General features: G+C 39.6%; 3 protein-coding genes across 5 annotated transcripts in view; all 3 read left to right on the top strand.

Annotated features, from left to right (window-relative positions):
• LOC128508318 (CD209 antigen-like protein C) overlaps positions 1 to 6,155 on the top strand; it is a 6,382-nt gene extending 227 nt beyond the window's left edge. The window contains exons 2-5 of one of the 2 annotated variants that reach the window (XM_053479590.1): positions 1,797 to 2,144; positions 4,413 to 4,555; positions 4,634 to 4,746; positions 5,508 to 6,155. In XM_053479590.1, coding sequence (XP_053335565.1) covers positions 1,797 to 2,144; positions 4,413 to 4,555; positions 4,634 to 4,746; positions 5,508 to 5,649 — 746 coding nt within the window. In that variant the 3' untranslated portion in view covers positions 5,650 to 6,155. The remainder of the gene's footprint in view (positions 1 to 1,796; positions 2,145 to 4,412; positions 4,556 to 4,633; positions 4,747 to 5,507) is intronic. The other variant, XM_053479591.1, reaches the window with a different exon arrangement.
• A 14,139-nt stretch (positions 6,156 to 20,294) lies between these two features.
• On the top strand, positions 20,295 to 30,830 carry LOC128508261 (uncharacterized). Its single transcript, XM_053479491.1, has 9 exons — positions 20,295 to 20,780; positions 21,331 to 21,577; positions 21,718 to 21,957; positions 22,275 to 22,350; positions 23,962 to 24,119; positions 25,765 to 27,240; positions 28,023 to 28,156; positions 28,241 to 28,347; positions 30,686 to 30,830. Exons 1-9 carry the CDS (start codon positions 20,295 to 20,297, stop codon positions 30,828 to 30,830), a joined length of 3,069 nt encoding a protein of 1,022 aa, XP_053335466.1.
• A 7,580-nt stretch (positions 30,831 to 38,410) lies between these two features.
• Positions 38,411 to 59,978, top strand: LOC128508501 (C-type lectin domain family 4 member E-like). 2 transcript variants are annotated; one of them, XM_053479847.1, is made up of 7 exons: positions 38,411 to 38,857; positions 43,058 to 43,159; positions 45,364 to 45,409; positions 52,375 to 52,644; positions 52,827 to 52,951; positions 59,515 to 59,624; positions 59,721 to 59,978. In XM_053479847.1, the coding sequence occupies exons 3-7, from the start codon at positions 45,370 to 45,372 to the stop codon at positions 59,866 to 59,868; spliced, it is 693 nt and encodes a 230-aa protein (XP_053335822.1). In that variant the 5' UTR covers positions 38,411 to 38,857; positions 43,058 to 43,159; positions 45,364 to 45,369; the 3' UTR covers positions 59,869 to 59,978. The 2 variants fall into 2 exon arrangements, with proteins under 2 accessions (XP_053335822.1, XP_053335821.1); XM_053479846.1 differs by having other exon boundaries at positions 45,364 to 45,421.
• The last annotated feature ends 12,111 nt before the right edge of the window (positions 59,979 to 72,089 follow it).

The following is a 72,089-nucleotide window of genomic DNA, read 5'->3' as shown; positions in this document are numbered from 1 at the left end:
TCCTAGTGTTGGTGAGTGCATTATTTAACCAATAGCATAAAAAGCTGATGAACACTATGCTCGAAATTTCATATGGTATACTTTCTGCTCATGATTTTGTAGTTCCATTTTGCAAAATGATTAAATAATGACTCTGTTTGCAGCTTATTATTATTATTTGTTGTTGTATAATGTATAACTGTTACAGTGTTAACAGTGCAACCCTATGTAATCACCTGACATGACTGTAACTGTGAGTGAAGGGTGAACTAATGAGAACTCATCTTTCTTTTAAAAGGCTCACTTCCTCTTTCCCATTTTTGTGTGTTCCTTTTAAGCTGTGATTCTAACTCTGTGGTTTTTGCAACTACCTGTTGACACATCTGTTAAACCACTTTGCTTTTAGTAGAAAGTATCACAGTTTACAGTAAAAGAAAAAAAGAAAAAAAGGCAGAAATGAGTGGTTTTAACAGATTAAATTGCAGATAACTGTTTCTTCAATAAAAACAGCACCGGCAGACAAGTCCAAAATATTAGGAAGAGTTATAAACAGGGACAGGCACACTGGGTCAACTTACCAGAATATCATAACATGCAGAATCAAAGCCTTAGTAAAATCAGTCTTGAGCAACTGAGCAAATATTTTAAATTGAGTATTAGTGCAGAGTCTGTTCATAAAGAGCATGATTTTTTTTTTTTTTTTTTTTAGAAACAGGCATGCATTATTAGAACTGAGTATGAGGCTGTGGTCATGGAAAACAAAAGAGCTTGCTAAAATTGGGTCCAATATATAATTCCTGGAAGGATAGGGGTGAAACATTATATTCAAGTAATAAATGTGGTTGTATTTAAAAAAAAATATATATAATTATGACCAGAGATCACTTAAAAGTTGAAATCTGAAACCAGTTGGGGAAGAAAAATTGTAAACTCAAAGAATTGGGACTAAGCATCTGTGTAGCCTTAAGAAAAACACTCATCAAGGCTTCAGTTTGTGAGGGAGCATAAAGACTGCAGAGCACTGGAAAACGGTCATCTGGCCAGATGAGTCCAGAATTATCCTGATCAAGAGTAATGGGAACATCAGAGCAAAAAGAGATGCACTTATTATCCCTAGTGCCTCCCATACAAACCTGTGGATGAGATCAGTTGATGATCTGACTGTACTGAATGACCATGGACTTTTTTACCTCCTCTGATGGCACAGCCATTTCACAATTTGTGAAGGAGCATTTTTGGGAGCATAAGGTATCATTTTCACCCATGAAATAGCCACCAAATTGTGTGATCTTATAGTATATGACACTTTTTTGGCAGGCAGTGTACTTTAAAAGACTGAACTATTAAGGCAATTTTCACAATAAGAATAAGAAAGAAAGCTAAATAATTAACATGATATAATCCAACCTGAGAGCCAGCTTGATGTTTGCTTTGAAAAATATGTTCATTCAAAATAGAACTGTGTGCATTCCATAGGCTTGTGAAATCAGACTGCTACTATATACATCTAAGGTTATGAGGAGTTCTGTATTTTGTGATAAAATTTGTGATTTATTAATTCATTGGTATTATACAGTACTTAGTGTTAGCCACTAGGGTTCTCCATCATAACCGAGTACTTAATAGTCTTGCATGTCGTGGACCTCAACATTGGAACTTAACACACACAACACTTTTATTTGCATTTGCTGAAGAAACACTTTATTATTATGGTTTCTTTATTAGTTTGTTTTAGGTATTAAATGATTGATGGTTATAAATGATCTAATAAAATAAGCACATTTGTATTTATTTTCTCACACGATCTAACACTGCAGCAAGCAGATGTCACAGACTGACTGCAGTGTGTGTGCTGCTGTGTGTTCTGCTGACTGCTGTCACTGTGCTGTGGATTAAACTCAACTTTTTAAAAATGGAACATAACCAGCTACAGACTAGAAACAAAAATGTGACCATAGAGAGAGACCAGCTACAGACCAGAAACAAAAACCTGACCATAGAGAGAGACCAGCTACAGACCAGAAACAAAAACCTGACCATAGAGAGAGACCAGCTACAGACCAGAAACAAAAACCTGACCATAGAGAGAGACCAGCTACAGACCAGAAGCAAGAACCTAACCCCAGAGAAAGACCAGCTACAGACATGTTACAAGCTGGCTTTAAGTAAGTAATTTTTTTTTTGTTTCCTCAGTCAGTAGTTTAAATTTAGCACCAATATTATTATGCAGTAAACATCAATTTCAGGGTTTAGTCCCTTATATTATATATTAAACATAATTGTTATACTGTATATAAAACAAATATAATATAAAATATATGTGTTGTTCCCTACTTACGAGTTCCATTTCTGGAGCACGTTTTGTATGTTGGATTTGTTATTAAGTCTAACAAAGAAGGCTTGTTCGCCTTTGGTATGAATATACAATATAAAGCATACCAATCCACTCAAATACATCCCACCCCCTTCCCAAAAAACACTTCTGCTCTTTGGAAAATAAATTTCACAATAAAATGATGTCTCTGCGCCTTTAAATCTCATGGGGAATCCCAGATGCCATTTTGTTTAAGCAAATTTTCAAATAAGAAGTAATGGAAACTGTGAGTTGTTCCACAACCCAAAAATATTAATAGAAAATTTATTAATAGGAAGTCAAATTAATTAACCTGCACTTTACCAATGAAAAGAATCAGGCTGTGTGTGAAAGGAGGGGGTGGGGTGGTACTGTGTAGGATTTTTATATACACACGCACGTTCATGCACGCATGAATGTTGACTTTGAGTGAGGCACACGCACTAAGAGAGAAGAAGCACTGGCTCAGATCATTGGCTTGGCATATACGGACTGTTCGTAGTGGAAAAACCTCAATAACTCTCTAACTAAGCAGCAAACTAAGTTAATCGCAATCCAAGGTTTTACTGGTATGTGAGATGTAACAGTGCTGTAACTTTAATTAGCTAGAGGACTTCTGGATGCCATTTTCTCAGCTGTTTTCCACTGTGTTGGACTGTGAACACTCTTTTCTTGTACCATTGTGCTTCTGAACAGATTCAGTGAAATTGGTGAGGCCGACTCATTTCTCCTGCACCCCACCCACACATACATTATCCCGGACTTTAGCCTTTTTATACAGTCACTTATACATTAAACATATTGTGTATATAATTGTAAATATACAGTATCTATTTTTTGTACAATATCTGTGAGCTACTCCATGATTTTTTTGCATCTATGATTTTTTTGAAGAACCTCGGTCAGTGAGTATCTGCAAAAGTTCATAAATCTAATCTTTGTAAGTCGGGGACTGTGTACATATACATGATCATGTCAAATACATTTTAATGGATTTCCCAAGCAATTCTTAAAATAAACATGTACAGTGAAACCTTGGATTGCGAGTAACACAGTTCGCGAGTGTTTCACAAGACGAGCAAAGATTTTTAATCAATTTTGACTTGAAAAACGAGAAAGTCTTGGTTTACCGAGTATCATGTATCACGCATGCGCTTCTTGTTTTGACGCCGAGCGTCACATGATCAAAAACGGAGCCAACTATTTTTCTCTCTCTTTTGTTCTGCAGAATTGTGGGTAATCGTCTCCCCTGCTGGGTCTTGGTGTGCATCTCTTACTGGTATTATCAACATCCGTGTGCGCGTGTACTGTTTACTATAACACCGTGAGCACGTGTGTGTGTGTAAAACATATTTTATGTACTGTTTCTTACAGTTTCTTGCAAAAGCAAGTCTCATTAGAGGTTCAAAAAATTCTCTCCCTCTCTGTAGTTAGTCGATATGTGTGTGTGCACGCGTGTTATTTGACACCGCGCTCCTTAACACACATACACACACACACACACTCTCTCTCGCCTTTACAGCCCCCCACTCACCCCCTCCTTCTCTTGGCTTCCCACACACATACAGACACACAGGGTCACTCTCTGCCCTACACGGAAACTCTGCTTTGTCGCATTTCTTTTCAAAGGTAAAGTGCAGGTAAATGTTTTTTTTGTTTTTTTGTTTTTTTACTTTACACCAGTGATTCCATTAGTATGCGCTCACGCGAGTGTCATTAGCGATGTTCCTTGCTAACTTTTCCGATAAAACAGCCTTTTCGTTATGCGCCTGTGCGCATAAACGAAAACACTTATCTATCAGAATTTAGTTTTATTTTTTTTAAAGGTAAACTTTAAACTTACTTTATATTTTGTATTAATTATTTTAATGTATTTTTTGGGGGGCTGTGGAACGAATAATTTTGGTTTTCATTATTTCTTATGGGAAAATTAGTATTTTAACGAGTGTTTTGGAATATGAGCCCACTTCCGGAACAAATTCCATTGTAGTTTATTGAACTTCCTTTTACCCAGGACATTTACAAAAGTCTATTTAAAAATAATTTTAGAAACTACTCAAGTTCTCTACTATGTAATCAGATTCCTTCATCAAACAAGGATGGATCCAGTTCCGCTCCAGTTTCTATTACGGTTCTACTGAGGAAAAAAACTGGTCTGAGAGCAGACAGGACTGCAAAAAGAGAGGTGCAGACCTGGTGATCATAAACAGCAAAGAGGAACAGGTGTGTGTACAGCAAGTGCGAGTGTATGTTTAAAGTCTAAACCAGTGCAATCTTTTCATACTGATCTTGCTATCTCAGGAGTTCATCAATAAACAGCTGGTGAAAGACTGGGCTTGGATTGGTCTGAGTGACAAACAAACAGAGGGAAAGTGGAAATGGGTGGATGGAACAGAACTTATCAGTGGCATTAAGTAAGAAATAGAAATTTATTTTATATGCACCAATCAGCCATAAAACTAACACCACAAAATATTAATGCATTATCATTCATTATTAATTGTATACCAGTAAACTGATGACATGAGCATAGGCACCCAAGGTTCCTTTATGCTTTTGGGACCAAAGGCTAGCCTAACTATCCCAGTCTCTTAAAAAAGCCAATTCAGCACAAATATAAAAAAAAAATGTCAATGCTGGGCACCAGAACATCCAGTGCACCCCAACCTGCCACACATGGGACCCAGCAGGCAAAAAGCCCAAAGGTGCCCACCTGGCATCCAAATTCCACAGATTCTAATCAAGCATCATGGGTTGTAATGGCCAAACAAATCTGATCCACAGCGGCCTCACCCCACAATCCAAAGCACCCAAAGGATCTGCTGCCAATGTCCTGTTGTCAGAAACCACAGCGCCATGGATGGCAAAAGGAGATTCTACACAATACTGGCATATTCTTTGGATTTGTAATGTCATGATTTATTGGTGTATATATAAACATTTATTTTACTGCCTTACATAGCGTGAATCAAGCACTGTAGTATCAGACAACCAATATAAGAATTCTTGCAGCAAATGGATTAAAGGATGCTACAGTACAATGATCCCCTGTTAAAATCTTACTGGTCAGAAGTATGAAGTTGTGATTTTTATGATTAATGTTACTGAACTCAGGACAGTTGGACTAAAAAAGTGGAATAGAAGATTACTGAAATAAGACTTCTCTGGCTTTCAGATACTGGAATAAGGGGGAACCAAATGATACAGGAGGTGATGAAGACTGTGCAGTGATTAGTACCTTTTCAAATAGCAAAGTTTGGAATGATGTGCAATGCTCTCTAAAGGTATGGTGGATCTGTGAGATAAGGGCTTTTTAGTGATGAATTTGGAATTTTGTTAACCTGCCCTCAGTAAACCTGCTCACACACCTGCTCAGCACCACCACATGCTGAAATTCATTCTGTTAATATCTATTTAATATAAATATCAATTTCTTTCTTATTTGTTTATTTGTTTGCTACAAATAAATTTGTAGAAAACAAATAAACAAAGTCATGGTTTTTCCACATATACAGTAGGATTTGACTTTAGTTCTCTAGTCTACTGTCCTGTATTAAAACTATTTACCAAAAAACAAAAACTGATAAGAATTAGATGATTATTTCCCTCTTTGTTTTTTTTTTACCTAAAAAGATCCACCCCAACCCCCCACCCCCACATGCTATTTGTGATTATTCTTATTAAATTTGCAGTGTTTGTTTGTTTTTTTGCCATGGTTGTCATTCTATTTAGATTTATTTCTCATAGATTGTATGTTACTAACATATGGGTTTAAAATAATAAAATTTATTATTATTATTATTATTATTATTATTATTATTATTAATAATAATAATAATAATAAAAATATTTTTTAATATTGATTTTATTATTAAAATATAAAATAAATTATGTGCACAATTAAAATGCAATGGTTATTGTAAGGTTTTATAATATAGTAAGACGATGTAATGTAATAAGAAGATTCCTGTGCCCTGAGAACAGACTCCTCACTGTGCTTCCTCATGCATTATGTGGTAACACCTTCTATATTCTGTATCCAGACAAATATACATCCAAGTGGCTCTTGTCTGCTATGACCCTTTTGTTTAATCAGGAAAATGCAAATGTAATTCCTCTCTCCTGTCTGTCTCCTGCTCTGTCTCTATGACTGACATGTTAATGTTTGGGACGTAGCACAATTTAAATGTGCTCTCTTTTCTGAAAATAAACAGAGATCTTCAGACAGCATGTGTGTGTGTGTGTGTGTGCGTGTGTGTGCTTGTCTCTCCCGGTCGATCAGACCCGAACCGGTAAGTGTATCAAGGTGCAGCGGACACAACAAGCAATAACGCTTCTTCTCTTAGCTTCTATTAAGTTTTTTTTTCTTTTTTTTACTTTTTTTTAATTTACACGCTGTATGTTTGCATTTGAGGCAGTGCAATGTTGCCTTTACTTTATAATCCAGCAGGTGGTACACTCTAAACTATTCACACAAAACAGCATTCTGTGCGGCAGGGGCAAGTTTAAAGTTTGTTTAGAATTGTAATATAATACATCTATAATTCTGATATCAAATTGCAACATACAAAATCACGATACAAGTCGAATCTGCACCCAGGTATCATGATAATATTGTAATGCGTGAACCCTGATGATTTCCAGTTATAATTTTACCATTTCAAAATATAAGATATTGTTTATTTAAAAGTGGCGGACTTACTCCCCCTAAACAAAGCCTCCTTATATGTCATAATACCCTTCTTCATTTAATCATCTGTCATTTTTTTCATTTAACAGACCCTAAGAGTCATAACAAAAGCAAAATAGAAAATATGAAAATAAATTAAAGATTTTACTTTTAGAACAGATTTACCAGATTGATGTCTTTATTTCTGAGTGTGTAGGGTCACCATTTATAAACAAGCAAGTAGGATCCGCTGTCTTATTAAAATAATTACCTGCTCAGTTTTTCTAACCTACAAGCCTAAGTAGTTATAACCTCAAACTCTTAATATTACTACGAAATTCAAGTGAAACGTTGTGCCACTAGAGGGCAGTGTTGTGTCTTTTAGCAGGATTTAACATTAAACAAATCAGCTGCAGTGAAAAGTTTTTCATTTTTCCTTTTCCTTTTTCAGAGAGAGATAGAGTTTATTGGGATTGTAATAAATTTTTTTTTTGCATTCTGCAAACACACACACACACACACACACACACCAAATTCATTGAAAAATGAACAAAAATGTAAATAATGTAGAATTGTGAACGTCGCTGTGTGTAAAAGTTGAAAGGATTCATGTTAAATGGCACAAATCTGACCTCTAGTGGCAAAACTGTGCACCTGCATTTAGTGGTAATAGTGAGATCTTAAAGTTATTAAATCTCTGCATGTAAGTTAAAAACATTAACCAAATAATTATCCCAATGTGAAAACTGATCCTACTTGTTATATCAGGGCCTTAAAAGTATTTTCTAGTTATAATTAAGGTGAGTTTAACGAACAAAAGGACATGTACAAAAATACATTAGAAATTAAAAGTATTTTTAACCATTTTGAAATAAATATAATTTCATGGCATACTGTTTTATAAAAAGCATTGTCTGAGGTTAAAAACATGTACACAGCCAAACATGGTATGATATGCAATGAAATGCTTATACGACCACCTAAGACCTAGAATAAAAAAGAAAATAGAGTATTCACATGAATAAAATATAAAATAATAGAAAATGATACAAATATAAAAATCATTAGCTGTAAAATGTACAAGTAATAAAATTAAATATGATCAAGGTAGAATTAAAATAGAAGTGCATGAGAAGTGAATAGGTTATGGAGGATTAGTTACAACTGAATGCAGGTAAATGTTACAACTGAATGAACAGGTGAAGCTTTAAGTGATGGTTTAATATTGGGTCATTATTATTATTCTTTTTAGCTTTGTTAGTTAATGGGAATTATATAAAAAAAAATATTATGTTATTTTTGCCTGTGGTATGTCATGCAGACAGAGACTTAATTTAAAATAAATCAAAATGAATCAAATATAACTAGACACAGCTATGAATAGAAATCATGATTTAAACTTTGACATGGTCCCTGACATTGGAGGATGTAGAACACTTTATATGGGGTGAACAGGTGGCAAAAATGTCAATCAGGAACTAAATCATACCATACATGCATCGATTACTAATTTTACTGATCAACCGTTTAATCTTTGTTATTCCATTTAGTAAAATGTTACTGCACTGCATTTATATGAACAGAGAATAAAATCATCCCATAAGGCCCAACTGGAATTACAACAGGATCATCTATCTCCCTGTCTCCACCTGTCTCACCATCAGTCCCTGCTTCTGTCCCTCACTCTGATTCCCCCTTATCTTCTCATCTTTGTCTTCTCTCATTTCCTCATTTCTTTCCTCTGTGCTCCTCTCTGTCTCTCCTCATCTCTCCTGCCTGTACTCACTTCTCCTTCTGTATTTCTCTTCATATCTTCGTCCTGCCCAGATGTATGTCTTTAATGACTGAAAAAGTTTACAACATTTTAAACTATGTTTTTTTTAGTTCTTTTTTATATCTTAATTTCCTTTTCACTACTGTAACCCACAGTGGTTGAGAGTTTTATGGTTAAAAGAGTCTAACCTACACTGTAGTAAACTCTGATTAATACATTATATAGAGAGAGTGAGAGGACACATTGTGCTGGAAAAGCAGAACATTCAGAACAAGCGAGTGAATGAACTTCTGATTGAGTGAATGAACCTGTAACACACTCCTGGCAGGTCTACCTCAATCCACCATTCGTCCTCTGCAGCTGATCCAGAGTGCAGCTGCACATCTCATTCTCAACCTTCCCAAGTTCTCCCACACCACTCTACTTCTCCGCTACCTGCACTGCCTTCCTGTAGCTGCCTGCATCAAATAGAAAACCCTGATGCTAGACTACAAAGCTAAAAAAGGAGAACCTACTTACTTCTCTGCTCTAATCACACCATGCACCACATCACGTTGCCTCCGATCCTCCAGCACCGCTCAGCTGTTTCCACCATCTCTTAGGGATTAAGGAAGACATGCATCTAGACTTTTTTTTTATTCTGGCACCTAGATGGTGGAATGAACTTCCTTCAGATGTTTGTACAGCTGAGTCTTTGGCAATCTTTAAATGATGACTCGAGACATATTTGTTTCTTCAGTAATTGGACTAATCCTCCCACCCCACCCAAAAAAATTATAAAAATCCCCTTCCCATATGTGTTAGACTGATGGCACTTAGATAGTAACACCTAGTAACCCAGTCTAAGTATCTATCCAATGACGGAAACTTTAAAGCACTTTTTGTAAGTCACTCCGGATAAGAGTGTCTGCCAAATGCCTCAATGTAAATGAACTTTGACTCAGGTCTCCAAACAGTTTATGAACAAAGCTGTGGTTTTTCTTTTTTACATTCGCAGTGTTAAGAACTGAAAAAAGTAAGGGTGGGGGTTGGTTGAAAATGGAAAGGCTATGAAGGAAGCCATATAGTAGGGGGTCTTTTAAAGTCAACAGTATACTCTGTAAATAAAAGTGCAGAACCCAGTAGTGGATTGTTCATGTCTGGGCTCAAACACGGGCAGAAAATATATAACACAAAAATGATGGATAATTGTACTCAGAAAAGCAAAGCAGGAGCAACTGTTTTCTGTTCCCTCTGTTAAACTCTAACAGTATCCACATTCTCACAGACATCCACTATCATCTCCACTCATGGAAAATATACTAAATGATTTGTAACACTTATATGGACAAGCAAATTAACAGAGACAAGTGTCTCACTTGTGTCAGTGTCTTCCTCCTGTCACAATCAGGCCAGGCTCCGAAGCAAGTCAAACACCACGCCCCCCCATCTCCAGAGTACTAATCACCGCCACCTGATCACAATGAGGACAAACTCTCAAAAGCGCACGCCACACAACATTCAACGTCCGGGCTCGTAAGACGAAAGTGGACCGAATCTCCAGACTAGTAAGACTCGAATAAGTGTCTTAAAATTACTTACCTGTTCTCCTTAGAAGTCTGTTCTCCTGTTTGTTTTTCCATCTCCATGGCTCCGTGTGTAGGCGTGCGCACATCTCCCTCGCCGTTGTCTCAGTGTGCCCTCCGAACCGACCGCACCATCCCCGAATCTCCACGTAGGTCAGAAAGGAAAGGAGCGATCATCAAGGCTTCCCCCCATGTAAAGTGACTGCTGATAATTCCCAGTACTTATCCTAGTGCTCAACCTTGACCCTACCGTGTCTGCTGAATCAATAAACATAACTTTCTTAAAAGACTTACCCTCCTGTGTCAGTCCGATTCTGTTACAGAAGCCCGGACCATAACAACACGACAGGATGAGTGAAACCGATCCTATCCGTGAGCTGGTGGCGCAGTTACGCCGGGTAGTAACATCCCCACCATTACCAGAGACAGCCACCGGTGCTTCTTCTACGCCCACGGTAACTAGCCCGCTGGCGCGACCAGCGCCCTTCTCTGGCACGGCAGGGAACTGCAAGGGATTTCTGCTCCAATGTTCCCTCACGTTTACAATGCACCCCAACAGTTATCCCACCGACCAGGCAAAAATCGCTTACATCATTTCCTTGCTATCTGGACCAGCATTACAATGGGCTGAGGCAATCTGGACATGGGGAGGACCACTAACCCAATCTTATGACCTCTTTGACTCCCATTTCCGGGAAGTATTTAAAAGGACAGACAGTAAGGAATCGGCTGGAGAACAACTCTATCATCTTAAACAAGGTGAAAAATCAGTTCAAGAATATGCTCTCCAGTTTCGTACCCTAGCCTCCTCTAGTGGCTGGAATGAACAGGCCCTCATTACCACCTACCGTCAAGGCCTTCATCCAGATTTGCGAGTTATGCTGGCTACTCATGATGACTCACTGGGGCTTAAAGAATTTATTCAACTGTTCATCTGCTGCTCAGCACGTCTTTCTTCCTGCCAACGTAGCACCCATGCTCCCCCCGATTTCCTCCCAATTCCGCCGATAAAGCCAGGGAACTCTGAACCCACATTGGAACCTATGCAATTGGACAGGGGTCGGATCTCACCGAGTGAACGGCAGAGAAGGCTGACCCAGAACCTCTGCCTGTACTTTGAACGCGGGGCACCTCAGGCGGAAGTGCCCCACTCGACCTCCTCGTCCCTTGGTGAGTGTTTGGTCTTCTCATATAGAACGAATCCAACCCCTCACCACAGTTGTAAGCCTTACAGCCTCCGATGTTTCAATTTCAGTGGCAGCACTCCTCGACTCTGGGTCAGCCGGGAACTTCATCTCTGGGAACCTGTGTCGGCACCTCCGGCTCAAGACCACCCTGATGGAACGATCCTTCCAGGTTCAGTCAATAACCGGAAAGCCCCTTTCCAGAAAGTCTGTGTGCACCTCTGCTGGTCCCGTGACACTGCAGGTGGGACTTCTTCATCAAGAGGAGATCACTCTTTTAGTGCTTGAAGAATCCACGGCAGATGTGGTCTTGGGACGCCCCTGGTTGATGAAACACAATCCCATCCTCTCTTGGGCCACAGGGGAAGTACTCCAGTGGGGAAAGGAGTGTACACAGTCCTGTTTTCCAGCATTACCTCTATGACCCCAACTCTTACAGTTACAATCCACCTCCATCGAAAGCCCAATAGAAAAACAGTCGGTGAACATATCCCCCCAGTACTCCACATTCAGTGACGTGTTCTGCCCCAAAAGGGCAACCCAATTACCACCACATCGTCAATGGGATTGCGCAATCGACTTCCTCCCTGGTGAGCCATTACCTCAGAGATGCATCTATCCTCTCTCCATCCCCGAAAGACAGGCAATGGAGGAGTACATCGATGAGGCCCTACAACAGGGCTTTATACGCCCATCAACTTCCCCTGCAGCATCCAGTTTCTTTTTCGTGGCGAAAAAAGATGGTGGTCTTCGTCCGTGCATAGACTTCCGCACCCTCAATAAGGCCACAGTCAAGTTTCGCTATCCGTTACCCCTGGTCCCAGCAGCCTTAGAATGTCTCAGAGAAGCCACTGTGTTCACAAAACTAGACCTTCGCAGCGCCTACAATCTTATCCGTATTCAGAAAGGAGATGAATGGAAAACTGCCTTCATAACACCTACAGGACATTATGAGTACCTCGTGATGCCCTATGGCCTTGTCAATGCCCCGGCCATCGTCCTGTCACAATCGGGCCAGGCTCCGAAGCAAGTCAAACACCACGCCCCCCCCATCTCCAGAGTACTAATCACCGCCACCTGATCACAATGAGGACAAACTCTCAAAAGCGCACGCCACACAACATTCAACGTCCGGGCTCGTAAGACGAAAGTGGACCGAATCTCCAGACTAGTAAGACTCGAATAAGTGTCTTAAAATTACTTACCTGTTCTCCTTAAAAGTCTGTTCTCCTGTTTGTTTTTCCATCTCCATGGCTCCGTGTGTAGGCGTGCGCACATCTCCCTCGCCGTTGTCTCAGTGTGCCCTCCGAACCGACCGCGCCATCCCCGAATCTCCACGTAGGTCAGAAAGGAAAGGAGCGATCATCAAGGCTTCCCCCCATGTAAAGTGACTGCTGATAATTCCCAGTACTTATCCTAGTGCTCAACCTTGACCCTACCGTGTCTGCTGAATCAATAAACATAACTTTCTTAAAAGACTTACCCTCCTGTGTCAGTCCGATTCTGTTACAGAAGCCCGGACCATAACAACACGACAGGATGAGTGAAACCGATCCTATCCGTGAGCTGGTGGCGCAGTTACGCCGGGTAGTAACATCCCCACCATTACCAGAGACAGCCACCGGTGCTTCTTCTACGCCCACGGTAACTAGCCCGCTGGCGCGACCAGCGCCCTTCTCTGGCACGGCGGGGAACTGCAAGGGATTTCTGCTCCAATGTTCCCTCACGTTTACAATGCACCCCAACAGTTATCCCACCGACCAGGCAAAAATCGCTTACATCATTTCCTTGCTATCTGGACCAGCATTACAATGGGCTGAGGCAATCTGGACATGGGGAGGACCACTAACCCAATCTTATGACCTCTTTGACTCCCATTTCCGGGAAGTATTTGAAAGGACAGACAGTAAGGAATCGGCTGGAGAACAACTCTATCATCTTAAACAAGGTGAAAAATCAGTTCAAGAATATGCTCTCCAGTTTCGTACCCTAGCCTCCTCTAGTGGCTGGAATGAACAGGCCCTCATTACCACCTACCGTCAAGGCCTTCATCCAGATTTGCGAGTTATGCTGGCTACTCATGATGACTCACTGGGGCTTAAAGAATTTATTCAACTGTTCATCTGCTGCTCAGCACGTCTTTCTTCCTGCCAACGTAGCACCCATGCTCCCCCCGATTTCCTCCCAATTCCGCCGATAAAGCCAGGGAACTCTGAACCCACATTGGAACCTATGCAATTGGACAGGGGTCGGATCTCACCGAGTGAACGGCAGAGAAGGCTGACCCAGAACCTCTGCCTGTACTTTGAACGCGGGGCACCTCAGGCGGAAGTGCCCCACTCGACCTCCTCGTCCCTTGGTGAGTGTTTGGTCTTCTCATATAGAACGAATCCAACCCCTCACCACAGTTGTAAGCCTTACAGCCTCCGATGTTTCAATTTCAGTGGCAGCACTCCTCGACTCTGGGTCAGCCGGGAACTTCATCTCTGGGAACCTGTGTCGGCACCTCCGGCTCAAGACCACCCTGATGGAACGATCCTTCCAGGTTCAGTCAATAACCGGAAAGCCCCTTTCCAGAAAGTCTGTGTGCACCTCTGCTGGTCCCGTGACACTGCAGGTGGGACTTCTTCATCAAGAGGAGATCACTCTTTTAGTGCTTGAAGAATCCACGGCAGATGTGGTCTTGGGACGCCCCTGGTTGATGAAACACAATCCCATCCTCTCTTGGGCCACAGGGGAAGTACTCCAGTGGGGAAAGGAGTGTACACAGTCCTGTTTTCCAGCATTACCTCTATGACCCCAACTCTTACAGTTACAATCCACCTCCATCGAAAGCCCAATAGAAAAACAGTCGGTGAACATATCCCCCCAGTACTCCACATTCAGTGACGTGTTCTGCCCCAAAAGGGCAACCCAATTACCACCACATCGTCAATGGGATTGCGCAATCGACTTCCTCCCTGGTGAGCCATTACCTCAGAGATGCATCTATCCTCTCTCCATCCCCGAAAGACAGGCAATGGAGGAGTACATCGATGAGGCCCTACAACAGGGCTTTATACGCCCATCAACTTCCCCTGCAGCATCCAGTTTCTTTTTCGTGGCGAAAAAAGATGGTGGTCTTCGTCCGTGCATAGACTTCCGCACCCTCAATAAGGCCACAGTCAAGTTTCGCTATCCGTTACCCCTGGTCCCAGCAGCCTTAGAATGTCTCAGAGAAGCCACTGTGTTCACAAAACTAGACCTTCGCAGCGCCTACAATCTTATCCGTATTCAGAAAGGAGATGAATGGAAAACTGCCTTCATAACACCTACAGGACATTATGAGTACCTCGTGATGCCCTATGGCCTTGTCAATGCCCCGGCCATCGTCCTGTCACAATCGGGCCAGGCTCCGAAGCAAGTCAAACACCACGCCCCCCCCATCTCCAGAGTACTAATCACCGCCACCTGATCACAATGAGGACAAACTCTCAAAAGCGCACGCCACACAACATTCAACGTCCGGGCTCGTAAGACGAAAGTGGACCGAATCTCCAGACTAGTAAGACTCGAATAAGTGTCTTAAAATTACTTACCTGTTCTCCTTAGAAGTCTGTTCTCCTGTTTGTTTTTCCATCTCCATGGCTCCGTGTGTAGGCGTGCGCACATCTCCCTCGCCGTTGTCTCAGTGTGCCCTCCGAACCGACCGCGCCATCCCCGAATCTCCACGTAGGTCAGAAAGGAAAGGAGCGATCATCAAGGCTTCCCCCCATGTAAAGTGACTGCTGATAATTCCCAGTACTTATCCTAGTGCTCAACCTTGACCCTACCGTGTCTGCTGAATCAATAAACATAACTTTCTTAAAAGACTTACCCTCCTGTGTCAGTCCGATTCTGTTACAGAAGCCCGGACCATAACAACACGACAGGATGAGTGAAACCGATCCTATCCGTGAGCTGGTGGCGCAGTTACGCCGGGTAGTAACATCCCCACCATTACCAGAGACAGCCACCGGTGCTTCTTCTACGCCCACGGTAACTAGCCCGCTGGCGCGACCAGCGCCCTTCTCTGGCACGGCGGGGAACTGCAAGGGATTTCTGCTCCAATGTTCCCTCACGTTTACAATGCACCCCAACAGTTATCCCACCGACCAGGCAAAAATCGCTTACATCATTTCCTTGCTATCTGGACCAGCATTACAATGGGCTGAGGCAATCTGGACATGGGGAGGACCACTAACCCAATCTTATGACCTCTTTGACTCCCATTTCCGGGAAGTATTTGAAAGGACAGACAGTAAGGAATCGGCTGGAGAACAACTCTATCATCTTAAACAAGGTGAAAAATCAGTTCAAGAATATGCTCTCCAGTTTCGTACCCTAGCCTCCTCTAGTGGCTGGAATGAACAGGCCCTCATTACCACCTACCGTCAAGGCCTTCATCCAGATTTGCGAGTTATGCTGGCTACTCATGATGACTCACTGGGGCTTAAAGAATTTATTCAACTGTTCATCTGCTGCTCAGCACGTCTTTCTTCCTGCCAACGTAGCACCCATGCTCCCCCCGATTTCCTCCCAATTCCGCCGATAAAGCCAGGGAACTCTGAACCCACATTGGAACCTATGCAATTGGACAGGGGTCGGATCTCACCGAGTGAACGGCAGAGAAGGCTGACCCAGAACCTCTGCCTGTACTTTGAACGCGGGGCACCTCAGGCGGAAGTGCCCCACTCGACCTCCTCGTCCCTTGGTGAGTGTTTGGTCTTCTCATATAGAACGAATCCAACCCCTCACCACAGTTGTAAGCCTTACAGCCTCCGATGTTTCAATTTCAGTGGCAGCACTCCTCGACTCTGGGTCAGCCGGGAACTTCATCTCTGGGAACCTGTGTCGGCACCTCCGGCTCAAGACCACCCTGATGGAACGATCCTTCCAGGTTCAGTCAATAACCGGAAAGCCCCTTTCCAGAAAGTCTGTGTGCACCTCTGCTGGTCCCGTGACACTGCAGGTGGGACTTCTTCATCAAGAGGAGATCACTCTTTTAGTGCTTGAAGAATCCACGGCAGATGTGGTCTTGGGACGCCCCTGGTTGATGAAACACAATCCCATCCTCTCTTGGGCCACAGGGGAAGTACTCCAGTGGGGAAAGGAGTGTACACAGTCCTGTTTTCCAGCATTACCTCTATGACCCCAACTCTTACAGTTACAATCCACCTCCATCGAAAGCCCAATAGAAAAACAGTCGGTGAACATATCCCCCCAGTACTCCACATTCAGTGACGTGTTCTGCCCCAAAAGGGCAACCCAATTACCACCACATCGTCAATGGGATTGCGCAATCGACTTCCTCCCTGGTGAGCCATTACCTCAGAGATGCATCTATCCTCTCTCCATCCCCGAAAGACAGGCAATGGAGGAGTACATCGATGAGGCCCTACAACAGGGCTTTATACGCCCATCAACTTCCCCTGCAGCATCCAGTTTCTTTTTCGTGGCGAAAAAAGATGGTGGTCTTCGTCCGTGCATAGACTTCCGCACCCTCAATAAGGCCACAGTCAAGTTTCGCTATCCGTTACCCCTGGTCCCAGCAGCCTTAGAATGTCTCAGAGAAGCCACTGTGTTCACAAAACTAGACCTTCGCAGCGCCTACAATCTTATCCGTATTCAGAAAGGAGATGAATGGAAAACTGCCTTCATAACACCTACAGGACATTATGAGTACCTCGTGATGCCCTATGGCCTTGTCAATGCCCCGGCCATCGTCCTGTCACAATCGGGCCAGGCTCCGAAGCAAGTCAAACACCACGCCCCCCCCATCTCCAGAGTACTAATCACCGCCACCTGATCACAATGAGGACAAACTCTCAAAAGCGCACGCCACACAACATTCAACGTCCGGGCTCGTAAGACGAAAGTGGACCGAATCTCCAGACTAGTAAGACTCGAATAAGTGTCTTAAAATTACTTACCTGTTCTCCTTAGAAGTCTGTTCTCCTGTTTGTTTTTCCATCTCCATGGCTCCGTGTGTAGGCGTGCGCACATCTCCCTCGCCGTTGTCTCAGTGTGCCCTCCGAACCGACCGCGCCATCCCCGAATCTCCACGTAGGTCAGAAAGGAAAGGAGCGATCATCAAGGCTTCCCCCCATGTAAAGTGACTGCTGATAATTCCCAGTACTTATCCTAGTGCTCAACCTTGACCCTACCGTGTCTGCTGAATCAATAAACATAACTTTCTTAAAAGACTTACCCTCCTGTGTCAGTCCGATTCTGTTACAGAAGCCCGGACCATAACAACACGACAGGATGAGTGAAACCGATCCTATCCGTGAGCTGGTGGCGCAGTTACGCCGGGTAGTAACATCCCCACCATTACCAGAGACAGCCACCGGTGCTTCTTCTACGCCCACGGTAACTAGCCCGCTGGCGCGACCAGCGCCCTTCTCTGGCACGGCGGGGAACTGCAAGGGATTTCTGCTCCAATGTTCCCTCACGTTTACAATGCACCCCAACAGTTATCCCACCGACCAGGCAAAAATCGCTTACATCATTTCCTTGCTATCTGGACCAGCATTACAATGGGCTGAGGCAATCTGGACATGGGGAGGACCACTAACCCAATCTTATGACCTCTTTGACTCCCATTTCCGGGAAGTATTTGAAAGGACAGACAGTAAGGAATCGGCTGGAGAACAACTCTATCATCTTAAACAAGGTGAAAAATCAGTTCAAGAATATGCTCTCCAGTTTCGTACCCTAGCCTCCTCTAGTGGCTGGAATGAACAGGCCCTCATTACCACCTACCGTCAAGGCCTTCATCCAGATTTGCGAGTTATGCTGGCTACTCATGATGACTCACTGGGGCTTAAAGAATTTATTCAACTGTTCATCTGCTGCTCAGCACGTCTTTCTTCCTGCCAACGTAGCACCCATGCTCCCCCCGATTTCCTCCCAATTCCGCCGATAAAGCCAGGGAACTCTGAACCCACATTGGAACCTATGCAATTGGACAGGGGTCGGATCTCACCGAGTGAACGGCAGAGAAGGCTGACCCAGAACCTCTGCCTGTACTTTGAACGCGGGGCACCTCAGGCGGAAGTGCCCCACTCGACCTCCTCGTCCCTTGGTGAGTGTTTGGTCTTCTCATATAGAACGAATCCAACCCCTCACCACAGTTGTAAGCCTTACAGCCTCCGATGTTTCAATTTCAGTGGCAGCACTCCTCGACTCTGGGTCAGCCGGGAACTTCATCTCTGGGAACCTGTGTCGGCACCTCCGGCTCAAGACCACCCTGATGGAACGATCCTTCCAGGTTCAGTCAATAACCGGAAAGCCCCTTTCCAGAAAGTCTGTGTGCACCTCTGCTGGTCCCGTGACACTGCAGGTGGGACTTCTTCATCAAGAGGAGATCACTCTTTTAGTGCTTGAAGAATCCACGGCAGATGTGGTCTTGGGACGCCCCTGGTTGATGAAACACAATCCCATCCTCTCTTGGGCCACAGGGGAAGTACTCCAGTGGGGAAAGGAGTGTACACAGTCCTGTTTTCCAGCATTACCTCTATGACCCCAACTCTTACAGTTACAATCCACCTCCATCGAAAGCCCAATAGAAAAACAGTCGGTGAACATATCCCCCCAGTACTCCACATTCAGTGACGTGTTCTGCCCCAAAAGGGCAACCCAATTACCACCACATCGTCAATGGGATTGCGCAATCGACTTCCTCCCTGGTGAGCCATTACCTCAGAGATGCATCTATCCTCTCTCCATCCCCGAAAGACAGGCAATGGAGGAGTACATCGATGAGGCCCTACAACAGGGCTTTATACGCCCATCAACTTCCCCTGCAGCATCCAGTTTCTTTTTCGTGGCGAAAAAAGATGGTGGTCTTCGTCCGTGCATAGACTTCCGCACCCTCAATAAGGCCACAGTCAAGTTTCGCTATCCGTTACCCCTGGTCCCAGCAGCCTTAGAATGTCTCAGAGAAGCCAGTGTGTTCACAAAACTAGACCTTCGCAGCGCCTACAATCTTATCCGTATTCAGAAAGGAGATGAATGGAAAACTGCCTTCATAACACCTACAGGACATTATGAGTACCTCGTGATGCCCTATGGCCTTGTCAATGCCCCGGCCATCTTCCAAAACTTCATGCATGAGATACTCCGTGACTTTCTTCATCAGTTTGTGATTGTCTACATTGATGACATCCTCATATTCTCCAAATCCGAGGCTGAACACCACCAACACTTAACAAAGGTTCTCCAACGACTCCGTGAGTACCATCTCTTCCTTAAGGCTGAGAAATGTGCATTCCATCAATCTTCCGTCCAATTTCTCGGTTACATCATTGATCAAAATGGGGTAAAGATGGAACTAGAGAAAGTTTTCGCCATCACCTCCTGGCCACAACCCACCAGTGTCAAGGAGCTCCAACGATTCCTTGGATTTGCAAATTTCTATCGCAGATTTATAAAGAACTTCAGTACCACCGCCAATCCTCTAACCTCCCTGCTCCGAGGAAAACCCAAAGCTTTTAAGTGGACCCCGGCAGCCACCGACGCCTTCCAACTGTTAAAGCAGGCTTTTACCTCGGCGCCCATCCTTGTACACCCCAACCCAGAACTCCCATTTGTAGTTGAAGTGGACGCCTCATCCAATGGTGTGGGAGCCATCCTGTCCCAGCAACTAGGAAGACCCTTAAGGCTCCATCCATGTGCGTTCTTTTAAAAAAAATTCACCCCAACGGAACAGAATTATGATATTGGAGATCAAGAACTGCTCGCGATTAAGATGGCCCTGGACGCATGGAGACACTGGCTAGAGGGAGCCTTGCACCAGTTCCTCGTCTTGACCGATCATAAGAACCTGCAATATTTAAGGGAGGCAAAAAGACTCAACCCACGACAAGCACGCTGGGCAATGTTCTTTTCCCGATTTAATTTCAAAATCTCCTATCGTGCAGGGTCAAAGAACCTCAAAGCCGACTCCCTCTCTCGACTACGCTCCAACAGCATCGCCAATGACGATGATCACATACTCTCAGAGAAAATTTTTGTCACCCATCCACTGGGAGCACCCGCAATCCGTGTCAGATCCAGCACCAATCAATCCCCAGAACTGTCCCCCCAATCGCCGGTTTATCCAGGAAGTGGATCGCAATCCACTCATTCAATCAGTCCACGCTTCATTAGGCACAGGACACCCGGGAATCGAGCGTACACTCTCACTCCTGCCGGATCACTACTCGTGGCCCAACATGGGGAAGGATGTGCGAAGGTATGTTGCTGGATGTCCTGAGTGTGCAATGTCAAAAGGCCCCCGACATTTGCCTGCTGGAAAACTCGTGCCTCTGCCCATTCCACACCGCCCATGGTCACACTTGGGGGTGGATTTCATCATGGTCCTACCCAACTCGGGGGGCTGTACCTGCATCCTCGTCATTGTCGACAGATTTTCTAAAAGTTGTCGACTGGTCCCTCTCAAGGGTCTCCCATCTGCCATGGAAACAGCCGAATACTCTTCAACAAAGTTTTCCGTTACTTTGGCATCCCAGAGGACATCATCTCCGATCGAGGTCCCCAGTTTATCTCTCGGGTCTGGCGAGGCTTCTTGCGGATTCTAGGAGTGACCGTAAGTTTATCTTCTGGCTATCACCCCCAAACCAATGGCCAGACGGAACGAAAGGTTCAAGAAATTGGACGCTTCCTTAGAACATTCTGCCATGGCCATCAGGAATCCTGGAACCAGTTTCTGGGATGGGCAGAATATGCTCAAAATTCCCTTCGACAATCGACCACAGGTCTCACCCCTTTCCAGTGTGTGCTAGGTTACCAACCCCCATTATTTCCCTGGAACGGAGAACCCTCTGACCTCCCGACAGTCGACAGCTGGTTTCGAACAAGTGAGGAAGTTTGGGAAGAAGCTCACCATCATCTGCAAAGTGCTGTACGCAGACACAAGAGTAACGCCGACCGACGTCGATCCATCGCTCCATCATTCCGACCGGGAGATAAGGTATGGCTCTCGACTCGAGACATGCGTCTACGTCAGCCATGCAAAAAGCTCAATCCCAGGTATGTCAGCCCCTTCACGGTCCTGGAACAGGTAAACCCGGTCACCTACAAATTACAATTACCTCCTCATTATCGAATCCATCCCACTTTTCATGTATCACTATTGAAAAAATACATAGACCCTGTTATATCATCCTCAGAGCCTGGCCCAGAAGAAGAAACACCTCCTCCTTCGATCATAGAAGATGAGGGAACCATCTACCAAGTAAGGGACATTCTGAACTCCCGTCGTCGCGGTGGTCGCCTGGAATACTTGGTGGACTGGGAAGGCTACAGTCCAGAGGAGAGATCATGGGTACCTCGAGTTGACATCCTTGACCCCACTCTGCTAGACGAGTTTCATCACACCCATCCCGACCGCCCAGCACCAAGGGGTAGAGGTAGGCCACCACGACAGCAGAGGAGACGACCCTCAGGAGCGGGTCGTGAAGGAGGGGGTAATGTCACAATCGGGCCAGGCTCCGAAGCAAGTCAAACACCACGCCCCCCATCTCCAGAGTACTAATCACCGCCACCTGATCACAATGAGGACAAACTCTCAAAAGCGTACGCCACACAACATTCAACGTCATGAGACGAAAGTGGACCGAATCTCCAGACGAGTAAGACTCGAAAAAGTTACTTACCTGTTCTCCTTGTTTCTCCTCAGAAGTGTGTTCTCCTGTTTGTTTTCCCGTCTCCGTGGCTCCGTGTGTAGGCGTGCGCACATCTCCCTCGCCGTTGTCTCAGTGTGCCCTCCGAACCGACCGCGCCATCCCCGAATCTCCACGTAGGTCAGAAAGAAAAGGAGCGATCATCAAGGCTTCCCCCCATGTAAAGTGACTGCTGATAATTCCCAGTACTTATCCTAGTGCTCAACCTTGACCCTACCATGTCTGCTGAATCAATAAACATAACTTTCTTGAAAGACTTACCCTCCTGTGTCAGTCCGATTCTGTTACACCTCCTCTGTTTGGGGTCACGATCACGCAATCTTGTAGATAACTTCTGCCAGCTCATCCTGCTCAGAAAAACACCAAAACATTTTTAATCTATGAAAGTCATACTAAAGCATGAAATGACTGTGACTCTATGTGGACATGACTGACAGTCTGAGTCTCTGTACTCTGTGTACGGAATTAAATGTGCTGCTGTCGGGAAATGAAGTTGGAGAAAGATAAACATCAGAGGAGGGACATCAGGGGCTTCTTGTGGTCAAGGTGTGAAGGCATTTGAGCTACAATATACAGTATATTCATATCCCTAATGTTTTGGTCAAAGTACACATTACATTAAAATTTGTTTCATATAACATCATTCCACAAAGCTGTTAGAGCAATTTTTGTTAAAGCTTTTTGCCTGATGCTTTTAAGATAGACACAAGTTCCATTGATCTAAGATCAGCATTAACCACCACTCTCTTTTACACATTTGTACAGTAATGTACAAATTTGTACACATTTGTACAGTTACCAGCCTCAAAAATCACTAATTAACAGCTCCTCAGAATAGTGCAGTTATAGGAAGTGGGAGGAAACTGTGTCTAAATACTTATTGGCCCAAAGTTCTAACCGAGGCACCAGGGGTACTGTTCATACATACAGTGCAAGCACTCAGATCACCCTGGTTGCTTGAACATACAGTCTGAGGAGAGAGGCCACAGCTGCAGGCCAATTAAAATGTATAGTGTTAGTTAACACACTACACACATTATTACAACTCACACAGTGTCTCCTAGCCTTAAGTAGACAGGAAGCCAAGTGTAGCTCATTGCTCCTGATTACATGAGCCTCCCTTTGATTGATTACTGTGCCTCACTTTGGTGAATGCATCTTTATTATTTGCTAAAAATGGTTAGCTTTGTATAAAAAAGGCTATTAGTTGCTTTGCTGTGAGTAAAGGTAGAGACATGATTTTTTTTTTTATAAATGTTCCTCATAAAATGTAACCACAAATGTTTATGACTTCAGTAAATACAATAATGTCAACTAAGCACTATCTGCTTTTTCCCTTCTTTTTAATGAACAAATGTAACTTTGGATGATGCAGCAGGCAGGTGTGTGATTGAGATTCTTCACTTCACTTCACAGTCATTTTAAAATCATTGTCCATATACTAATAAAATGATCAGTAAACTTCTCATGGTGAGTCTGGTAGTCACACGACTCTGTAGTGAAAGTGTAATGACCGCACCAAACCCTTCCTGCCAAAGTGTCTTCAGTTCACTTCATAGTGAGTCAGTTTCTCACTTGTCTTGTTGAATGTGTAAAATGAATAAAAGAGGAAATAGGGTTTCAATAAAGCATCACCACATCCAGTCACCTATTCAGTGCGACTTCTGGCAGCCACTCTGTGTGTAGTTTTAAACAATTAAACACTCGTGTTTCTTTATAAACTGATTAAAGAATGGAGATGAATGCAAAGATTAATGCAAATGCTGAAGTGACAGAAGACAACCAAGCTGATTCCGGAGACAGCAAGAACTCACATGAAGGTGGTTACGTGAATGAGGACAATGTGGAGACCCAAAGTCCCAGAACCTTTAAGCAATCTGAGAGTTCAGGTAAAATACACTTACAATCAGAAATGTGTATATGTACTGATCTACTAAATTAAATTAACTTGTCTAAAATGCAACTATCCATTACTAAAAAGGCATATGTAAAATTAAACTAAATTAATTATTTATTTAATTTATTTATTTAATGGCCTTATGACATTTAAACTGAAAGAAAAACATGCAGTTGACTGATAAAGTACAAAACTGTTGGTGACAATTTCAGTTCTAAAACTATCAGTTCAAGTGCAGTCATAACACATCATGGGAAAACTGTTTCAATTCAATTATGCTCCAGTTTAGCTACTTATCATGTTGGAATCCACCTATTTCTGCAGTGTTGTAGAGGCACCTGTCCTTGGCAACAAGCTAACCGATAGCTTCTGCTATTAGATTTAACTAACTAGTCTGTGCAGTGAGCATTAAAAAAAAAGTTAAAACTAGTATTATCTGATACATCCTCTCTTTCATTCTCATTCTCTTTCTCTCTCTCATTCTTGCATGAATGTTAGAGCCAAAAGGGCCACTAAATGTCTCTACATAGTGTATTTACATTCTATTCAATGCAACTCAGATGCAAAAAAATGAAAAAATACATGTATAAAATTATGTGCATATATTACATGTGATGGAGCTGGGCCCGGTTTCTCAAAAGCTTCTTATCGCTAAGTAGTTTTTAAGTTGTACCTTAACCTCTCTCCTAACGTTATAGCGCATTTCGTAAGCTAAGTATCTCTTAGGTAAGTCACGCGTTAGTAAGGTTGGTCTGGACCAACCTTAACTCACTCTTAGCGAAGTTTCAGCTCGAGACGCTAGTCGCCGCCACTGAGCAGCAGTCTTTATAAATCAGCGGTGTATGGAAGCACATTATGGCACGTTATCAAAATCGTATTAACTATGGAATATACCATGTAGGCCTGTTTAAAAAGTTTATTTTATTTAATATCAGAACTAATAGAGTGACTTTTAATTAGCCTGATTCATAATGTGGCTAATGTATTAAAAGTGGCGATCACTTTGCAAAATTGGCATATTAAACAGGTGGCAAACAATTTGTCAGTGCTACAGCTACTTGTTGTGCTAAATTGAAGACGGCGCCGTTCGCCGAGCCATGTGGTTCATGTACATTTTTCCTTTAGGCAAAACTTCAGCCCTCGTCCCGATGTCCAGCTGCTTGCTGCTTTTTGATTAAAATATGTTTCATTGATCATTCATGACTGGATGGACTTTTCTTTTGACACGTTTAATTTTATGATGAAATTTTATTTAGTTAAATAAGAAAATAAACTCTGGAGTTTTAAGCCCGCATCCATTTATTTTTCTGCCTGGTTGTAATGCTTAGTACACCAATTTCACCTATGTGGTTTGACTCACTGTGAGATGCGGTGTTCTATGTGGTTTGACTCGCTGTGAGGTGCGGAAAACTTTTCTCTTTTTGGCTTATAGGGTCATCGTGCTGCAGAGGGAGAACATTTATTATTTATTAATAAATAAATACATTTATTTATTTATATATTGTCTGGATGGAGTTACTGAGATGTGCTCTAGCTCACTGCTGAAGGGTTCGACATTAATAAGGTGTTAAATCTAAACTGTAACTTCTAGGTCCAAATTCTGAAAGACTAAAATTTATCTCTTTCCGTCCATGTAGGAGACACTGCATTGAGCAGGTGTTACAGACTGACTGCTGTGTGTATGGTGCTGCTGTATCTTCTCCTGTTGATGGCCATGACAGTGTTGTGGATCAAATTCAGTATGCAGAATACAGCAAACAGTCAGCTACAGATCAATTACAGCACCCTGTCTAATGAGAGAAACCAGTTACAGACCAATTACAGCGCCCTGTCTAATGAGAGAAACCAGTTACAGACCAATTACAGCACCCTGACTAATGAGAAAAAACTGTTACAGACCAGTTACAACACCCTGACTAATGAGAAAAAACAGTTACAGACCAGTTACAGCACCATGACTAATGAGAAAAACCAGTTACAGACCAGTTACAACACCCTGACTAATGAGAAAAACCAGTTACAGACCAGCTACAACACCCTGACTAATGAGAAAAAACAGTTACAGACCAGTTACAACACCCTGACTAATGAGAAAAACCAGTTACAGACCAGTTACAGCACCCTGACTAATGAGAAAAAACAGTTACAGACCAGTTACAACACCCTGACTAATGAGAAAAAACAGTTACAGACCAGTTACAACACCCTGACTAATGAGAAAAACCAGTTACAGACCAGGTACAACACCTTGACTAATGAGAAAAACCAGTTACAGACCAGGTACAACACCTTGACTAATGAGAAAAACCAGTTACAGACCAGGTACAACACCTTGACTAATGAGAAAAACCAGTTACAGACCAGTTACAACACCCTGACTAATGAGAAAAACCAGTTACAGACCAGTTACAACACCTTGACTAGTGAAAAAAACCAGTTACAGACCAGATACAACACCCTTACTAATGAGAAAAAACAGTTACAGACCAGTTACAACACCCTGACTAATGAGAAAAACCAGGTACAGACCAGGTACAACACTCTGACTAATGAGAAAAACCAGTTACAGACCAGGTACAACACCCTGACTAATGAGAAAAACCAGTTACTGACCAGATACAACACTCTGACTAATGAGAAAAACCAGTTACAGACCAGTTACAACACCTTGACTAGTGAGAAAAACCAGTTACAGACCAGGTACAACACCCAGACTAATGAGAAAAACCAGTTACAGACCAGTTACAACACCCTGACTAATGAGAAAAACCAGTTACTGACCAGATACAACACTCTGACTAATGAGAAAAACCAGTTACAGACCAGATACAACACTCTGACTAATGAGAAAAACCAGTTACAGACCAGATACATCACTCTGACTAATGAGAAAAACCAGTTACAGACCAGGTACAACACCCAGACTAATGAGAAAAACCAGTTACAGACCAGATACAACACTCTGACTAATGAGAAAAACCAGTTACAGACCAGATACATCACTCTGACTAATGAGAAAAACCAGTTACAGACCAGGTACAACACCCAGACTAATGAGAAAAACCAGTTACAGAAGGAGAGAGACGCATACGTGAGGATACTTGATGATTTGAGTAAGTAAATAGATTTAGAATGATTTTTTTTTTTTTGGCCAACAGTTAAATTGCCTTAAGAGGAAATCCATGAGCCATCTTACATCCTCTCACATGTTTCCCCCATATGATTTCACCAAGATCTTAGAATGAAAGCATCTCAGTAATATTGGTGACACTTTACAATCCTGATCCATAACTCATAATAACTGTTTAAGGAGTTTTTCTTTGATATTAACTAATTAGTAAATATGCTTGTATTGGTTTACTACTGAGTCTTAATCAGTCTTACATTTCTCCTGGAGAACTAATAGCTAACTTTGTCTGTATTTTAATAACCCCTGATTAATTACTGATCACCTCAACATTAATTCCCAATCACTAAACCTTACCTTCCTCCTGGAGATAATATACGTATCGCGGCCGTTTCCACACCCAGTGTCTAAAATGTGAATGGCTATATAAGTGCTTATTGTTCAAGCATAGAGTTCTCTTTAGAGTGTGTGTGCTGTTTTTATTTGTCCAGTCAGAGTCTAAAGAGAGAAATATAACCTATTACCAAGTTATACTAAAGTATAAGCTGTAATGCAGCATAAATGCCATGTGCTCGTCACATTTTTGATCACGTTTTCTTTTTGTTTGTTGCACGTCTGTTTGTTTTTGTGCAGTGTGAAAAAGTTTTTTTTTACTTATTCCATAGCCTACAGCAAATGTGTTAAAATAAATAACAACTAAATACAAGCAGTAGTTCAGAAACTGTGTGTGCTTTGATTTCTGTAAATTGTTTATATTTAACTCCACAGATAAAGGGAGTTGTTTCATCTTCAGCTCCAGTTTTTATTGCATGTCTATTGAGGAGAAGAGCTGGACTCAGAGCAGACAGGACTGCAGGGACAAAGGAGCAGACCTGGTGATCATAAACAGCAGAGAGGAACAGGTGAGAGAGAGAGAGAGAGTGAGAGAGAGAGAGAGAGAGAGAGAGAGAGAGACTAAAATCTTTTTATTGTGTGGTTATTTACAGGAGGTCATTGGTAAAAAGCTGGGACACTCTGATTTTTGGATTGGTCTGAGTGACAGGGATACAGAGGGAGAGTGGAAATGGGTGGATGGTACACCAGTGACCACTGAGTAAGAAACTGTCTCTTTTTTAGGTGCAATACATTCACTAACATAAATACTGTTATTCTGCTTAGAAAATTATTCCTTATTATATTATTATATTTATATGTATGTGGTGGCTCAGGTGGTTGAGGCTCTGGGTTGCTGATCAGAGGGTTGGGTTTTTAATCCCTGTGACTGCCTGCTTGCCACTGTTGGGCTCCTAGGCAAGGCCCTTAATTTCATGCTCATGTAAGCATTGTAAAGGGAAGGGGGATGCACTGATGTAAAGAATGGTCCATGAGAATGGTGTAGATAGTGAAACGGTGGACTGAGCTCGGAATACCTGGAAGGCTGTTTATTAGAAGCGTTTAAACTGTGGCCTACCCTCCATGGTCTAAGATTTAAAAAAGGGTTCCAATATAGCCTACATTTGGTAAAGGTGGATGATTTACTGTAAGTTTGGCTTTTTATTAAACAAATACAAGAACGACTTACTGTAAATAGACATTGAGTATTTTATTTATATAAGTAACCTTTAACCCAGCATCAACCCAGCGAGTTCAAAATGTTTTTGTTGCATGCAGAAATCAAATTTGGTTTTCTCTGTAGCAGTTTATTCACTCTAAAAACTGCTGGGTTAAAAAACAACACAACCCTAACCCAGCTGCTGGGTCACTATTGAACAGGACACCCGCTGGGTTGTTTTGAACCAAGTGCTAAGTTTTACCATTTAACCCAGAATTCTGGGTTGTTCATTTGACCCAACCAGTGGGTAAAATTGACACTCCAGCTGGGTTAAACAATAAAGTGCTGGGTTATTTTATTTGACCCAACCAGTGGATAAAAATAACACTCTTGCTAGATTGACACATTACATTTGATTTAGTAGATACAACCATTTTGTTTTCAAAAAAGTCCCAAAATGTACACAACTTCACATAATGTAAACAGATTCTCACAAAGAAAAAAATGTGAATAACTTAATTTTGACAATTTTGACAGAACCATGTGATCCAAAGGTGACAATTTTTAAAATATAAATAAAAAGTAACATACACACTCTCCGTAAAACAATAAAACCAAGAGGTCCCTGCAAATCTGATTTGAATTGCATTTTTTTTTTTTTTTGCATTTAATACAATGTTTAAGCACGTTTTATATAGAAGTTTTAAATAGAAATGTTATAATGCCATCATGACATCAAACAGTCTCCATCTTAATATTTTAACTATTTAGTTTAACTATTGGTTATTTATTTATTAAGATTGTCATTAAACATACCCAAATCGCTTCTTCTGACAACTACAAAATATAATAAAATATGCCAACAGACTTTCCCTGCACAACTTTAGAGAAGATTACTTAGTAATTGACATAAAATTACATTTAGGAGTACATTGGGAATTTATTTATTTATTTCATACATTATAGTTGACTACTTGCACAAAATATAAAAACATGAACTCCGCACACCCCATATCAGAGTGTGACAGTGTAAAAGCGAATAAACATGGAAATGAGCTTGCTCCTACCACAACTACAACATTTAAAAATTAGGTAAAAGTTCATATTAACTGATCAGAAAATACTGCCAACTTTAATTCGCAAAGATTGCCTGTTAGAAATACCCAAATTTAAATAAATCCACTGTTTAAACCTCGGACATCTCGGCCAGCGGTAGTTTTCAGAAGTTCTTGCCGAGGTGAAGTAGCATTGGGCGAGAGCACCTGGGTATTGCCTGAAGCTCAAATCTCCAAAAACATTGAGGCAATTTTTTTTAAATAGACCCTCCTGTATCTTCAATAACCACCTAAAACTATACTTTGTGACACAATAACAGTAATATTTCGAACATTTTGCGGGCTGCTTTTTGAGACACCAGAGAACAAAAGAATAAACTACAGTAGTTGTTGGGTCAAAATAACCCAACCAGGTGTTCATTTGTAAATGACTCACTACATCTCATATGACACCCAACATAAGCCAACCCAACAATGTGTTTACAGAACAGAAACATATACATATTTCATATGTAGAAACTTTACAAACTGTAAACCAAGCTTTAACTTTTTATACCCTTAATATAATTTACTTCAACATGTTAAGTCATTTCACTAACCATTGTTTTCTTACCAGTTGTTCCAATTTACTAATTCACCCAATGGTATGAAAAACAGAATTTTGATGGTAATTGTACAGTATCTGTAATTGTAATGGTAACTGTAGTGTATGTTATTGTTTTGTCAAAGTGAACTCCCGACACAACAGTAAAAAAATCAGTAAAAACTGACATGATTCAGGTACATCTGTGGAATTTAATTAAACTGAACACTGATTTTAGTGATTTTAATTCTCTGGGTTTCAGGTTCTGGAATAAAGGGGAACCGAACGGTGACACTGAAGATGAGGACTGTGTTGAGATTTATAGTTATTATAAAAGGAATGCCTGGAATGACAATAAATGCTCTCGTACAAAAAAGTGGATCTGTGAGAAACGTCTTCCACAGTGAAGTTTATTATTTTATAATGAAAAGTGCTTATATACAAATTGAGCCAAATATATACGGTGAACTTTGGTGAAGTGGAATGATTTTGGAAATTTAATGTTCTTCATCATTTATTATTATAATATTTATGCCACATACAACATCATGAACAGTTAAATCATGTGTTGAGTTAACAATTTCCTGAGATAATTTAAGTCCAACTGGAATTATATAAACATTGAATGTTGTTCATTTAACATTGGGAACTTTGCAGTGTATGATTTTGGAAAGCTTAGGTTGTCTTTTATACCATAATAATAAATTTATTCTGAAAGGCTGGACACCCAGTAGTTCTGTTGGCCCAAACATTTTCAAAATGATGTAAAATACCCTGAATATGACATGGCCATACAGTATATGATATGACGGAATATTCCATCAGTCCTCAACCCGCCTTGCCCACACAATCCCTATATAGTTGTGACATGTAGCAGTTTAGTGATTTCTTTCATAAATGCAATACACTATATTTATTCATTATATACATAGCATAAAGGTAATATATATATATATATATATATATATATATATATATATATATATATATATATATATATATACATATATAGTGCTATCTTCATTTTAGATGTCAAAAGGGTTTTGTGGCTCCCATGTTTCCTTTTCTCTGGGAAACGGTTCCAAATGGCTCTTAAAGTGTTTAAGTTTGCCAACCCCTGGATTGTTCACTAGGTATAAAAACTTTATCAGATTAAGATCAGAATCATATTTCATATTTTTAAACTTTACAAACTGTAAAGCAGGCTTTAACTTTTTATACCTTTAATATAATTTAATTCAAAGTGTAAGTCATTTCACTAACCATTGTTTTCTAATTAACCAATATTCACCAAAACCGGATTTTGATGGTAATTGTATCTGTAATTGTAGTATATGCTATTGTTTTGTCAAAGTGAACTTCTGACACAACCCCTGAACTGTTCATGTATTTTACTGCATCTTATTAAAGCTAGATCTGTGATGATGAAGTATTATTGAGATGGTTGTCTTTAAGAGTCCATCTTTGGGTCTCTGACTCTTAATTCATATTATTTTATTAAAATCAAAATAATTAATGTTAATTGTGTATCAATCAGTAATGAAGTAGATGTTTTAAAAATGAAAGGATGTTTTTTCAATCCATTTATAGTTACATTTAATGCTGTGGAACATCTGTAAAACAACACATCTCGTGTGATCACTTGTGCTACAGCAGCTCTGTATCCCTTCTGTTTCTCTCAAGAGCCTCTCTGTTTAAAAAAAGTAAAAAAAAAAAAAAAGGATTTATGCAGTGTGCCATATAAATTAAGAACCAGGACACACAACCTCTTCTGAAAAAACTTACTGTTACAATGTAAAAAATATTAGATAAAAGTATCCTTTCCTTAGTGGTTACTTCAATTCACTTTAATTTACTTTAATTCACATGGTATATAGAGTCTCAGCTTGTCAGTCTCGTCCATACAGATAAGTTCTTCTCAACAAGAGAAGAGGCTAGTAGTTATGAAAGAGATTGCAGATAATGTTGAAGGTCATGACCCCCACACACAGAAGGAAGATGGTGATGATGGGAGATGCTTAAAAATTTTGTACAAAACAACAAAAAAAAATTAAATAAATAAATAAATATTTTTGCATGGCTAAATACTGTATGTTTCTAAATGCAGGGTTGCATTTTTATGTTTCCTAAGCTTTGCTTTATATTTATGGAGACTACAGTATATCTCATCGATATGATATTTTTCATATGTGAATTGTAACAGACAAATATTCAGTGAACAGGATAGTTGAAGCATCAAAGTCATCCCCATTACAGGAACATCTCAATCCTCCAGGGATTAAAATAAAAAAAAAGATAAATGAGAGATTTTATGCTTACTTATTGTTCATGAAAGGTGTTAAGTGTTACCTCCTAGTCAGAGATGGATCGAATCTTTATTGATTCAGAGTGATTTGATTAAACTAATTAAAATTTACAGCATACACTTCCTCATCTATCCATTCACTGTTTAGCACGATTTAGTGCATCTTATCAACTCTCTGTTTTACCTTGTGGCAAACAATGAAAATATAAAATCAGGTATTTACCAATTATGAATAATTAGCGAAGCAAGGGCAAAAGTTGATGGTGAAAGAGTGGTGAAAGAGCAGTGGAAGAGTGCCCGCAAGGTGAACAGGCAAAGGAGCGACATACCTGTTCAGACCTTGGGGCTCAGCCACGCCCCACACGGTTCGTCTTTCATGCATACATTTGCCTAATGTGTCTGTTACATGGAAAACATCCTGCTGCAGTTTTTAAAATACTTTTATAAAGTATATTAGCATGAGCCCTGTTACAATGGCTATATATAATGGTAATGTTAAATTTTGATACATACAAAATCATGATAAAAGTTGAATTCTGCACCAAGGTATTGTGATAATATTGTGTCACTTAATTCCTGATGATTCCCATTTCTCATTATAATTATACCTTTGCAATATATAAGATATTGTTTATTTAAAAAATGACTGACTTACTCCATTCCCAAACAAAGCCATAATGCACTTTTTTATGTATTGACTTGTCTGTTTTTTTATATAAAACAGTTCTTAAGAATCTTAACGAGAACGAAATAATAATAATAATAATAATTCGAAGACTATACTGTGATTTATTTTTAGAACGGTTTCAACAGATTAGTGCCTTTATTTTTAAGAGTGTACGGTCATGATTTATAAAGAAGCAAGTAGAATCAGTTGTTTCATTAGGATAATTAGTTGCTCAGTGTTTCTAACCTACAAGCACAACTGTTATACACTCAAACTCTTAATAATGCAAGTAAACTGTTCTGACACTAGATGGCAGTGTTGTGTCTTTTAGCAGGATTTAACGTTCTTTTTTTATTTTATTCATTAATTAATTTAGTTTTTTGTGTGTGAAGCCTGTAAGGTCGCGTCTTCTGCACGAGGTCGCCGCCTAGCGACCGGATTTGCAGTTGACCCCGCTCCTGGTTTGTGGGGATTTTGGTCAGTCTGAAATGTTAACGTTAAATGGATTCATGTTAAACCGTGTTACACTGCATGAAAAAAGCTGTATCCGGACAAATATGGTATGGGAAATCCCCGCTAAACTTTGCCGGATGTATGAGGCAGAGTGCTTAGAAAGGTAGAATGCAAAGGAAATTTTGTGTCAGCTTGAGGATTTGAAGGAGAAGCAAGCTGTGCACACACACTGCTCTTCTTAAAGAGGTTATCCAGCGTCTTGATGCATTTGAGTGCAAGTTTGATGAGAGAAGACGGCAGGAGGAGTCAAGCCATGTGCATAAAAGAGCTAAGAGGGCAAATAATGTGGGCATTGCGGCAAGTTGATCTTAATTTTACCTGACAATATAGCAGTAAATTATACCTTGCCAAGTTAGCCAAGTGATGACATATCTGCTAGAGGAATTAAAGATGACTTTTGCAGATGCAGACCCTAAGTGTATAAAAGGTAATCAGAAATTGTTATTGTACTTTTTTTTATGTCTCTTTATTTTTGTCCCTCTAATAATTTGAATTGTTTCTGTCACTTATCTGAATTTTTTGTACCATCATATTAAACATTGCAGAGGAAATACTTTTTGTCTCGGCCAGGAAAGTCTCAGCTAAGAGACTCCATTAAGACAGGGCCTAAAAACCGACAAATTCATCTATATATTAAGTTCGGTACATCTCTGGGTGTTTTTAGGGGTTAACGTATGGTGTGTTTTGCAGTTGCTGGAGTCCAGGTGTAGAGTTGTTTAAACAGATGCAGAGAGAGAACTGAGGCAGACTGCAATACTGGAACTGATGTCCGATGGGAAGGATGCCATTGCGTTTTTTTGTTTTCTTTCTTATTCTTACTTTGTTTTGTATATTTATTAGTGTTTGGTTTGATTTTAATAAAAAAATTATGAATTGATTCTATTGTCATTTTTTAAAGGATGTGGGGGATATATAGTATTGTGGGGGGTGGATAGGGTCTATCTACAGTACATACCTGCCCAATAATCAATCAAGTCACTAAGTTATGAGGGCTTGGGTTGGGCTAAATAAAAAGTAATGACTGGATAATGTTCCAATAGATGTCAGGGTTTTGGGAGTGTTTTTTTTTTTTTTTTTAACATCCAATCAATGTTGAGATAAGAAATCAATAGGGAAGAGTAGAGTTGAGCAAAGGTGTAAAATGCAAGTGGGGCTTGAGGTGTGAATATCTGCTGACAAAAATCTTGAGTGGATTATTTGCCATGGCAACAAATGCCCGTACCATGGAAGGATTTCTCAGCAAGATACATCCGAATTGGTATCAATCCGGAAGTATCCCAGCTTGGTGGAATTTGATGTAAATCAGTGGTGTATACAGGAATTTCCTAGTACAGATACACCTCTTTTCATGCTGTGTTAAACGGCACAACTCTGACCTCTAGTGGCAAAACGTTGCACCTGCATTTATATAAGCAAGGGCTTAAGTTGTTGAATTTTGTGTATGTAAGTTAAAAATATTAACCAGATACTTATCCTAATGAAACAACTGATCCTTCTCATTCAAATAAAGCTTTTAAACATCTAAAGTATGTTCTAGTTATAATTACGGTCCGTTTATTGAAAAAGGAATGTTATGTAATCACATTTCTTTTTCAATAAACGGACCGTAATTTCAATAAAAGGACATTATGAAATGAGTAGTTCTTTAGCCATTTCGAAATTAATATTATTTTATGTAAAACAATATTTTTATTGCTTTTTTTAATTAAAATGCATTGTCTGAGGATAAAAAAAAAAACATTATAAAAAACAATATAAAAGTCACTGGCGTTGAAGGGGTGTTCTAACTTTCAGGTTATGCCCAATTCCACTGTAAAATCAGTAATTAATTAATACATGCATGGTATGATGATATATATATATATAAAATAGTATATCATCATACCATGCATGTATTAATTACTGATTGAACTTTTTTTACATCTAAAATGTTATTTTATTTAGTAAAATGCTGTGTTCCTGCACTGGAATGTATATGAACAGAGAATAAAACCATTCTATGAGGTCCAACTAGAACTACAGCAGGATCATCTGTATTTTTGTCTCAACCTGTAGCATCATCTGCTCCACTGTGGATAGTCACATGATGTAACATGATCATTTCCGCAGCAGTGATACTCTACTTTGATATTGCACATAGGGGGAATTCATTTCCGTTTTCTTCATTTTAGTTTAAACTATTTTCAGCTGCAGAAATAATGTTTAGTAAGTTTTAGTAAATCTGATCTTTTTTTCCAGCCAGTGTTAGGTACAGTAGGGTCGGGGGAACATCATGGCAGCATGGGTGTAATGTTTTTTTCTTTTTTTTTGGCATGCTGTAAAGAGTTGTGACAAGAGTTGGAAAGAGTTGTGACAAGTGCGTTATTTTTGATAACCTTGTGTTTGATTTATGTCAGTGGTGTGGGCTTTACCACTGCACTACTCAATCATTCCCTGTCCACTTCCCCCCAAAAATAGACAATGACCTGATGTGTATCCTCCTCATTCTCCTCCTTTGTATATACCTCTCTGCATGTCTGCTATTTTCTTCTCCAATTGTTTGTTTTAAACTGTAATTTGCTCCACTATTATTTCCAGTCTAATCATTTTGGGTTTCTGATCATTCACATGAATAACAAACTGGTTAACTGTAGGCGTGAGTGAGGACATGGCTTCGGAGGATGATAAAGAGACTTTTTCAATGGCAGAGACTTTATCAAATAAAGCTTTCAAAGAAAGCTTTTCTTCATCTTTAGTGGGAAGCTCTTGTATAGCTTTCAGCATGGGTGTCTCTAGGCCATTTTTGCACAACACTTGTACTCAAGACCCCTAAAAATTCTTCATAAACTTCACACAAATTGGTGATCGCCCATCGTCCCCTTTAAATTTCATATGAAAGTGGCGGCAGACATTGGCTCCGTCCTGTCTTATAGCGCGGTCTTCAATTTGCCATCACAGAAGGAGGATTAAGGCAAGGTGTGTGGTTTTTAATAAATTGTTATACCTGCATCAGTGCAGTCCTTTCTCATATATACAGTTTACAAAATGTCATGAGGGATTAGTCAGTAAATCTTCGCTGTGTTCACATCACACCAGCTGTTTCCTCTAGCGAAAATGAAGCATTTAATACATACTCTATAAACCTATAGTCTACTTTATAAATCATACCGTTGCTGTTTTAATTGAAAAACCTAACTGTCTATATAAAACATTGCACAGTGCATATGGCATTAACTACAATAGAGTTATGCACATAAATGATTTAAAACAGAGACCGACTGTCACAATTGGGTGTTATGGGCTGTTGTAGCCGTGGGCAGACATAGGCGCAGAGGGTTTCTTAAACAAAAGAGTCTTTTAATAATACAAATCACACAAAACATGAATAATACAGAAACGAAACAAACAAAGGAACAAACAACCAACTCAAACAATAACCAGAAGCAAAGAGCGAAACACAGGCTCTATGACTTTACACACATGACATAAGCCCTATGGCGAAACACAGGCTCTAAGAGCTTACGGACAAACTAAGCATGGAGCTGAAACGGGAAAAGACAAGACTAGAGACACGGAGGGACCAGAGACACAGAGACTAGAGACACGGAGAGACGAGAAAGTGGACTAGAGACACAGGGAGACTAGAGATGGGACTAGAGACAGGACAAGACTAGCAACATGATGGGGACTAGAGAAAGGACAAGACTAGCAACATGATGGGGACTAGAGACAACAGTTCTCTGTTCAGTTCTACAGTTAGTTCTCTGAAAGCGCAGCCTCTCAGGCGCATTAACACTGTGTTCCCAACATTGATTGAAGTCATTGCATCAGAAACTATTTTTCACATTTTTAATGTCTGCCAGTTTCCAACAAAAAGCAGCAGTATTGTCAAAGAATTAACAGATACATGTTTGACATTATTGGCACCCACAGTTTATTCCATTGTCCAGCCTCATAGGTGTGTTGTTTATATTGCTAATCAATGTAAGTGTCAAGTTATATTTTGTTTTCTGGTTACATTTCTCTGATTGTACCTGTACACAGAAAAAAGGTTTATAAGCTAACAGCGTGTGTGATCAAGAAGACTCATTTGAGTACTGATTCTGAACAAGCCAAACATGTGTTAAACATCTATGGTTGCTGAGCCTCCCTTAACTGAAAATCCTAGAAACGCCCCTGCCTTTCAGCATTGCGTTAGTGTCAGCCTGTCTTTGTCTTTTTGGCGGAGAACATTTTTTTTTTAGGGAGCGGCTGCGCAGGAACGTCTGAATGTACTTTCGGTTTCGATTTCGTACCACGCACGAGCTCGACGACTGGCTGGATGACGTCACGTCAACCGGCCAGAGTTAGCAACCCTACCGGAAACATCCATAATAAAATTCATATTTATAAAGTAGACATACATTTCTGGGTACCATTTAATCCTAAAAAACAAACAAACAACATAAAAAAATTAAATAAAAACTAAAAGAGCGTAAAAAAACAGTCACGCTACATCGCCGCCATCTTGGCTCCCGGGGGAGAGGGCGGGGGAAGCGCATACCATAGGCAAACCTGCTTGTCAATGCTCACATGACTCGGACAACATTGGCAAAAGCCGTTTGTGGGCAGTAGAAGCGAGCAGAGACAGGGAGGGTCACAGACACCGAGAATAATAGATTATTTAGGACTGAGCAGCTTCTCGAGGCTACATCCGCTGAAAGCAGTTACAGGCTCAAGTTGTTTTTGGTTTTGTTCCGTTGGAGGTTTAAAGCTCGGTTAAAACAAACAAAGCAAAAACACAACTCGGTTGAGCGCACATGTTCTGTCTTTACTCTGCTCTCCGAGTGTAGAGAGGGTCAGAGTCCGGATCTCTTCATCTCCATCGGAAGCGGCCGAGTTCTGCACGTCAGTCTGCCGCCGCCATCTCAGTGAGTCTGGAAGCTCCGCCCTTCTTCTTCCTCCTCATCTACACCAAAGCGAACGGCACGGTATACTATATTTTATATGCAATAACGTATACGACCCCAGTGATATGCATTCCTGCTAAGGTCGTAAATATAGTTGAACTGAATTGTGGACTTGCTTATTTTCATGCACGCACACGCACAGACATGCGCAGTAAATACACAGTGCAGAAAAAAGTGGCGTGTTGCCAACAAAACAAACGCGCAACGGCTGTTTCAAAGCCACACCCAAGATACGTCGCATATTATTAATGTATGTTGCAGCCACAAAGTTAACATTAACATATTAATACATATCATAATTTATATCAGAATTTAAAAGTTGAGTTATTTCAGTAATTCAGTTTAATAAGGGAAACTCATATTATATAGATTCGTTACACACAGACTGATGTGTTTCAAGTGTTTATTTTTAAATTTGGATGATTATGGCTTACAGCTAATGAAAAGCAAAAATTCATTACGTCAGAAAAATAGATTAATACTTAAGACCAATAAATGATTGGGACAGAAATGTTGGACTACTGAACAGTATGAACATGTCCAGCTCTCAGTACTTGGTTGAGGCTCCATTTGTATGAATTACTGCAGCGATGCGGCGTGGAGGTGATCAGTCTGTGGCACTGCTGAGGTGTTACTGTATGGAAGACCAGGTTGCTCTGATAGTCAACTTTAGCTCTTCTGTGTTGTTGGTTCTGGTGTCTCGCATCTTCCTCTCTACAATACTCCATAGATTCTCCACGGAGTTTGGGTCGGGTGAGTTTGCTGGCTAATCAACAATCAAGCACAGGGGTACCATAGTACTTAAACCATTAGCACTTTTGTCAGTGTGATTAGGTGCCAAGTCCTGCTGAGAAGTACACTCAGCATCTCCATAAAGTTGGCCAGCAGAGGGAAGCATGAAGTGCTCTAAAACCTCCTGGTAGACATATGTGCTGACCTCGCATTACCTGTGTGTACTGTATAAGGGTGTGTGTGTATATATATATATATATACGTATATATATATATATATATATATATATATATATATATATATATATATGTATATATATATATATATGTATATGTATATATTCAGCAAAAAAAGAAACGTCCTCTGACTTTTAACTGTTTTTACTTTCAGTAAACTTAATGTGTAAATATTTGTATGAACACTAAAAGAGTCAACACCATAAGACATAAACTAAAAATGTTTCCCAATGTGTCCCTGAATGAAGGGAGGCTCAAAATCAAAAGTACCAGTCAGTATCTGGTGTGGCCACCAGCTGCTTGAAGTACTGCAGTGCATCTCCTCCTCATGGACTGCCTATTGCGGACAGTCTGAGCACTGATGGAGGGATTGTGTGTTCCTGGTGTGACTCGGGCAGTTGTTGTGGCCATCCTGTACCTGTCACGCAGGTGTGATATTCGGATGTACCCATCCTGTGCAGGTGTTGTTACACGTGGTCTTCCGCTGCGAGGATGATTAGCTGTCCTTCCTGTCTCCCTGTAGCGCTGTCTTAGGCGTCTCACAGTGCGGACATGGCAATTTATCGCCCTAGCCACATCAGCAGTCCTCATGTCTCCCTGCAGCATGCCTAATGCACGTTCACGCAGATGAGCAGGGACCCTGGGTATCTTTCTTTGGGTGTTTTTCACAGTCGGTAGACAAGTCTCTTTAGTGTGCTGCATTTTTAGAACTGTGACCTTAAATGCCTACTTTCTATAAGCTGTTAAGGTCTTAATGACCATTCCACAGGTGCATGTTAATTAATTGATTATGGTTAATTGAACATGCATGGAAAAAATAGTTTAACCCTTTACAATGAAGATCTGTAAAGTTATTTGGATTTTTACAACATTATTGTTGAAATACACAGTCCTGAAAAAGGGACTGGTTTCACCTGTGTGTGTGTCTGTGTGTGTATATATATATATATATATATATATATATATATATACACACACACACAGACACACACACAGGTGAAACCAGATATTTACATACTGTACACGTCAGATAAAAACACAAACTTTTTTAATCAGAGTTACATTAAATCAGAGTAAACTTTCTCTGTTTTAGATCAATAAATAGTAAATTATTGAATTGCATGAGGGATAATTTTTTTTATCACTTTCATCAAAGTCAGAAGTATACATACACTTCCTTAGTATTTGGTAGAATTGCTCCAAAACTGTTTCACTTGGGCCAAACGTTTCAGGTATCCTTCCACAAGCCTTCTACAATAGTTTGCTGGAATTTTGGCCCACTTCTCTCAACAGAAGAGGTGTAACTTGGTCAGGTTTGTAGACCTTCTTGCTTGCACTTGCCTTTATAGTGCCACCCACAAATTTTCTATGGAATTGGGATCAGGGCTATGTGATGGCCGCTCCAATACCTTGACTTTTCCTTCACCTTTGGAGGTATGCTTGGGGTCATTGTCAATTTGGAAAACCCATTTGCACCTAAGATTTATCTTCCTGGCTAATGTCGTCAGATATTGCTTCAGTATATCCACATAATTTTGTGAAATGCACCAGTCCCTTCTGCAGCAAAGCAGCCCCACAACATTATACTACCACCCCCATACTTCACAGTTGAGATGGTGTTCTAAGCATTCAAAGCTTGGCCCTTTTTCCTCCAACATACTGTTTATCTTTATGACTGAACAGTTACATTTTTGTTTCATCAGACCACAGGATATGTCTCTAGAAATTACAGTTTTTGTCCCCATGTGCAGTTGCAAACTGTAGTCTGGTGTTTTTATGGTGGTTTTAAAGTAATGGCTTTCTCCTCCTAGAGTAACCTTTCAGCTCATTCAGGACTCTACAGTTTTTCTATGGATAATGACACTGTCTTACCAGTTTCAGTCAGCATCTTCACAAGGTGTTTTAACTTAAATGGAATCAATTAACCTATCAGAAGCTTCATAAGCTCAGAATGGAATCATCTGGAGTTCTCTTTTTGTTTATAGACACAATAAGCTTAGTGTAAGTATACTTCTGACTTTTATGAAAGTGATACATTTTTGCTCGATTTTAACATAAAAGTGTTAATATTTATTGATCTAAAACAGAAAATGTTTACTTTCTACTTTTTTCTGAAGTGTATGTAAATATCTGGTTTCTTGAACAAAATCTCAACACTAGGGAAAATATTACAAGTATTTACACTTTGGTAGATTGTAACCAGGTTTTAAGTAGTTCTTTAAAATACCAAAAGAAGAAACAAGAGCAAGCAATTTATTTTATTAACAAAATGTTATTTATTTAGTTATTTATTTAATAGGGGCAGACACGTGAGAATGTGAGATGGAATACAAGATGGAAAAGGGCAGGGCAGTAGGCCGACAAACTGAAGTGTAAATAATATATTAGAACAGTGTAAGTTAATATTAGTATATGAGGACATTATGCTTGTTTTTGTCACTTGCAAAAGTATAACTATTACTAGCCTACATTATAAAAACATATACAAAAAAAAAAATATATATATATATATATATATATATATATATATATATATATATATATAGCAGCTTTTTATATATATATATATATATATATATATATATATATTTTTTTTTTATTTTTTTTCCCCAGTCTTTATTATTGGGCATTCTTAAGTAATTCTTAAGGAGACCGAGCATGAACCCCATTTTCTCCTGTGGGGGAGGAGGAGGGCGGGGCTGCAGACCCATTACGGCTCTGGGGATCAGAATCTCTATGGTGCAGCTCTGTGTAGGTCCACATGGGGGTGTGTGGGAGGTTACATTGCTAATTACGGGATGTTGTGTAGACGGTGTCAAGCAGTGAATTTAGGAAAAGGGAAACCATCAATCAAAATGTATTTTATTTTTTTTGTCAAGCAACCATGTTTTTAACCCCCACCCCCCCAAAAAAAAAAAAAAAAAAAAAAAAAAAACTAGGGAAGGGTAGCTTCTCTTGGAAAACATTACTAATAAACTCTACTCAAAATGGCTGTTTGAAGTCTCAGTGTGTAAGTGACTGGATGTGTTGCTGCTGTACTGAAAGCTTGTTTCCTCTTTCATTAATTCTATACCTGCAACAAACCACAAGTGTGAAACTAACACACTGTGGCAAAACTTAAACAGGAAGGCCTTAAAGTGGCTCCTACACAGTCAACTCACTATCAGACTATCAGACTCACCCAGTTGAAGTTTACTGAACATTTTATTACTATATGGATGATGATTATAAAATGATTTCACTGATCTGCAGGAATTACTGAATCCTGAAGTGAAGCAGCTCCATCACACACCTGCCTGCTGATCATCAGACGTTACAGCTGTTCATTATAGAGAAGGAAAAGCAGAGACAGAGGTTAGTTACCAGTTTTGTCTTCACAGAAGTACTGAACATTTGTGAATACATTTTGTCAGGAATATTTCAAACAAATCATGCTGATAAAAAATGGTGCATGAACACTACAGTCTCTGTTCAGCAAGATGACGATTAATTAATGCAGTTAATTTTAACACTTGATTTATCAGTTGCTTTTATTATACTAACTGTTCCCTAAACATCCAGTGCATTACATCGAGGATGTTCAAGCTGAAGGCATTTGTATAATAATCCACTTCTCATATTTCACTATGGTGTTGTGTTGCTTCCCATCTCGGCCACAGGAAGCTACTGCAGTTTGGTCACATCCTGCAACTAATAGCCTTCTTGTGTCTATAAGCTAACCATTATTAGAAACAAATAAAGCTGCACCCACCAAAGCGAGGCACAGAGCTGCTCCAAAGTACTCAGAAGCAATGAGCCACACCTGACCTCCTGCTTCTTAGAGCTGGGAGACACTGTGTGAGTTTTAATAATGTGTGTTTAATTTCACATTTCAGCAACCTTTAAACCTCCATCTACTCATGTAAAAGAGTAAGATGCAGTAAAGACACCAAGAACTAAACGCTCTTTAGTGTACAAAGATCCCATTAACTGTGTGAAACTGTGTTTCTCTACAAAGTGTGTGCCTTCTTATTCTTTTCATGGCAGCATCCACTGTGTTTACTGCCTCTCAGTACACCACTGTCACGGTAGCAGAATAAACAGGTACAGGAGAGGTGTTGTAAGAGGTGGTTAATCAATCGATAATGTCATTATTCTCCTTGGCAGATTTTTTAAAAAGGGTGCGCGAGTATACTTGGGTGGCCATCAGTATACTGAGGCCCAAGTAGCACATGGACCTGCTCACACTGCATGTCAAATGACAACTGATCACCCATGAACTTCCCACTCTCACTCACTCATTCTCTATACCACTACAGTGTCGGGGGCAACACAGAGCCTAGCTCAGATATTTACACCCACAAGCAGCATGCCAGCTCACTCCACCAACCCCCCCCTTCACAGCTATGTCATTCTCCTCTGCCTGCGCTTTCTTGTGGTTTAAGTGTGAGCTTTTTTGCAGTGTTGAAAAAACAACAATGTTTATTCAGGAATAAAACACTCAGTGGCATCTTATTACAGTTGTGTGCAAAATGATTAATAAATGTATTAATTAGTAGCTGTGTTTTTGTTATTTTACATTTAATTATTATTATTATTTGTTATTCATATATATATATTTTCTTAGAATAGCAATAGCACATGTTGATCCGAGCAGTGTTCAGTTGGGTTTAAGTTATCTGTGCCAAACACTTGTTCTTCCACACACACCCTGTCAAATCATGCCCCCAGTCTGTGCACAGGGGTATTATTGTGCTGAAACAGGTTCGAGTCTATTAAAGGGAAATTGTAATGTTACAACATACAAAGAAACTTTTAAAAACTGCTTTCATCGTTGTGGCAAGAGCTTGGAGAAGTAGTATTTTTGGGAATGATAGTCAGGTGTCCACATACTTTTGACATAATCATTTTAAAGAGTTATTTCCTCAGCAGCTTCACTCATCTCATTTTTTTTCAAAGTTATTGTTGACCTTCAGTGTCAGTCAATCAGCATCAGACAAACAGTAACAGGTTGTGCAGAATGACATCATATAAAAGAAAATATAATGTCTTAGTGCAACGTGTACATTACTATAACACAATTCTAACATTATTTTGTATTTATTTAACTGCTGCACTTTAACATGCACAGCTGAGGTATGTGTGAGTTTTTAGCTCAAATGTCTTCACACTTTGTGCACAAGAAATGACTGATGCGGCTTTGATGTCTCACTTCCTCTGACTGGATTTACTGGCAGCGGCACATTTAGTTCCCTATACAGAGTCTGGGACATTTATCCTTAACAGAGATATGAAAAAAGTATTTACCCCTGATTCTGTCTTTAATATTACTGCATATTAGCCATATAGAGTAATTACTTTTTTTGCATAGGGCCAGGTAGGTTTATTAGTTTTTTTTTCCCCTTTAATAAATTAATTAAATTTTGTACTTATGTGGGTTATCTTTGTGTAACATTAAAATTTTGATGATCTCAATCTTTTAAGTGTGAAAAAAATGACAAAAAAAAAAACAATAGAAAGTCGGAAATACTTTTTCACGACACTGTAGATTAAAGATGTTTCTGTGTTCTCCTATGCAGGATAAGATGCCAGGGGGTTGCTACAGTGCTGCAAACAATGATGATGGTAAAACAGCAGGTACAGAATGTTTTAAGTTTGTTTGGGCAAAAGTGTTATAAAATGCAGAGGGCAGTAATTCAGTGTTTTATTGCAGTGAATAGAGATGATGATGGATATCTGTAAGAATGTACACACTGTGAGAGGAAACACAGAGAGAGAACAGAAAACATTAACTTTCGTTACTTTTTCACCTTGCTTTGCATTTCTGATCACATTAATTGATCATGCCATGTGTTAAACTTTATGCCTGTGTTTTGAGCCGAACCATAGACATTCTGCTTCAGATGACACAACTTGCATTGATTTCTCCACTTTTATATAGACTGTCTGTTACGCTACGTTAAAGGGGGTCAATAAAATAGGAGTATGTGAGAGTGCTTGTGATACGCAAGGAAAGACCCTCCCGTTTAGAGATGGTGTGGTATTATTAATTAGAAACTCAAACGGAAATACAGTGAAACCTTGGATTGCGGGTAACACGGTTTGCAAGTGTTCCGCAAGATAAGCAACGATTTTTAATAAATTTTGACTTGAAAAACGAACAAGTCTTGGTTTACGAGTACAGAGTATTATGTAGGGTAATCATCTCTCACTGGTATAATCAACATCCGTGCTTGTGTGTACTGTTTATTATAACACGTGTGTGCGCAGGTGTTCTCTCTCTGTGTGTCAGCAGGCCGGTATGTGTGTGTGCGCGCACGTCATTAGACACCGTGCCCCTTCACACACACAACCCACACACACACATCCTCAGCTTCTCTCGCCTTTTCACTCTCTCACTCACACACACACACACTCCTCCTTTCGCCTTCACACACACACACACACACACACATTTGCTCTCTCTAACGTAAACACTGCTCTGTCGCGACTCTTTTCAAAGGTAAAGTGCGGGTTAATTTGTTCAGTTTTTAACTCACAGCAGTGATTCCATTAGCATGCGCTCACGGGAGTTTCATTAGTGATGTTCCTTGCTAATTTTCCGATAAAACAGTCTTTCTGTTAATGTGTGTGTGTGTGCGCACGTGGAACTCAAATAAGAGAGGACGAAGGATTACTGTGTAAGATGAGAAGAGGAAAGGGGGTCTGATTCCTCCTCTCCTCTTACTTCAGCTTTTTTTTTTCTTTCTTTCTGTCTTTCTTACATTGTCTTGGTCTTTGGCGATGATACCTTACCAGTGCTACCTAATGACCCTTATATAAAAGCAACACCAGGGTGCGGCTCATTTAGGCTGATTGCCTAAAGGCGGCGTTGCCTGGCACCCGCGTGTATAAAAGGCCGCGCCTTTGCCTGCTCAGAACTCCACGTGATAGCAGCCTGCGGATCTACCTGTTCTGCACAGTTTATGCGCAGCTTTGCCACTCGTGCGACCCGCATCATTACACGACCACTTGGGATTTTTTTTTTTTTTTTGGTGATTTATTTTCTACATTCTTCAACAATACTCTGATTTTAAAACTATGAAATAACACATAATAAATTGGGTAATTAGATAATAACAACAACAACAGTAAGTTGTTATTTTATGACACAGGGGTTAGTTGTTTTGGAACACTTCTTGCAAGAACAGTCATGTTAAATGAATTTGGAAAAACCCATGAAGCCCCATGATGAAACTGTCTCTTATGAAGAGTAGCAGACACATCTCAATATCAACTGTTCAAAGGAGATTATTGCATATGTTGGACACTTCAGCATTGCTTTTCAGTGTAGAAAGAAATAAAAATCAGGAACGACCATGGAGTTAGAAAGTGAACCCAAAGTTTTGAGCGGTAGTGTACAAATTTATACTGTTTTTTTGTTACAGCATTTAATAGATGCTATAATTTACAGTAAATTAATAAACTGCTTTATAATCTTCGTCAAATACACATTCTTGTACTCTATAGGTCAGGGTTCATGGGTGGATCTTCATATGTTGTCTCTATCTTTAATTAATAATAATGTTTCATTACTATCAAGACCACCAGCTTGCAGCAAGGGAGACCGCTTGACCCCCTTATTATATAATTTGCCCGCCATCCTCCCCATCCACAAGCAACGCACAACCAAACATACATGCTCAATGTCATGCTCATGTCAATTATGCTATGTGTTAAACTTTCTGCCTATGTTTTGAGCCGAGCCATAGACATTCCGCTTCGAACGACACAATTCACATGGATTTCTGCACTTTTATATACATTACCTGTTATGTTACGTTAGAGGGGGTCAATGAAATAGGAGTATGTGAGAGTGCTTGTGATGCCCATTTAAAGATAACATCGGATTATTAATTAAAAACTCAAAAGGAAATACAATGAATCCTCGGATTGCGAGTAACGCGGTTTGCAAGTGTTCCGCAAGACGAGCAAAGATTTTTAATAAATTTTGACTTTTATGAGACGTGTATGATGTAGGGTAATCGTCTCCACTTAGTGCGTGTCTTTCACTGGTATAATCAACATCTGTGTGCACATATACTGTTTATTATAACACGTGTGTGCGCGTGTGTTCTCTCTCTGTATGTCAGCAGGCCGTTATGTGTGCGCCGCGTCATTGGACACCGTGCCCCTTTACACACACTCCTGCTTCTCTCGCCTTCTCTCTCTCTCACACACACACACACACAGTTAATTTGTTCTGTTTTTACTTTATTCCGTTAGTAATTTCGTTAGCGTGCGCTCATGGGAGTGTCATTAGCAATGTTCCTTGCTATTTTTTCTGATAAAACAGTCTTTACGTTAATGTGTGTGCATGTACGCATGTGAAACTGAAATAAGAGAGGAGGAAGGGTTACTGTGTAAGACAAGAAGAGGGAGGGGGGAGGTTCTGATTCTTCCTTTCCTCTTACTTTAACATGTCCCTTTTTCTTTTTCTCCTCAGTTAATTTTTTTATCGTGTTTTAATTATAGATTTGTGTATCAAATCAGGGGTAGCTCAGTGATTAAGGCATTGGATTACGGTTCGGAAGATCCCAGGTTCAAACCCCACAACCACCAAGTTGCCACTGTTGGGCCCTTGAGCAAGGCCCTTAACCCTCAACTGCTCAGATGTGTAATAATATTTTAAAAAATGTAAGTCGCTCTGGATAAGAGCATCTGCCAAATGCCCAAATGTAAATCTTTGAGTTATCTATTCTGTTTAAAGATCCCAAAGAATAGTTTGTAGTTGTATTTATGTTCATGTGTATAATTTTTAGAAAGAAAGAAAAAAAACATAAGGACTTCCCTATGTGTTTTCACGTCTCATTTCTGTTCTTTACTTGCAGCTGCATGTTTATGTACTGCTTGTGAGGTTACTATATACAGGTAGTTGCTACACAAAATTTGACCACTAGATGTCAGTACAATGAGCTCTAAAATGAAGCTTCATGAAACTAATCTTTTGGTGAAACTATTGGCTGGGAAGACTCAAAAACTAAATAAGGTTTTATTATGCCACCACTACAGTACACACTAAGAACCCAGTCACAAAACAGACATGTATTTATTTATTATAAAAGGCAGAAATGTATTATTAAAAAAAAAAAAAAAAGACATATAGTCCTGATCAAAATGTTAAGACCAGGAAAAATATTACAAGTATTCACACTTGGCACTTGTGGATCGTAACCAGGTTGTAAGTACACAAGACACAAGAGGACAAGACAAAACAACAGAGATATGGCAATTTATTGAAAACTGAATTATTTCTAAACTACCACATGGGATGGACATGTGTGAATAGTTTAGACTACACTACCTGTAGGATTATAAGAAAACATCAACGTTTTACCGCCTCGAATGCTTCCAAAGTCTTGATTGTGTGTTGAGCAATTCTGATCATACGGCCGTACACAGATTCTAATACTTTTAACGCACATGTTTTACACAAATTAGTGCCTGTGGTATTAGAGACTGGTGTAAACATGTGTACTGAGTGAGTTTCAAGACTAATTGGAAAAGATAAAAAGGCCATTCAGAGGCCTGTTGCTGTAGACTGTTGCAACTCTGTTTTAAACATAAAAATAAAAAATAAATACATTTAGGCGTCAATGTGGTGATATATAAATAAGCACACTAAAGAATCACAATTCAAAACTGCATAGATTCCCCCCGCCTTTTACTTTTTTTAAAGGTAAAGTGCAGGTTAATTAGAATAATTTTTACTTTATATTTTTGCATTAAATATATTTATATATCTATTTTTTGGGGTTATTATTTCTTATGGGGAAATTCACCTTGTTTTACGGGTGTTTTGATAAATAAACATCCCTCAAAACGAATTATACTCGTAATCCAAGGTTCCAATGTGTGGAAAAAATTGAAAAAAAATTGAATTGAAATTCCGTACAGAATCTTAGATACATTTAGGTTTTTCAAACAAGTGACTACTGCTGCGTCCGTAGTGTTTAAACGCACTTAAGGACTCAGGACTGACCGCAGTGAGCGTCGGAGAGAGAGAGAGCGGTGAGCAGGGCTGCACAGATCAGATCCTGTACGGCTTCCACATGCTCTGTCTCTAAACAGTGCTAGAGCTGGACATTGTACTTTATTTTAACTGTTCAAAACTTGTTTGATCTACATTTCTTCCATTTAACTGAGTGAAACAAGTTGACCCACAATTCAGTATGAATGGCGGGTCTTTACAACTGCATTAATTATTTGAATATGCTAGTTTTATATAATGACAAATCTGATGGAAAACTCGACATGCACGCACATAATGCCTAGTGTTAAACTAATAGAATATATGTATTGTGCTCCAGCAATTTGGTGGCTGGAACAACAAAATCACAATGAAGATCAGATCTTGTCTGTTGCTAGGTAGCTATCTAGCATGGCTGCAATAGTATTCAGGAAAGTAACTTACACTTGTATACAGAGACATTAATTCATTACAGTAAAACCTTGGATTACGAGCATAATTTGTTTCAGAAGCGTCTTGTACGTCAAAGCGAATTTTTCCTTAAGAAACAATGGAAAACTCAAATTATTTGTCCCACAGATCAAAAAAATAAATACATAAAAATAATTAATACAAAATATAAATTAAAATATAGAACACATTAAAGTGCAAAAAATACAACTAAATCCAGACAGAAAAGTGTTTTTGTTTATGCACGCAGACGCTGTGTGTGTGTTTGTGTGTGTGTGTGTGTGTGTGTGTGTGTGTTTGTAAAGCTAAAGTAAGAGAAGAGGAGGAATTAGGCGAGAGGAGGTGGGTGTGTGCGTGTGTTTGTAAAGGTGAGAGGAGGGGTGTGTGTGTGTAAAGGGGCAAGGTGCGTGCGCACACATATAATGACAGGCTGAGACAGAGAGAGGGACAATGAATCTTTAACCTCTGAGACTTTCTTTTGCTTTACATGCGCATGCACATGTGTGTTATAATAAACAGTACACGCGCGCTGTGCACACATGCATACAGACACAAAATAAAATATGTTTAAATATAAAACAAGAAGCCTATTCGTGGTCTAACAGTGAGTTTACTATTGTTAAACAAAAAAACCCGAAAATAATATGTGTAGCGTCTGCTTAAGATTACAGATGATTGTTTGAACTCTATGTCTGCAAGAGACCCTTGTAGCCTTTGACATTTGCATATAAATTACAGACCTGGACCCACATTCTACATTTATATGGATGTTTATTGCCAGTAAGTTCCCCACCCTTATCACGAGGATGCTAAACAGATCAGTTCCCCAGTCTCTACATCAAACTTTAAACACATTCCAAAGACTAGCAGAAGACCACTTGCAATACACATCGCCCACACACATAAAGACATTTAATCTATTTTATACCATGATTATGCAATTATAAAGGTATCCCATATATGCATGCATCGTGTGTATGTTCCCTCATCTAATTATAAATTTACAACTTTTTATTTGCCTTAGTTAGACTCTAATTGCCTATATTCGAGTGTATGAAAGTATCTCTATTTTCCTTGTGGCTTTCTTGGTATCAAAATTAACTGCTCCTTATTTCTCAAACAATGACGTATTCCATGTGATCACGAAGGGCATTATATACTTCTACAATATTTTAAAATAAACTGCAACAAACCTCTGGACCAGCAGTTAAAATTCCAATGGGCCATAAAAGGAGACAAAAGAGACGGGAGAAAGTTTCTCCCGCTAAAAATTCATGCCTTTGATTGGCCTTTCCACCCAAACGGTGGGTGTGTCAGGGCACTATCAAAAGTCCCCAACCCGGGCTATTCGGTGCTCAAAAATCTCTTCTTTTGAGACGAACACTCTCCTACTTCTTTGCAAAACTCATCTCTTGAGTTTAACCTTCGGCAGTTTTACCTCCAAGTAACTTTGTTAACTCGCTGTGGACTATCCCCGCCCACCCCTCGAGGAACCAGAGGAAAATCTCCAGCTCACACCTAAAGGTCGATCATCTAGACCCTCATGTCTACCGAACTTTTTTTCAGAAACAAAGACCAATGCAAGTATCTTTTATAACTCTTTAGACGCGTGTTTAAGTTTGAGCCCCTTTAAAGGTGAACCTTGATTCTTTGATGATTCTCATAAGGTTGTGGTTAATTGATGAAAAATACCGCCATTCTTTTGTTCTTTTCTCTTTCTTCCTTACTGTCCTTTACCCTGTATGTTTGTGTTTGTTTAATTTTGTTATATATTAGCGATAGCCTGCATTATTAAATTCCTTATATTCACAATAAATTGTCTATATGTGCTGCTCACAATCCAAAGTCACTGAATTGTTAATCCTTTGGCTGCATGCTAAATTACTGCTAGTACTGCAAAGTAGAAAAACTATCCTTTATTGGCCAGGAAATAACCTTTCCTAGAATTGATAAATAATTATAGTATCTGCTCGGTGTATGGACAGATTAGATAATTGTATGTTAATTATGCTACAGTTAATTCTAAAATCTAATCTAAATAGTTATTAATTATAACCAGTAATAATTAGTTGTAAATATTCTCTTTTTGAGCTAATTTGTTACACATGTCTCTGTGTCCACTTACCATTAGGAGGAGGCACGGCATGGAACAGGTGGTCCAAACTGATTGCAGTGTGTCTGGTGGTGCTGTGTGTTGTCCTGCTGATTGTCGTCATAGTGCTGTCGAACCACCCGAGTATGGCTAGTGAACAGTTTCAGAGGGAGAAAGAACAGTTTCAGAGGGAGAAAGAACCGTTTCAGAGGGAGAAAGAACAGTTTCAGAGGGAGAAAGACCAGTTTCAGACGGAGAGAGACCAGTTTCAGAGGGAGAGAGCTGAACTGCAGAGGTTTTTAAAACTTGGTGAGTAACACATTTTTTGCTTCTGTTGTTGTTGTTCTTATGACACCAGGAAATCAGTAAGCACAAATTTATCTATGGAAGAAAAAAATACTGACTTACAAATATAGTGTAAAAATAATCATTTTAAGGCAAAAATAATGTTGTCGTTCTTTTCTTTTTAAAAAAAAAATCTTTGAGTCCAGGATGGATTTATTTCAGCTCCAGTGTTTACATCATCATTAATGAGCAGAAGAGCTGGAGTGAGAGCAGACAGAATTGCAGAGAGAGAGGGGCAGACCTGGTGATTATAACCAGCACAGAAGAACAGGTGCGTGTGTGTGAGCGTTCGCGTGTGGTGTGTGATAGTGATGCCCGGGTCGGGTATTTTTCCAACGCACAGGTCCTGATTTTATGAAATTATTTGGCCTGCCCCAGCCCGCCCCGAACCACTGTATCTATTTTTACATCCCGTCCCGCACCCACGACCATTAAATAGACATACTAGGCATTGTAATTTAAATGAAAACAGCCTTTATTTCAGCCTGGTAGTGCTTGGAAACATCGACCTATGAACTGGCAACAAAATATGATTATGAATATGAACGATAAATCAGGTCATTGATAAAAAAAAAACACATTTTAAACATTTACAAAGCAGCATTTGTAATCTCGGCTAAACAATTTATTTTAGATTAGTATAGGGCAGGCCTACAGTTTCCAGCCTACATAACCACTGATTTTTTTTTATTTTATTTATCACACGGAAATGTTTAAGCGTTTTTACGTTCGCTGTGCAAAAAAAAAGAATGCTAAAACATTAGATTTAGCAGCCTGACCTTTTTTCTTTTAATGATGTAAATTCCCGACCTCAATTTCTCCCGCACCTCGTCTTCCATGTTCACTTTTATTTTATTTATCAAAGAACTTAATAAAATATGAAAATAGATATTCCCAAATATTTAATATACACTGAAAAAAATATAACACTGGCTCAACTTAAAAAAATTGAAGTAATCTGTCACACCTAATTTTTTAGCATTGATGTAATGTAAATAAACCATTTACATGTAACTTAAAAATTTTAAGTTGATGTAAACTAATTTCTGAAGGTAAATCAAACCAAATCTTTTAAGTTGTTCTAAATTAAAATAAATTAGTTGGCCCTATTACTTAATCTAAATATTCTGCTAAATCTAACCTGAAATTATAAACTTGATATAAACCACTTTTTGAATGTTTGAGAAAATTAACTTTAAGTTGCATCAAATAAAGATTTAAGGCATTCATAATTTAAATATATATAAAAAAGATACTTTGGATCAACTTAAAAAAAAAAAATGCAGTTGTAGAGAAGTTACATTTATAAATGAAGACAATGAAAAAACAAGTTCTCCTCCAAAAACATTTATTACCATCCTTGAAAGCATACCATGTATTAAATTATTTCTCCAATAAAAGACAGAAAACAAAAATTAAATCAATAAAACAATGCATTTTTAATAACTTAAGCTTAAAAACTGTATAATCCTATTTGCTAACCGTGTAAAAATCTGACAATTGTTTGACAAATAGTGTGACCAAAATTTAATATTTTAATGTCAATATAGAATACGTTCCCTAAATATTTTCTGCCGGGCCACAAATGTGTGTTTGAGTTTACCAGGATAGCTCAAGTTAAACGCATAGATAAGGCCAAACATGGAACATTCATGTGCGACTGATGGAAACTCAATAAGTCACAATCCCGATTTCCTGTGGTGGCTGAAGACAGTCCTCTTCCTCCCTGAGGACAAACAGGGCCATCGTGCACCTCTCAAGTTCAGCCTGAGCTTCATCTTTCTGAACAACCTAATAAAAGAAAGTACATTTGTTAGACAAGTTGCTCTATTTGGCAAAACAGTGTCTGATGTATGAATGTAAAAATCACTTAATGCTCCCTATGAGTGCAAAAAAACACCTAGGATTATGGTGCATCAAGTTAAATTTAATTATGTCTATGAATAGGCCAAAACAACGAACATACATACACACACATTATATATTACATTATACTAACAAAAGTATTGGCTTGCCTGCCTTCACATGCATAAGAACTTGAGTAACATCCACTTCTTAATCCATAGGGTTTGATATGATGTTGGACATTTGCAGCTACAGTGGTGTGAAAAACTATTTGCCCCCTTCCTGATTTCTTATTCTTTTGCATGTTTGTCACACAAAATGTTTCTGATCATCAAACACATTTAACTATTAGTCAAAGATAACACAAGTAAACACAAAATGCAGTTTTTAAATGATGGTTTTTATTATTTAGGGAGAAAAAAAATCCAAACCTACATGGCCCTGTGTGAAAAAGTAATTGCCCCCTGAACCTAATAACTGGTTGGGCCACCCTTAGCAGCAATAACTGCAATCAAGCGTTTGCGATAACTTGCAACGAGTCTTTTACAGTGCTCTGGAGGAATTTTGGCCCACTCATCTTTGCAGAATTGTTGTAATTCAGCTTTATTGGAGGGTTTTTTAGCATGAACGGCCTTTTTAAGGTCATGCCACAACATCTCAATAGGATTCAGGTCAGGACTTTGACTAGGCCACTCCAAAGTCTTCATTTTGTTTTTCTTTGCTGGTGTGTTTTGGGTCATTGTCCTGCTGCAGCACCCAAGATCGCTTCAGCTTGAGTTGACGAACAGATGGCCGGACATTCTCCTTCAGGATTGTTTGGTAGACAGTAGAATTCATGGTTCCATCTATCATAGCAAGCCTTCCAGGTCCTGAAGCAGCAAAACAACCCCACTCACCACTTGAGTTCACAGTTCACCACTGTTCTATGTTTTTGCTATTTGTGGATAACGGCTCTCACTGTGGTTCGCTGGAGTCCCAAAGCTTTAGAAATGGCTTTATAACCTTTACCAGACTGATAGATCTCAATTACTTTTGTTCTCATTTTTTCCTGAATTTCTTTGGATCTTGGCATGATGTCTAGCTTTTGAGGTGCTTTTGGTCTACTTCTCTGTGTCAGGTAGCTCCTATTTAAGTGATTTCTTGATTGAAACAGGTGTGGCAGTAATCAGGCCTGGGGGTGACTACAGAAATTTAACTCAGGTGTGATAAACCACATGAGCACCGAATAGCCCGTGTTGGGGACTTTTGATAGTGCCCTGACACACCCACCGTTTGGGTGGAATGGCCAATTAAAGGCATGAATTTTTAGCCAGAGAAACTTTCCCCCGTCTCTTTTGTCTCCTTTTTCACACAGGGCCATGTAGGTTTGGATTTTTTTTCTCCCTAAATAATAAAAACCATCATTTAAAAACTGCATTTTGTGTTCAATTATGTTATCTTTGACTAATAGTTAACGGTTTTTAATGAGCAGAAACATTTAAGTGTGACAAACATGCAAAAGAATAAGAAATCAGGAAGGGGGCAAATAGTTTTTCACACCACTGTATAACAGCTTCAGCTTTTCTGTAAAATCTTTCCACAAGTCCAAGAAGCATGTATGTAACTAATGTAAATACATACTTTGGTTTTAAAAAAAATAATGGCCCTGTGTAAAGGTTGTGCTGCAGCTGATAATGCCACTGACCTCGTTCAAGGAAACCAGCAATCTTGCTTGAAGTGGAGCAGTTATAATTCTCAGAAACTCATTACTGATCTTAAAAAAAAAAAAAAAAAAAAAAAAGTAAAAACAAAAATTGGACTGGCTCAAGTTCTTAGAAAATCTTAATTACAGTATGTATAGAAAGAATTACCACCCCACACACACCTTTAAAATAACTGCATTCTGTTGCTTTGTACAGTAAGTGTTCACTACTGATAATACAATAAACCAATAAACGTAATTCAGTTTTGCAGGATAACTAAAATTATTCTCTGATATTATTAGATAATTCAACTACTAATTTCCAGTGCTCTGTCATTTCGAGGGAGTTTATTTTAGAATATTTAGATTACACTGACATTTAATAAATTCACGGCAATTCTGTTGTATCATTTCCTTTTCAAAATTTATCCACATAATGTTTTTATTTGTGGATTCTGGGACTTACCAATGTCTACAGTATGGGTTAAATAATGCCCTTTCAGAAAAGTTAACAGACCTTTAAACACAAAAGTGAATAAAGATTTTATGTTACTCATATTACTTTTAAACTTCACAGTAATGGCTAGCCTCAGCTTGTTGGTCTAAGTGACCACTAGCTCAAAGTGGGACAGTGCTCTGCCCATTAATCCATGCTACTAATACCAAGCAAATTGAAATATTTATATACATTTTATTTCACATTTTATTTAATTTATATGGTTAATTTAATCAGTCAACTTGTGGACTTCTGTACTTTTACTTGTAGTAACGTTAAATCAACATGTAAAATTGCTGCCAATATTAGGGATTATATACTGCTAACGTTAAAAACGCGTGATAAAGTGTTACCAGTATGTCAGGAACATGTGCTAATGCCCCGTTTCATTCGAGGGAATATAGTTTTAGCGATATTACATTACTGACACGTTAGCAAGTCCAGAAGGTTTTAATCATAACTATAAGTACAGTATAAACATCACTCACTCCAAACTGGCCATTCTATGTTTAGATCACTTTCCTATTAATTTTTACATCGTTAACCAACGGTAGTTAAATATAATTAATTTCATTTTTTTCGGCACAGCCAACTTAGCGTAAAAACTCCGGTGTTTTCAAAAATAACCGCGTTAGTTTGCTAATGCTAAGTAATACTGTATAGGTGTTTTTAGCCAGCAAACACGGACGCAAAACTCAACCTACAAAGTAGTCGTTCCTGACATAAATTATAAATTTGCTCATGGAAGAGATACATTTAACATAAAAATGACATGAGTTTGCTTTCTTACCTGTTATTTTCAGTCCGCGATAATACTACGTCATAAGGTCACGTGACACGGCGAACTTTTGGTTTGAAGTAGAAATTGTCCTTTGAGTAAACGAATTAAATTTAAGTTTAACCAGGAGCTGAAATGTTTGCTTTTAAGCAACGTACAAATATCAGTTTCGTATAGGAAATTAAATTTTTTTCATCAGATCAATGTAGAAAACTTACTTTGTATCAATGACACAGCAGTTTACTTTTTTTCAGTGTAGGCTATAGGGAATTGCAAGAAACATACTGTCACGATCGGGGTGTAATGGCTGGTGTTGATCGCCGTGGACGAAGAGAGCAGGCATAGAGGCAGAGGGGTTGTTTAACAAAAAAAAAAAAAAAAAAAATGACAGTAAAACACAAAAGTATAAATAAAGACTTAACAAACAAAAGGAACAACCAAACTCAAACAATACTTAATAACTTTGGGTTAACCCGGGCTCTCTGGCAGGACACAGGCAGAAGGACGAACCCCATACGTCCTGTGACGTAACCCAGGCAGAAGGACGAACCCCATGCGTCCTGGGACGTAACCCAGGCAGGAGGACGAACCCCATGCGTCCTGGGACGTAACCCAGGCAGGAGGACGAACCCCATGCGTCCTGGGACGTAACCCAGGCAGGAGGACGAACCCCATGCGTCCTGGGACGTAACCCAGGCAGGAGGACGAAACACGGGAAAGAACACACCTACTACGCGTGGAGCTGAGACGGGAGACACACACTAGAGAGAGACGAGAGACACACACTAGAGAGAGACGGGAGACAGGAGAGACGGGAAGAGACGGGAGACAGGAGAGACGAGAAGAGACGGGAGACAGGAGAGACGAGAAGAGACGGGAGACTAGAGACAGGAGACTAGAGACGGGAGAGACGAGAGACTAGAGGAGACGAGAAGAGATGAGAGACGAGAGACAAAGAAAGGGACGGGACTAGGAATAAAGACATGGCAATCAGCTAGGCATGGTTTTTGGCTAAACATGGTTAAGCAGTACCTAACCATGGCAGTTAGCTACACATTCACCTAGCTAAGCATGTCTTTAGCCCCAACATGCACTAAGCTACACTTACCTAATAGCTCAACACACACTAGGGAATTGGGGCACAGAACCAAAGAGACACGGGATACCCAGTGGCTAGGCTAGAGGACACTCGAAGGCTAGGCTCACTGGGACACTAGGAAGGCAGGAAACACAGAACAGCTAGAGACAAAAAGGGGCTATGGCTAGAAGCATGCTAGTTATCTTAACCTAGATTTTAGCTACACACACACTTCTAGCCAAACACACACCTAGCTACTTACCTGGCTCTAGCTAAACACACAAGAAACAGGAGGACAAAACCACAATACTCACATACACAGATGACACGACTGAATCAGCTCCACACACACACACACACACACACACAGAGACAGAACATATACAGAAAACAATGCCAAATTGAGAGCCCAAGTCAACACAACTTAAATCAAAATATAAACTAAACAAAGAACAAAACAAAATGGCCACACAAATGACAGTGGTTGAAACCAATAATGCTCAACCTAGTTTTCCAGACTAAACAGCCATTTATAGTTAGATTAATGGCTATCTCGGCTCAGGTGTGCACTCGCATCACCTGACCGAGGTGCCTTCTGGGAAACTGAGTCAGCCAACAAAAACTACAACTAAAAAACAGCGACCTTTGGTGGTGGTTCCTTACACATACATAGATTATTTTTTTAATTTTGTTTTTATTGACCCACCCCAACCCGCCCCGCAAATAAAGTGACAATTTCTTTACCCGCCCCAACCCGACCCTCAGGTTACCTGCAGGGTCCGCGGGTTACCAAACGACCCGCGCATCATTAGTGTGTAAGCGTTCGTGTGTGGTGTGTGAGCATGTGTGTAAGCGTGTGCGTGTGTGTGCGCGTGTGCGTATGTGAGCGTGCACGTGTGTGAGAGTGGGTGCGTGACTCTTAATTAATCTTATACTTTTACTATAAACATTGACAGGAATTCGTCACTAAACTGCTGGGTGAGGGCAGAAGAGCTTGGATTGGTCTGAGTGGCAGAGGCACAGAGAACAAGTGGAAGTGGGTGGACGATACACCACTGGGCACTGTGTAAGAAATCACTGAACTAATAATTTACTTCTGATACAGTTACTGACTCTTCATTAGTCTGAGAAACACAGCAGATCCTCTGATTCTCTCCTTCAGGTTCTGGGCAAGTGGAGAACCAAACAGTGCTGCAGGACCTGAGAATTGTGTTATAACTGGTGATGCCACTGATCCTAAGAAGAACTGGGCTGATGATCCCTGTAATAGACAGTATAATTGGATCTGTGAGAAGAAAATCTTTAACTGAACTGCTGTGTGTGAATGAAAAGCAGTAAATTGAATGTACATGTGTATCTGTGTGTGTGTGAGTGTGTTGTGTCTGTAAAATCCTCATTACTGTTAATAACTCTGTAACCATCACGGTGTCACCTGTTTATCTTTCAGAGATTATTTTTCATTTAGGTTTGTTTATGAAACGCTACAGATTCTACAGTAGTGACGTGTACAAACACCAGAGCTGTGGGGTTTCATTTGGGATTTAACTGCATTTGGACGACTTTACAGTCATGTGTGTGTGTCAACATGGCCGCCAGTCTAATCTAATTTAGGTGTTGCACCAAAATAAAAAAAATCATTTAAATAAATATAACTAAATATTTATAAATAAATATTTATCTGTTATACAGTCGACCCCTGTAAAGTCTCGGTTCAGAGTTTACGGCCTCAGTTGTTCTCAGATTTTTGCTTAGAATCTAACTAATAATTGTTTGCAGAAACCCCCGAAAATATCATCCGCTATTTTTTAAGGATTTTTTGTGACAATATAGAATTTGTCATGCGCTTTAAACAATTAAGAACAATATAATTTACAAATTTTTTAACATAAATATTAATGTAAATTTAGCTAAACGTCCATATAAAATATAATATTGTATAATTTTTTTAGTTTTGTAGAGAGAACACAAAGCAACTGTAGAGGAAAATGTGGCTTGGGACGGTGAATTATTACCATATTTACCCTCCAGTACTGATACCAAAGAAAATGCGCTTGCATGAATTACAGTACATATAAAGGGGTAACATCTGTATTTTACATTCTAGCACTGCGGGAGACACAGCAGTTCAGTACTGTACAGTATACAGCTTTACATTTACATTCTTTTGTTAAGGGTAATGTATTAAGCTGAGTTTGGAATGTAATTAAACTGATTAAAAATGGCTATAAAAATAGACATCCAAAATTTGCGTTTATTTAAAATTAAAAATTCGAATCAAGGTGCTCTAGGAATGTAACTGCTGCAAATTTTAGGAGTCACCTTTATATGTTTTTGCCTGTAGCACTGATTCTGCACATACACACAGCATTCAGGCCACAGAGACCACATCTCCCTTAAGAGTCAGCAAATAATGGGATATTTCTTTATATTTCAATTCATTTGGAATTTAGTAATTAATAAATAAACATTTTCTGTTCTTAATTCATGTCTTCAGTGTCTGTTCTGAATGTAATTTTAGACTTTTATATAGACTGTGAATATGTTTTAGATTCTAGATGTCAGGATTACCATATAGTGGGACGCAAGGGCAGGTAAACACCACTACCAGATTTATTAATCCAATAACATGGGCACAATCCAAACAAACATGGGCAGTTCGTACTCGTGATCCAAAAACAGGCAAACGTCAGTCGATCTGCAAAACGTACACTAGGGCAATCAAAACTTGTAAACCAAAATACCAGATTGAAGTCGTACACTGAAAAGATTATCACAAATACACATGACTTGGAAACTCATGGGAACGCAAGGTTCCTCCATTACTGGGTCCTATTTAAGCACCCAGGTAATTGAGTACAGAATGCTTAGAATTTAGGTGACATGGAACATGTCTGTTGGGAGTTGTAGTCGGTTTTCGCTATGTCTGTATGCGGATACGACCTTGTCCCTTTTGCCATTTCTGCTTCTGCTGGCCTGACAGAAAGCAGTGAATAAGAGTGAATTACAGACAGATGAGAGTAATGCACAGGTAGATCAGTTATTAGGAGGTGAAACTGCAGCACATGCTTTATAAATAAATGCTGTGTATTAAACTCACTTTAGTGTTAAGCGATATGTAAAGCTATTTTAACAGCAGACAAGCAGCTTCACAGAGGAAGCCCAGGTGTAGATTGAGATTGTGATTTAGATCATTCTCAAGTGGTGAACGGTGATTAAAAACTGAGATGACACGAGGAAGAAGTCTTGAGAGGGAGCAGACTCAGAAGAGGATATGATCTATGGGTTGTGTGTGATGCTGGTGATGGTGCGGTTATAAATCGGTACAGTATGCAGGTGTAGAAGAGTGAAGACTAACAGTACTCAGTGTGTTGACATGGTGTTCAGTTAGAGTGTGAATGAGCACAGGACAGGCTTTATGATCACAGTAGCAGGTCTTGTGTACAGATCTACAGTATCCAGGTGAGATTATCCTTATCATTCTCATCATAAATTCAGTTATTCTTTAGAAAGTACAACACTTGGATATTTGTAAATGCTGCACAGAAATCATTAAATTATTTTTATTTCATATTTTGGGATCCCTCAGTTTATATGTGGTTAATCGGTAAAGGTTCACTAAATAAATAAATCATCTATTACAGCAGTAGTAGTAATAGTTACTAGAGTAAGTACCCTTTGTTGACGGGTAAAGAGTTTGTAGAAATAGTTAAAAGCTAAAAGCTAAAAATGAGCTGATAAGCATCTGACACCTAAATGCTCGTAACTTCCCTTCTACTCAACATTTTGATTTAATTCATGACACAGGTTTAGCTTCAGGCAAGTAACGAAGGACTGGCAAAGTTTCATTAAATTTTGCGGTATGCTGTGACAAATTCAGCTGGACAGACATTCAGTGGAACTTTGGATTACGAGTAATCTGGTTTAGCAAGACAAAGATTTTTGAATAAATTCTGCCTTAATTGATGAGCGTTTCTTGATTTACGAGTATCATCGAGTATCGTGGAATGCATGTGCTTCTAGTTGTGATGCCAAGCGGTTCTTCTCTCTCGCGCGGCTGCTAAATGGGTAATCGTCTCCCTTGCTTGGTCTTAGTGTGCGTGCGTCTCTTGTGTATTCAACATCAGTGCGCGTGTGTACTGTTTACTGTGACCAGTGTGTGCGTGTAAAGCTTTTTTTTTTTATTTTGTGTTTGTATGTGTGTGAAACTGTTTATTATAACACGTGTGCATGCACATGAAGTAAAAGCAAGTGCCATTAGAGAGGTTCCTTGGTAAAGCACTGATTCTGTGTGTGTGTGTGTGTGTGTGTGTGTGTGTGTGTGTGTGTGTGTGTGTGTCCTTTCCCTTCTCTCGCCTTCACACAGACAGACAGACATACACTCTAACAGAAACACTGCTCTTTTGGGATACTTTTCAAAGGTAAAATGCAGGTTAATTTGTTTTATTTTTACTTTACAGCAGTGATTCCGTTAGTGTGTGCGCATTCTCACGTGCACACACACATACACCAAGGAAAAGACAAATGTTGGGATTTATTTTTCCTATTTTTCAAAGGTAAGGTGCAGGTTAATTTGTTTTATTTGTACTTTATATTTTGTATTATTATATACTCAGCAAAAAAAGAAACGTCACATTTTCAGGACTGTGTATTTTAAGAATAATGTTGTAAAAATCCAAATAACTTTACAGATCTTCATTGTAAATGGTTTAAACAATGTTTTCCATGCATGTTTAATTAACCATAATCAATTAATTAACATGCACCTGTGGAATGGTCGTTAAGACCTTAACAGCTTACAGAAAGTAGGCATTAAAGGTCACGGTTCTAAAAATGCAGGACACTAAAGACACTTGTCTACCAACTGTGAAAAACACCCAAAGAAAGATGCGCAGTGTTCCTGCTCATCTGCTTGAACGTGCATTAGGCATGCTGCAGGGAGGCATGAGGACTGCTGATGTGGCTAGGGCAATAAATTGCCATGTCCGCACTGTGAGACGCCCAAGACAGCGCTACAGTGAGACAGGAAGGACAGCTGATCATCCTTGCAGTGGAAGACCACGTGTAACAACACCTGCACAGGATCGGTTAATCTGAATATCAAACCTGCTTGACAGGTACAGGATGGCCACAACAACTGCCCGAGTCACACCAGGAACACATAATCCCTCCATCAGTGCTCAGACTGTCCGCAATAGGCAGTCCATGAGGAGGAGATGCACTGCAGTACTTCAAGCAGCTGGTGGCCACACCAGATACTGACTGGTACTTTTGATTTTGAGCCTCCCTTCATTCAGGGACACATTGTGAAACATTTTTCGTTTATGTCTTATGGTGTTGACTCTTTTAGTGTTCATACAAATATTTACACAATAAGTTTACTGAAAGTAAAAACAGTTGAAAGTCAGAGGACATTTCTTTTTTTGCTAAGTATATTTATATGAATATTTTTGGGTTGTGGAACAAATTGTTAAAGTTTCCATTATTTCTCATGGGGGAAATTTGCTTTGATACATGAGCACACAGGCTTTCTCTCTTGCTCTTGACGAAGGCGGTCGCATCTGCTCTCCCTCCCTTATCTCTCCCCGCTTGCTTCTCTTGTCTGTCTTGTGAATACTATTCAGAGACTCTCCTCGTCTTGCTCTTGAAAAAAAAAGGAAGTGGTCTCTGAATGCAATTGACACGATCTTCTCGACGAGAAATGTGGGTTCTGGGGAACCTACTTGTCCTGCTGGGAAGTTTGCTGCTGAATACACGATGGACGGTTGTGAGAAGTGGCGCATTGTGTGCCTGGCCGCACTGTCTCTGGAGGATGTTGAAGATATCTACCTATTTGGAACTCTGATAACTGGGATTCTGCTGATTGGATTAGGTGGGATACTTGGATATCGAAAAATCTTAAAAGCAGTCAGTCTCAACCCCAAGAGACTGGCTGGCTGGGAAATAGTGGTGACGAGAGCTGTCAGTAATCAGACTGTGGTTCTGGACCGCAAATTGGATAACATCTTGGTGAGACTAGCAGCTATGCAACGTGATTTGGACAGACCTGGAGACCAGTGATGGACATTAAATATCTGTGAAATTGGCAGATATTGATCGAAACCTGGAAAATATGTTTTTCTTTTTCGGCTGCCCCTTTTTCTTTCCAGCTACTGCAATTTAAGGCCGTGGCTGGAGACATAACTAACTCCCCGAAGACCAAGATAACGAGACGCTCTGGAATCCTACTCCCCCCCCTTCAAGGACACCTGGCGCAGACTATTACGGGATGTTACAGGCTTACAAACTGACACGCACACACTCACGCACTCACAGAACAGCTACAGATAGACACTCTACCTTCCCCATATCCAACGCCTTCGTGTGCTTATTCCCTTCAGTGTGGGCAGGCGGGATCGGTACCAGCGCTCTTTAGCTGCAGGGACTGGAGCTGTTTGCCTACATTGGACATTTCCTATCCCCTGTACCCTCATCGTTGCAATGTTTATGTCTTGTGATTACATGTTTTTTCTGTGCTTGTTGCTGAGGTATTTTTTGTACCCCTGATCGCACACTGCCCTTTTCGAATGACAGTCTGGGAGGGGATTTTTTACCCTCGTTATCCTAATGTATCTTATTCCTTATTTTCTATGATGGCGCCGGGAAGGTGGCTGCCGTCGCGACTCTGTGGTCGCAAAAATCATTTCGCTGCATATTGTACTCTGTATGATTGTGCATGTGACAAATAAACTTGAACTTGAACACTCCCTGAATGAAATATGCTCACAATCCAAGGTTCCACTGTACAGTGTAAAGTTATGTAGCATCGGGCTGCAACACAGAGAGAGAAAAGGCGGACAACAGATTGTAGTGATGAGCAAAAGGTCGAGGCAATTTTTTTATTTATACACTTGTTCAGAAGGCTTAGACAGTGAATGAGGCGGGCGGAGGGGCGTATGTATTTCAGCGTTGTACTGCTCGAGCCGCGTCGTCTTCTGAGGAGGCACAACGGCAGTGACACTCACAGTGCGGCAATAAAGCGGCCCGGCCAAGCTGGAGGACCTGAAGGCGGCGGGAGTTGCCAGGCTGCGGCAGGCTTTTCTCCGGCGCGGGGACCTCCGTGGACTGGATTCTCCAAAAATACACGTGATGTTAGTTTACTCTTTTCACCCCCTTTTCCTGGCATATTTTTATCTTCCTTCGCGCTCTCCCAGCTGATAAATGGAAATAGGAAACCGGCTGTGTCTGCTTATGGCGTCCCGCCCCCTTTTTCTGAGCCTTGCCGGTGACCGTGAACTTGAACTTTGTCCGCTGGGGGCGCGGAGCTGTGCAGTACTCATGATGATTGTGCAGTTTACCGTGACAACAGATATAGACATACAGACACAAAATTTTCGGAGAATGGTTTCGGTCCTTCAAATGGTCTGGTCATGACAAAGTCTCAGGCTGTTTAATGAAAAAAAAAACATATACAATAAAAGGGCATTATGAAATAAAGCTTTTGTAAGAGGAGTAATCAGCCATTTTGAAATAAATACTATTTTATAATTGACTAGTTATTACTGCATTTCATAATTTATATTACTAAACATATGAAATAATAGACGTAATTTCTGCACATCCCAATAAACAGTTATTTTGTTATTTATTTTATTTCTTGAGGTGTGAGAGTTTTTAATATTGTTCAACATTAAGTTAAGCCTTAATTTGTCACATGTACATTACATCACAGTGAAATTCCTTCTTCGCATATCCCATCGTACAGATGTGGCCATTAAGACTGCACGTGTTTTCCCACGAGATGCCTCAATTTGCCGTGCAGCGTAGCGCGACTTGCTGTAAGCAACATTTGAAAATTTTAATAAATGTGTTGTGCTTCACTAAATATCCTCCAGATAGCGCATGGAAGGACTTTATCTGAAAGCCAGACCAAGTACGACGGAGAATTGTGTATAATTAGTTAGCCTAAAACAATATTGTTTACAATGCTGAAGCAAACATGAATTTACTTTTGCTTTACAATAAATATTTCATGATGAATGTGTGTATACACTCACCTAAAGACGCAAAACCTTGAGGTGGATGGGCTACAACAGCAGAAGACCCCACCAGGTACCACTTATCTCCACTACAAATAAGAAAAAGAGGCTACAATTTGCACGAGCTCACCAAAATTGGACAGTTGAAGACTGTAAAAATGATGCCTGGTCTGATGAGTCTTGATTTCTGTTGAGACTTTCAAATGGTAGAGTAAAAATTTGGCATAAACAGAATGAGAACATGGATCCATCATGCCTTGTTACCACTGTGCAGGCTGGTGGTGGTGGTGTAATTGTGTGGGGGATTTTTTCTTGGCACACTTTAGGCCCCCCATGTCACAAAGCTCGAATCATTTCACATTGGTTTCTTGAACATGACAATGAGTTCACTGTACTAAAATGGCCCCCACAGTCACCAGATCTCAACCCAATAGAGCATCTTTGGGATGTGGTGGAACAGGAGCTTCATGCCCTGTACGTGCATCCCACAAATCTCCATCAACTGCAAGATGCTATCCTATCAATTTGGGCCAACATTTCTAAAGAATGCTTTTAGCACCTTGTTGAATCAATTCCACGTAGAATTAAGGAAGTTCTGAAGACGAAAGGGGGTCAAACATTGTATTGGTATGCTGTTCCTAATAATTCTTTAGGTGTGTATATGTGCTTCATATTAGTTTCACAATGATGAAATGAGATGCCCAAATCCGTGCCTCGGTTTAAATGGTATTGAAATTAATTTAATTTCCTGATAGTAGGCTATCTGATAGTGTTAACTATGCGAATGTCCTGATTCGTGAATATGCCAACATATCTTATTTAAAACATAAAAATATGTCGCCATCATGAATGAACAATATATATATATTAAGTATCATATTAAGTAAATATTCACAAAGTGCTTCGGGCTTTTTAGAATAATAATAAGCATGTTTTTAGCTGTTTGTGTCCAGCATTGAATAATTATTTCACTCATAATTTGACCAGGGCTGGAAATTATAGCTGGAATGTGATTGTGGATTTATGACTGAAATTGCCTGCGTCAGGGCTCTTATGATCAGTAAAACATCTCTTGGTGCGGATCTCCACCGCACCCCCTAACAATATTATTAGTAAAAAAAAAAAGTAAGTTAAGGATGTCTTGAAACATAATGCAGTAACTCTTTATTCATTTAAACACGGTAAAGGTGTTAATGTTTCGTACATTCCTTTATTCGTCCTTTCTGTTTGTGCTTAGGTTTTACCAGTGGTGAAAGCAGCGAATTTCTCTGAGCAAATTAACAATAATTTCCATGAATGAAAAGGTGGAGCTGAAAGTTATGCAAAAAGAAGTAAAAAGCTTTAGAGGTAAATGCTGTGAAATGCTTCGAATGAACAAATTATGCCTTCGGTGTGAAGGAAAGTTCCAGTTCTGCAGGCTCTGACGGCTTTAACATTACGGTCAGGAACAACGAGGCTGGATCCAGCAGCCCACCACATCCCACATCATAATACACTGGCTCATTAAAGTGGAGATTAATTTTTAAAACTACTTACTAGTATAAAAATATAACACAATACAAAAACGTAAAAATAGTATATATTGGGTCATATTTGTAAAACAAAGAATAAAAGAACAATAAGACAAACAACATATAAAACTACCTATAAAGACAATATTTTTAGTGTCCAGTAGCACCAGTCTCACAAAGACCCAGGAGGCTTATAAACAGTTTGACAGCAAAATGTGTCATGATCTGGATGTCGGTGTTTGCGTGGCATAATCGCAGAGGCAAGATGACAGTTCAAAATAGTCTTTTTTATTGATTATAAATTTGCATTATTTTGAATTAATATTGACTTCCATAATTATTACAATAAGTAAATAGTTTACTAGCGTGACCTAACGCTGCTACTGATTTTATTTCAGCTTACCTGTTCAGTTTTATTGCCATTCTTTTTAAAATATTTTCTTTATACAGTGGTGTGAAAAACTATTTGCCCCCTTCCTAATTTCTTATTCTTTTGCATGTTTGTCACACAAAATGTTTTTGATCATCAAACACATTTACCTATTAGTCAAAGATAACATAATTGAACACAAAATGCAGTTTTTAAATGATGGTTTTTATTATTTAGGGAGAAAGAAACTCCAAATCTACATGGCCCTGTGTGAAAAAGTGATTGCCCCCCTTGTTATAAAATAACTTAACTGTGGTTTATCACACCTGAGTTAAATTTCTGTAGTCACCCCCAGGCCTGATTACTGCCACACCTGTTTCAATCAAGAAATCACTTAAATAGGAGCTACCTGACACAGAGAAGTAGACCAAAAGCACCTCAAAAGCTAGACATCATGCCAAGATCCAAAGAAATTCAGGAACAAATGAGAACAAAAGTAATTGAGATCTATCAGTCTGGTAAAGGTTATAAAGCCATTTCTAAAGCTTTGGGACTCCAGCGAACCACAGTGAGAGCCATTATCCACAAATGGCAAAAACATGGAACAGTGGTGAACCTTCCCAGGAGTGGCCGGCCGACCAAAATTACCCCAAGAGCGCAGAGACAACTCATCCGAGAGGCCACAAAAGACCCCAGGACAACATCTAAAGAACTGCAGGCCTCACTTGCCGTTACATCTGGCGTAAAAGTAACACAGCATTTCAGAAAAAGAACATCATACCAACAGTAAAATATGGTGGTGGTAGTGTGATGGTCTGGGGTTGTTTTGCTGCTTCAGGACCTGGAAGGCTTGCTGTGATAGATGGAACCATGAATTCTACTGTCTACTAAAAAATCCTGAAGGAGAATGTCTGGCCATCTGTTCGTCAACTCAAGCTGAAGCGATCTTGGGTGCTGCAGCAGGACAATGACCCAAAAAACACCAGCAAATCCACCTCTGAATGGCTGAAGAAAAACAAAATGAAGACTTTGGAGTGGCCTAGTCAAAGTCCTGACCTGAATCCTATTGAGATGTTGTGGCATGACCTTAAAAAGGCGGTTCATGCTAGAAAACCCTCAAATAAAGCTGAATTACAACAATTCTGCAAAGATGAGTGGGCCAAAATTCCTCCAGAGCGCTGTAAAAGACTCGTTGCAAGTTATCGCAAACGCTTGATTGCAGTTATTGCTGCTAAGGGTGGCCCAACCAGTTATTAGGTTCAGGGGGCAATTACTTTTTCACACAGGGCCATGTAGGTTTGGATTTTTTTTCTCCCTAAATAATAAAAACCATCATTTAAAAACTGCATTTTGTGTTTACTTGTGTTATCTTTGACTAATAGTTAAATGTGTTTGATGATCAGAAACATTTTGTGTGACAAACATGCAAAAGAATAAGAAATCAGGAAGGGGGCAAATAGTTTTTCACACCACTGTATATATATATATATATATATATATATATATATATATATATGTTCAGCATTAAATATTTCATGAGGAGTCCACATCAGTAGCTTGTTACTGTCCATATCAGTTGGCTCAGTTGAAATCTTTTTAATTTTTTTTGTAAATCCTTTAACAGCTTTATGGCTTTGTAAAAATTTTATTATATATGTATTCAATTCCTTCTCAGCTCTTCGCAGGCATTGCCGTTGATAGCTGAGTTACCTGGGTTACTGAGCTGAAGCTGTTGTGTTCTGTTGTTGCCTTTTTTCATCTTTTTTTTTCTCTAAAAGTTCATGGTAGACGTTCTGAATTTCTTCTCAGCTCTTTCCAGGCATTGATGTTGATTTTACTGGGACAAGAACTGGGTTACTGTTTAAGAATAAAACAGAAAGTTAAGATCAAAGTAACTTTTGTGTCCTCAGTGTACTGTGTGCAAAAGCTTAAACTTGCATGTTCATATTCATGTCATTTCACATGTCAAGTCACCACTTTAGTTGAGGGGCCACACACATGATGAACTCATGAGAAATTAATGCTTAGTTAATGATGACTACTGTATTTGGATGTCAACAATTTACATGCTATGTGCTGTGATTAGTCAATGTTGGCGTCTGGTAACCACTTTAGTTAAGGGGCCACACACATGATGAACTCATAAGTTAATGCGTAGTTAATGATGACTACTGTATTTGGATGTCAACGGAATATACAAGCTATGTTCTGTGATTGACCAGTGTTGGGGTCTGACCATTTACTGCAGGCTACTATGAAGACATGAACGTGCTTGACAATTCATAATTAATTCAAAACATTAGTTACATACTGTTTAATTTACATATACTGTTCTAACCTGTATGCATGCATGAGGTAAGTAGTCTTACATGTATGAAATAATCCTATTTTGTGCATAAATTTATGATGAGTCATGTACCAAAAGTATAGATTTATCAACAGTGAATAGGACAGTGAATATTGTTTTTGTGAACAAAAGAAAACATCATGATCATGTGTAATAAACCATAAATCACGGTGATGTACCCACCTTAGTTAATGTCGTAATTAAAGGGTTGATCATTTATGAAGTCATGATAGAAAGATTTAGAACTCATGTTAGTTCCTGATAATTCATGAGACATAAATGCATGAAGTAACACATAATTCATGCATGAATTTATGCATGAATTCATGGTAATTTGTGTACCCTTACCGTAAAGTGTTACCCATTAAGTGGCCCAGGACTTCCTGGCCCACAGCAGCCCACCACATCCCACATCATAATACAATGGCTTTTTAATGTGAAGATTAATTTTTAACACCCCTCTATTTTATTTTTATGATTATTTTTAATAATAATATTTGTATCACAAGTATCACTAAACATATATTAGGTCATATTTGTAAAACAAAGAAACAACATATAAAATCATAAAGACTATTTTAGCTAGTCATCTATTTTAGTATCATCTGGATGCAGTGTAAGATATACCATTCATTACTGTAAACTGCAAGTGCAGCAGGGTCAGTGATGATGAACCAGTGCCTGCTGATGATGACCAACACCTCTCCGCTTCTCTACCCGAGTTGAGTGAAAAGGATGCCAATCAAACTAAACAGGTAATCTGGAATAAAATCAGTAGCAGCATTAGCTTGTGCTAGTAGTTAATATTGACTACCATAATAATTAAAATGAGTAAAAAGTTTACTAGCGCGGGCTAATGCAGGCACTTGTTCATCATCCCTGACCCTGCCACTGGATCCAGCCTCGCTATCCCTGACCATAATGTTAGAGCTGTCAGACCCTGCAGAACTATAACTTCCCCTCATGTCAAAGGTATAATCTGTTAATTTGAAGCATTTCACAGCATCTACCTCTACCTCTTTTTTCTTCTTTTCACCTAACTTTTCAGCTCCACATTTCTTTACCCCCCCCCCCCCCCCCTTCATCCATAAAATAAGAAATTAAAGAGGCCGTGTTTCAAAACACGCATGGAATAGACCAAACTAATTAATAGGGAGGGAGGGCAATACACGCACATGCTCTTTAAAGAAAAACAGTGCAATATTATGGTTTCCGTCATTTTTTAAATATATTTGCATTCTGACTGGGCCGGCCCACATTAGCCAGCAATGCACCAGGAAATCTCCTA

The sequence above is a fragment of the Clarias gariepinus genome, chromosome 20 (assembly GCF_024256425.1).
Source record: "Clarias gariepinus isolate MV-2021 ecotype Netherlands chromosome 20, CGAR_prim_01v2, whole genome shotgun sequence".
Lineage (NCBI taxonomy): Eukaryota > Metazoa > Chordata > Actinopteri > Siluriformes > Clariidae > Clarias > Clarias gariepinus.
Note: the sequence above shows the minus strand (reverse complement) of the source record. Positions and strands in the feature narration are given on the sequence as shown.

Excerpts from the sequence above, each read along its gene's own strand:
- LOC128508261 (XM_053479491.1), top strand. The coding sequence starts at position 20,295 with ATGGCCCTGGACGCATGGAGACACTGGCTAGAGGGAGCCTTGCACCAG. Across the intron at positions 22,351-23,961 it reads ATCCCCGAATCTCCACGTAG|AATGGAGATGAATGCAAAGA; the intron begins GTCAGAAAGAAA and ends AACTGATTAAAG. Across the intron at positions 28,348-30,685 it reads GGTACACCAGTGACCACTGA|GTTCTGGAATAAAGGGGAAC; the intron begins GTAAGAAACTGT and ends TCTGGGTTTCAG.
- LOC128508501 (XM_053479846.1), top strand. The coding sequence starts at position 45,370 with ATGCCAGGGGGTTGCTACAGTGCTGCAAACAATGATGATGGTAAAACA. Across the intron at positions 52,645-52,826 it reads GCAGAGGTTTTTAAAACTTG|GATGGATTTATTTCAGCTCC; the intron begins GTGAGTAACACA and ends CTTTGAGTCCAG. Across the intron at positions 52,952-59,514 it reads TAACCAGCACAGAAGAACAG|GAATTCGTCACTAAACTGCT; the intron begins GTGCGTGTGTGT and ends AAACATTGACAG.